The sequence below is a fragment of the Periplaneta americana genome, chromosome 14 (genome assembly GCF_040183065.1).
Source record: "Periplaneta americana isolate PAMFEO1 chromosome 14, P.americana_PAMFEO1_priV1, whole genome shotgun sequence".
Lineage (NCBI taxonomy): Eukaryota > Metazoa > Arthropoda > Insecta > Blattodea > Blattidae > Periplaneta > Periplaneta americana.
In genome coordinates this window covers 138,535,069-138,607,157 of record NC_091130.1, presented here as the reverse complement: position 1 = coordinate 138,607,157, position 72,089 = coordinate 138,535,069, and positions in this window count along the sequence as shown.

Below are 72,089 nucleotides of genomic sequence, written 5' to 3'. Positions count from 1 at the left end.
AATTCTGCTGTGTGTCATTTCAATGATAAGGAGTACCTCCACATTGAAGCTAAATTCAGCACAAATTCTTTTCCGAGACGTGCATTTAATTAACACCGCATACAAAGAAACATGAATTTATTTAATGGCTTTCAAGTAAGACCTTTACGTTTCTATCAACATTTGCTCTTTAGATGAAAAATAGGAAGATTGAAAATATTTATAATTCAGGTCAGACTCATCCCTGTGTGGGTGTTGCGTTACGGTGTAGAGCATAATGAAATGGAAGTTAATTAAAATTTAACGACGTATCTCTATCAACATCGTAGAGTTAAGGCAATGGCAGCGTATTATGAAAATCTATACTTGCTTCGAAGACAGTGCTTATTTACTATTATGTATTTGGAAAATGTCTTCAGTTACATTATATCGGCTATTACTCACACCTACTTAAAATATATAAATAGCTTCTCTAAATTTCTTAATTACGTATCAGGAAACTTTAATGTTTAATCAATATTTCGTTACAGGCTACTATGTAAGCTCATTAGTCTGCTAATAAGGGTCTTATATTACTACTAATATTAATATTTGAGTACGTGCCTTACCCCTCCCAGAATAAATAAGTAAATAAATAATGAACAGTAAACATTGTAAACAATAAACAAACAATAATAAATAATAAATAAATAATAAGTAAATAAATAATACATGAATAATTAAATAAATAGTCAGTAAATAAATAAAGAAATTTGTAAGTAAATAAGCGAAAAAATAAATAAGTAAGAAAGCAAGTAAGCAAGTAAATGAGTAAGTAAGAAAGTAAGCAAGTAAGCTAGTAAATAAATAAGAAGGAGATGAGTAAGTTAGCAAGTTAATAGGTAAGGAAATAAGTAAGTAAATAAGTAAGTTTGGAAATGGATACCGTAAGGAAATAAGTAGGAAGTAAGTGAGAAAATTAGACATTTTGGAAATAAGTAGGCCTAAATTAGGAAAAAAGTAAGTGAATAAGTAAGTTTGGAAAGAAGTAAGTGAATTAGTAAGTTTGGAAAGAAATAAATAAGTAAGTTTGGAAATAAGTAACTAATAGCAAACTTTGGAAATAAGTAAGTTTGGAAAGAAGGAAGTAAATAAGTAAGTTTGAAATTAAGTGAATAAGTAAATTTTGAAAGACGTAAGTGAATAAGTAATTTTGAAATTAATTGAATAAGTAAGTTTGGAAAGAAGTAAGTAAATAAGTAAGTTTGGATATAATTAAGTTTGGAAGTAAGTAAGTTTGGGAAGAAGTAAATAATTAAGTTTGAAATTAATTAGGCGAATAAGTAAATTTTGAAAGATGTAAGTGAATAATTTTCTGTATGGTTGTGAAACTTGGACTTTCACTTTGAGAGAGGATCAGAGATTAAGGGTGTTTGAGAATAAGGTTCTTAGAAAGATATTTGGGGCTAAGAGGGATGAAGATACAGTGGAATGGAGAAAGTTACACAACGCAGAACTGCACGTATTGTATTCTTCACCTGACATAATTAGGACCATTAAATCCAGATGTTTGAGATGAGCAGGTCATGTAACACGTATGGGCGAATCCAGAAATGCATATAGAGTGTTAGTTGAGAGACCGGGGGGAAAAGATCTTTGGGGAGGCCGAGACGTAGATGGGAGGATAATATTAAAGTGGATTTGAGGGAGGTGGGATACGATGATAGAGACTGGATTAATCTTGCACATGATAGGGACCGATGGCGGGCTTATGTGTGGGCGGCAAAGAACCTCCGAGTTGCTTAAAAGCCATCTGTAAGTAAGTAAGTGAATAAGTAATTTTGTAATTAAGTGAATAAGTAAGTTTGGAAAGAAGTAAATAAATAAGTTTTGAAGGACGTAAGTAAATAATTGAATATATAAGTTTGGAAAGAACTGAGTAAATAAGTAAGTTTGGAAATAAAGAAATATATTAAAATAAATAAAGAAATAAACAAAGAAGTGATTAATTTAGTACAGATTCCAGCCGTTTCCTTGGTTGTAGATAATTTCTCCGTTTCCTGTGCAGACCTCAGGGCAGTCTGGAAATTTATTTATTGCCCCTTGTTTATGAAAGAGTAGGGAAAGACAGTAGATTTGTACGATCTTCTAGTTACTACTCGAAATGATGTCCTGCGTTAGTCTAGAATCTATACTGACGCAGGACAACATTTCGAGTAATAATTTTAACTTCATTTCAACGTGTTCAAATAAATGTTTTGTGATTTTAACTTGGAATGAAAATACACTTAATTAGAATTCTGTTACTTAACCCAAATCTTTGTGGGCCTAACTTTAGAAGTAACCCAATTATAGTGTCTGCAGTCGTTCTTATAGCGTTTTTATTAGTGACGCTCCCGAAAATGTGTGAAACTATACTAATATGCTGTATACTTAACAAACGCAGTGTATTCAATTCCTGTTTCAATTATCACTTCTTAGACAGACAAAGCACAATACATTGTTACAGCATAACAGGTGGCTGCAATACCGGCGCTCAATCTTCATCACAATTCTCCTCGTCGCTTCCGTCCTCCGCAAGTACTCAACTAGATTATACATTCAAATGAATCCCTTCCTGTCGGTGATGGTAGGGGAGGATGGATAGTGATGTAATGGCACCTACTGAAAGTTGTGTGCAACTCTGTTACCATGTGCTGCGGGTTACATACAAGCAGGATACGTAATACTGAATTAATGTGACTGTCTAAACAATTCAAACGCGTTAGTTGAAGCGCGGGACCTGCTGCATCGCTAAGATGTGGCTCATTGTAGTCTTAAGACCAGGTTGTTTTGCATGCTCTCACTGTTAGATGCCGGCACAAGATTTTACTGTCAATGAAGTCAGAATAAACATGTATTTTCATTGTTTTCATTTTATTGTCAGTGAAATAAAATCCTAGAAACAACGGTGATTTATTTGGGGAATGTGCATATGTTAGGTTTGAACAATGTACATTGCTGAAATGTTATTAAGGAATTGCGGATTTATATGAAAAAATATGTGTGTTGTGCATAACTTTCTGGGACACTTTTAAAGTGGCATTCCTAACGAATTATGACTACGTGGACAATTTTATATGTTGTTGATTATTAATATTATAAATTTATTTCAACTCAACAACAATGTAATTTTATTATCTCAACAATAGGATTTGCTTTCCACACAGTAACACAGTATTCGTTAGTGCACTCCTGACGACAATGACAATTTACTTGGACTATTACGAACAACAATGAACTGTTAATCTTAACTAATATTCACAAAGCACTATTTACAACACAGAACTGTCAGTTCTCAGTTCACAGCTCGTTTGCCTTGGCTAATTCTTCTAGCTCAGTCACTCGCGTTCACAGAATCTCGAACCCCAGACCTTCAGAGACGATCCGCTGAACTTCGAACTCAGGTCCCCCAACTACGGTCCACTGCACTCGAACTCCGGGCTTCAGGCTCCACAGTTACGGACACAACTCAAGTCACGCTCTGGTCTCGAAGCTGGCTTCACTGCTACACAAGACTGTCTGGCTTGCTCTCCACTGACTTTAACAACACTGCCTTACTGACTGACTGACGTTCACTTGCGTCTTCTCTTTTATAACCAAACTATCGTCGCTGGAGAGTTCGCGAAAGATTCCACTCTCGAATAATCTGGATTTCCACTTCGACGGACTTCTGGACGATTCGGGAGGGTCCGTCCCCCCTTCACTCCGCACGTAGCAGTTTGCTTCCATCCTCACTCGGCAGGTAGCGGATGCGCGCGCAACCTCCCCTCGCCGCGTTGCCGTAATACACCCCCTCTGCCCTCTCAGCATGCAGATGCTCCCCGTACCAGCGTTTCGTCTGCCGCGCGCCCTGTCGGACACGTGTTCGAACCCCGGTGCAGCTGTCACAATATAGATCAGGAATTGTTATAATTTTTGGCCAGAACCCAGTCTCAACTAGACATTAAGGGCCGTATTCATAGACATTCTTAGCGCGGGCTTCCGGTGGATGATCAGCGAACTAACGTTTTTCGTATTCATAAACAACTGTTAGCGATATGATATGATATGAATCCTGTGCAAGTAATCAGTCGATAGCCGGGGCTAGTTTAGCACGCTCGTAGCGCGGGATAGCGAAATGTCTATGCATAGCACCCTAACATACGCCTACCATGGGTTTACTTTGAAGGTAAAGAATACTATTGTAAGACTTATGTATAAATAAGTGTGGTAATTTATTATTACTACTATTATTATTTTATTACTATCATTATTGTTTGCTAAGGAAAATAGTCATATGTTACGTGGTTCGTGATTCTCCGTGTACGCTACTTCTGTGAACCCCTGACTTTATTGTTCCCGACGCATTCGCAGCTCACTCACACATAGATTAGATTAGATTAGATTAGATTAGATTAGATTATATTAGATTTTATTAAAGTCATGACTATTATTACAAATACTACAGACACAGTGAATACAGGGTGAATCAAAAGTCTGGAACCATATAAATATCTTCCATTTGTTTGATTTTCGATTACTATAGGTGTTACCAGTATTTGTAAGACCAAATGCTCTACCAGCGACAAATTCGATTCTAGCCCTCAGTTAACTCAAAAGCCGCCATTTTGGACGCAACTTTGAAATTTTAAATGGAAAGAGAGTCATGTAGGTATTCAGAATCATTTGAACGTTTTTGAAAAAGTCAGTGGTGCAATCCGTTTTGAGATATCTCTAATCGTTTTCAAGTTATTTAAAGATAGCTGCCATAATGACACAAACATTAGTTACTGCATCTACAGATATTTTGTAACATGGTACAGTACTAAGGAGGCTTTGGAAAAGGTATTTTTATGCAATTCTGGTAATTAACTTTCCCTTCTTTACCGTTTGGTTAACCTGTGACAGTTTCAATTCATTGTTGTGATTATTTGAGGCTTTCCTACAACAAATTTCTTGATTTTCGTAATGGCATTATCGAAAGAGGGAAGAATTGATTTTATTCTTCATTCTGGTCGGTTAAGCCACAGAAATGTTGCAGCAGACTATATAAACAGTTCCCTGGATATTGGATTTGTCGGCGTGGACCAGTTGAATGGCCGGCCAGGTCTCCAGATTTAACACCCCTTGATTTTTTTCTTTTGGGGTTACATAAAGAAGAGAAAATTGAGAATGTGGAATTTTAAAGAACCGTATCATTGAAACCTGTGCTAAAGTCACCCCGGAAATATTACAAAATGTTCTCTTCATATTTCTCGCATTCAGTATTACTTCCAGTGCATTCTTTGGAAGACAATTTCTTCTCAGCCAGTGACCCAACCACTTTCTTTTTCCCTTTCTGATCAGTTTCAGCATTATTCTTTCTTCACCCGCTCTTTCTAACACAGTTTCATTTCTTATTCTGTATGTCCATTGTTTTCATACGGTCCATTCTTCTCCATAACAACACTTAAAATTCAAGTCGCTTCTCTTCGTCGTAACGTCCACGTTTCAGTCCCATACAATGCCACACCCCATACAAAATACTTCATTAGTCTCTTTCGTATTTTTTTTTCTCCAGAGGTCCGTAGAAGATGCTTGATAAGGGGAAATTTTTCGGGAGAAATATGTAATTGTATTAATACAATTTATAAAACTCAGCAAAATCAATAAGCTAAGAAAATTGCTTCACATGGGGAAGATTTCAGGAAAATTTATAATTATATCAGTAAAATTATAAAACTTAGCAACGTCAGTAAGCTGAAAAAAATTTCTTAAGAATGGAAAAATGTTCACCACTAAATCCAATCTATACCTCTTCTTAGCAATGCAACATTGCCTGCTCCCTCTTTTAGATCAACGATATCTTCGTTTATATTGCAAATATTAAAGCAGTTGTGTGGTTCACCTGGAATCATAATCAGGCATTTCCTCTTCATAAGTGTTAGAATTGTGTAGAGAACGTAAAATTCAATTCACTAGCTCCCAAGTATAATAAATGTGTTAAAACAATGAACTTTAGCAATAATCTGATTTTAAAAATTTATCTGAACTACGAAATGCCATTAATGAAAACAGATAACTACATTATTACACGATATTTTAGTGACTATTACATTTTTACTACGTCATACTACTTTTGACCAATAAAACGGTACGGAACGACATATTTAAATCAGTCATGGCTGTTTATCCTACAATTTTTATTACCTCCCTAGCATTTGTTTTTATCACCTCCCTAGTTTTTGTTTTTATCACCGCTCTAGCATTTGTTTCTTTGTTTGCCAACATTGTATTTTCAATAATTGTATCTTTTAAAATTAATGTTTATTTCATCATCCTTAATTAAAAATTTTCTATCATTTATCTTGTTTATATTATTTAGGTTATGTTATAGCTTCTGCTGTATGAGATTATGGATAGTCACGTAGCGAGATTGTTTAATATATATTGATAATTGAATTAAAATGCAACTGTTTTAATAAAGATGAAACTGAATCAGTAAAGTCATCGTGACTAGCTATCGTTCATAGAGCTCAGTGAAGATTGTATAGTTGGCGCAACTGGTAACAAGAGAACAGCTGATCATAACACACTACTGCCATCTAGCGGAATATTTGTAACGATGAGATGGTACAATAATACATTTTCAAGACATTTAGTATTTTCGTAAGTCAATTAATACTTTATTGTATCAGAGTATTTTACTTATTCTAATCGTTATATACTTTCTTATAATCGTGTAAGAGCCAATTAAATCTCACTCGAGTTTTGATTTTCTCTAGTAAATCAAAACCTCTAGTGTGATTTCTGTAGATAAAATCAGTCCTAAAACAAAGTAGGCTATGGCACACATTCAGATATTACTTTAAGCCAAACTTTCCTCAAGAGTTCGAAGCCTGGTTCTGTTAATGAGAAAGCGTACGTTTAGTGAACTAAAAAATAAACTTTTTAACATTTCGGAATGTTAGAGAAAAATTAGAGAACACAAAAATATACTGGTCATAAATTTTCACATTTTATTCGGTAGCTCTGGCAATTGAATCAGTGGCTCCAACATAAGAGGACGTTGTTTTTATTTTTCGAAACGGAGTGCATCGTTAAATAAATTGCAAATGCAATAACAATTCTTGTTGGAGGAATGAACTTCTAGAGAACTGATATGCTTTGTGAGTTACCGCTTCCTTACAACTATAGTATGGAGATTAGATGAAGGATCCTAGTACAACATTTTCGTGAACATAGAAGAAACGCATTACATTTTAGTATCCACAAACTACTGTAACGTTTGTGAAGCAAACGTATGAATCCAGTTCAACTGTACTGCTTCCGTGCTCATTATTTATTCAGTTCTGTATCTCCTACTCACAACTTGAACTCTTGTAAGAAATTTATTTGATTATTTTTATAACCTATTCGTAGTACTTCTTTTCTGCATTGTTTTATGTTCATACCCATCAATGTCGTAGGACATCAATTTCGTCCCTCATAATTCACATCTCAGAGTTCCTTTGCATTCAGTGTAACAATGTCCCAAGTGTCAATTGCAATGTAGGTTGTTCCTGAAAAGTTAAGCAGAATTTTTTAGTATTCGGTCTACTGTCTTTGGAGATGAAATAATATTAATTATTTAGACATTTATTTATTCAATCTAGCAGAGCTAATGTTAGTAGGCCTTCTCTTCCGCAAAGTCAGCCTCTCGTTTAATACAATAGGCTTACAGTAATTGTTACATTAATATATAGACTATACACAAACATGTGAGTAGAAATAGTTAATAATAAAAGTGAAAGTAAACAATAAAAGTTAGATAAGTAGTGTTTGTGAAACAATAATAAACATTGGTGACAGAGTACTGTAGAATAATGCTTAGAATCGTTTTATATTCGACCGGCGAGGTTGGACATTCGTTCGAATATCCGGCCTTAAAGCGGTTGCGCCTGGCTAGACAGAACCACAGATATAGAGGACAGAATACCAAGCGCATTTCACCATACAGGAACTCTGATGACATTTTGTAACTACACAAATGGAGTAATTGAAGGAAATTTACTTCTCCTAATTAAAAAAGGTGTTAGCTTGAAATTCTTAGGAAAATATTTGGGGCTAAGAGGGATGAAGTTACAGGAGAATGGAGAAAGTTACACAACACAGAACTGCACGCATTATATTCTTCATCTGACATAATTAGAAACATTAAATCCAGACATTTGAAATGGGCCGGGCATGTAGCACGTATGGGCGAATGCAGAAATGCATATAGAATGTTAGTTGGGAGGCCGGAGGGAAAAGACGTTTGAGGAGGCCGAGACGTAAGCTATATGGGAGGATAATATTAAAATGGATTTGAGGGAAGTGAGATATGATGATAGAGACTGGATTAATCTTGCACAGGATAGGGACCAATGGCGGGCTTATGTGAGGGCAGCAATGAACCCGCGGGTTCCTTAAAAGCCAGTAAGTAAGTAAGTTAGCTTGAAATAGGGTTATGATTTGATTGGACACTTTGGTACATTTATCGTCATAACTACCGTATTGGCCCGAATATAAGCCGCACTTTTTATTCAAATTTAAAACTCGAAAAGTTGGGGTGCGGCTTATTTGCGCGGCCGATAAATTTAAACTTGAAATGTGGCGCATGTTGCTATGCGCTCGTGTTTGAAATTGTCAGCAGTCGTATGGTATATGACGCAACAATGTACCAGTCTTCATAGTACAGTGATGGTACTCTTTTGTATGATAGGACAGATTAAAACAGTTTGTACGTAGCTACGGGTTCAGCCATGAGCGGAAACGTAGAAAGAAAAGCTTCAACAAGCTTGGGAATTCGGCGCAGTTATGGCGCTAGTTTCAAACTTGCAGTTATTCGTCATGCTAGGAGTACGTCTAATAGAGAAGCCGGCAAAAAGTTTAGTGTGGATGAGTATAATGTGCGGCGCTGGATCGCCTCGGAGGATAAACTGAAAAATGCCAATACAACCAGAAAATCTTTCAGAGGACCCAAGGCTGGGAAATACCCTGAACTAGAACGTAGGATCCTTTCCTTTGTACAAGACAAAAGGAAAGAAGGGATGCCTATCTTTCGACAAGTAATCCAGGTAAAATCGTTGGAAATAGCGAAGACCCTAAACATTCTACAGACAGAATTCCATGGGAGTATAGGTTGGTGCCGCAGGTTTATGTGTAGAAGTGGCCTTGTTCTCCGACGAAGCACTTCATTAGCACGGAGACTGCCAGAGGATTTTACTGAGAAACTCATCAACTTCCAGAGGCACGTCATTGAATTGCGTCAGCGCCACTCTTACCCATTACACCAGATCGGCAATGCCGACGAGACGCCCGTATTTTGGGACATGCCGAGCAATATGACAGTTGACAATAAAGGGGCGAAAAGCATATCATTGAGAACAACTGGAAATGAAAAACAAAGAATCACTGTGATGCTGGCGGTTACGGCAGATGGAGGAAAACTGCCTCCGTACGTTATTCTGAAGCGTAAAACTATGCCCAAGGAGAATTTACCTAAGGGATTAGTGATTCGTTGCCAAGAGAAAGGATGGATGACAACCGAACTAATGATGGACTGGCTAGCTACGGTTTGGAATCGCAGACCAGGTGCGCTGCTCTGTAAGAGGACTATGTTAGTATTGGATGCCTTTAAAGGTCACCTCACACCTGAAGTAAAAAAGAAAATTACTGCATTGAAGACAGACCTAGTCGTCATACCTGGAGGTATGACATCAAAATTGCAGGTGCTTGATGTCGTCGTGAACAAGCCTTTTAAAGAACATCTCCGAAAACAGTATTCGGATTGGATTCTAGAAGGGGGTCATGCATTCACTCCATCTGGGAAGATCAAGAAGCCATCTGTCAGCCTTATGTGTGAGTGGATTCTCTCTTCATGGCACACGATATCACCAGATTCAATCATCAAAAGCTTCAAGAAATGCTGCGTGTCTAATGCTCTGGTTGGCAGTGAGGACGACGTACTTTGGACGGAGAGTGATGAACAAAGTGACAGTGATGAAACAAATACCGGTACCGGTAGTAGTGAAGTCAGCAGTGACATTGGAGAAGACGGTGATTAGTTGTACCGGTATTTTTGGTGATTTACCCACGTAATACCGTAATTGAAGAAAAAGTGTTTAAATAGTGTAAACAGTTTTGTAACTGGATAATGTGACAGGTAAATTTCACTGCACTCAATTTTCCTTTTTTTCTCATTCTGCACTCAATTTTTTTTTCTCCTTTCCCCCTAAAATTAAGGGTGCGGCTTATACTCGGGTGCGGCTTACACTCGGGCCAATACGGTAATATATAAATCAACTAATGGACACCGATAACAAGAAAAGAAATAAACGCAATGCATAGATGAAATCTGACGTGTAAACAAATACAAGAATAAAATAAATAACTATTACCTACAAAGGAGAAGAGCAAATATGTACACACTTTCTATCGTAACGTTCATACTTTAAACTCAAAATACATAGGCCAGCTCTGAAAGAGTAGTTGTTAATATAGCCTATGTCTTTTAATTATTCTAAGTGGCTGGATTATTATTTCTCAAATAAATCGTTTTTTAGGGGGATAACAAGTTATTAACAAAAATAAAAGCACTCTCAAGTTTAATGATTTTAGTTTCATGATGCGTGCTTCAATCAATGAGGAGAGAAGAGGAAATATCATTTGAAAAGCACACGATGGTAATCGCGTCCTTGCAACGATTCTTGGAACTCCTGGATGGCTCAATATTATCTGTCGTTCATGATCCAGAGCCGTTCAACCGAGTGAGACTCGGACATTCTTTAAACCGAACATTGGACTACTCCGCGAGACGGAAGAGCTTCGCATACTGTCTATAGCGCCAGGCGTTCAGTAGCAATCTGTCTTTTCTATCTTTCGTGACCGGTTAAGCATGACTCTAATTGGTAAGAAATAATAGATGTTTACAGTTCATTTTGAAAGTGTTTCAGATAAGTCTCTGGATAATATCAATGAATGTTTATAGTTTCAGTCAATGACATATCTTACAATATTCAAGGAATAATTCCTTTACATTACATATTTTATGATTTGTATAAACGTTTTCGTCGCACTTGCAACATTATCAGATACATGCAATTTCTAATATATTAACCTCAGTTATAAGGAGTACAAATGTCAATCAATATTAGAGGTGGATTCTAAAATTAAGTTAAAAGTAAAAAAAAAATATAAAAATAAAACATTAAAAACATTTTGAAATATTACGAGAAAGAAAGACGGGCAGACAACATGCCCAGGTTCACTTTTTGGCAGGATAATTATTGAAGACACATTTCTGCAAAAATATCAAAATATAGTTTTGCAGCATCCCTTTATATAACAAAGATAAAAAATTGCAGGAACACTTAGCGAATCCCATCGAGAGAGAATTATCTACAGTAAGCTCACTGGAGGTTTTGATTTTATCGATAAATATCAGAGTGGAATACGAGCATTTATCTAGAGAAAATCATAACTCGAGTAGGATTTAATTGACTATTACACGATCAGAAGAATGTATATAAGGATTAGAAGAAATAAAGTACTCTAATACAATATAATATTAATTGACTTACTGAAACACTAAAGTGTATGAAAATGTACTATTGTATCATCTCATCATTATAAATATTCCACTAGGTAGCAGTAATGTGTTATGATCAGCTGCTCTCTTGTTACCAGTTATGCCAAAGACACAATCTTCATTGAACTCTATGGATGAATACTAGTCAAGAAGGCTTTATTGATTCATTTTCATTTTTATTAAAACAGTTGCATTTCACTACACTTATCAATATATATTAAACAATCTCTGATACGTGTCTATCCACAATCTCATACAGCAGAAGCTATAACATAACCTAAATAATATAAACAGGATAAATGATAGGAAAGTTTTAATTAAGGATGATGAAATAAACATGAATCATTTTGAAGGGCACAATTATTGAAAGTACAATGTTGGCAAACAAAGAAACAAATGCTAGGGAGGTGATAAAACAAAATACTAGGGAGGTAATAAAATAAATGCTGGAGAGGTGATAAAGCTTTTAGGATAAGCAGGCATGGCTGATTGAAACACGTCGTTTCGTACCGTTTTATTGGTCAAAAGCAGTATGACCTCTTTAATTTTGGCAATGTTGGCAATGAAGATAATAATATTAATAAATAATAACGAATGTAAGATTTATAAAATTAAAAACATACATACATATACATGTCCTTATCTCTACCAAGTTAAATAAATAAATAGAAATAAATCTATAATAATAATGATTAATTCTAGCTGGCAGAGTTAAGACTGTAAGGCCTTCTCTTCCACTCAACCAGCAAAAATTATACATACATATGTATGAACTTACAAAGAATTCAACAATTTGATTTAGATAAGAGTTACATGTACACAATATATTATTTACGAATTAAACAGCAAAATACTATGAACTATTAATTAAACACTGAAATACAAACTATGTAGCAGAATTAAGCTAAAATACAAAGAATGTTAATATATTTCAAATAATGTTACATAATAGAAAGAGATTATTATGAGACAATTTTGAAAATACAGCACAATCAGGATGCATGTCTAAAGGAAGAAGTAACAATGTAGTCAGTGATAGTTTAAGTCAGTATGATTGGAGTGAAATGCTAAGAAGGTTTTATTTTAAGCTGTATTTAAAAGTGATTATTGTCTTGCAGCCCCTAATACTTTGTGACAGGGAATTCCATTGTCGCGAGGTGGATACTGTAAAGCATGATGAATAACAAGATGTTCTATGAAGAGGTATACTTAGCGTGCCACAGATAAATGATCTGGTATTTACGTCATAGTTTGAGTATAGATAAGAGAAACGAGACAAAGCAGGAATTGTAAAAATGTATACAGTGCAAAAGACTGAACTTTTAACGATGTGGGATAATATGAAAATGGTATCTGAGAAATTTTAATGCATAAAATACTGTAAGATAATATGAGAATATACAGTTATACTTTTCGTTCGAATTCTGTACATTTTCCACACGCAGCACAAAACTCCGTTTAACGTTTCGTCTTCTTTATTTGTAACACAATAACGTGTTCGTAAATTGATGCAAGTTACACGCTTTTCAAGCAGAACGTGCCATGAAGAGTGCGAACGGAGATAAGCCCTGAGGCGAAAGATTTATAAAGCTAAAGACGCTGTGCCTTAAATATCTTCTCTATTTCACACATGGGGATACCACGAAACCCAACGGAATTGTTTCTGTTGAAACATTTATAGTCATATTCGTTGTAATAATATGACAATAGTCTATTGTTACAGAAGCTGGTATTATTATTAAGTTGAAATGTAATTATTAAGTTAAAGTGTAATTAATTTATATAAGTGTTAAATTAATGTGCAGTTAAATTAAGTTAATGTGTAATTTATGTAATTGTTACGTCAATGTGTAATTAATTTACGAAATTGTTAATTTAATGTGTAATTTGTGTAATTGTTAAGTTAATGTGTAATTAATTTATGTAATTGTTATGCTAATGTGTAATTAATTTGCGTAATTATTAAGTTAATGTGTAATTAATTTATATGATTGTTAGGTTAATGTGTAATTTAATTTATGTAATTGTTAAGTTAGTGACCGAGCGGGCTAGCGGCGTGGTAGAGGACTGGCCTCGCATTCGGGAGGTCCGGGGTTCGATCCCAGGGGCCAGCAATCCTAACTGAGGTTTTCCATGGTTTCCTCAGTTATTTCCAGGCAAATGCCGGGATTGTACCTCTTGAAAGTCCGGCCCTGGACGGCGATCCTTCCCTTAATCCTTTCATATGTGTGAGTGAATGCTGTGTAATGTCTTAAATGGTGAAGGGTACATGGGAAAAACGATCAAGATCCATCAAAAATCGAAATTGAGTTAATAATGCTATCTTATAGTGGAAAGGAAGTACTATAATATGGTCTAGCTAGTAATAAGAAATCATCGTTCTTGAAATTCCACTACGTCAATTTCTATTAAATACACATATAACAAAGTATTAAGTGGTTAAAATTTAAAATTCGTTTTTCTCGAAACTTCCTAAAATGGACCTTGATCGTTATTCCCGTGTACCCTTCGCTTGTGTTGTGTCAGAGGTGGCCCTGGCATTGAGCTGATCCCTCATCCGGGGAGGCCCTCCATGTCCTTGTGTGGTCAAAAGTATGTATGTGATCCATAGCTTAATACCTCTCCTGACAGGTCGCGGCCCTGTAAGGCCTAGGTGACGTGGGTCGTGTAAATGTACCTGGAAGGGAGAGGTTAAACTGAGAGAAAGAAAGAAAGTTAAGTTAGTGTGTAATTAATTTATGTAATTGTTAAGTTAATGTGTAATTATTTTATGTAATTGCTAAGTTAATGTATAATTAATTCACGTAATTATTAAGTTAATGTTTACTTAATTTATTTAATTATTCATTTAATGTGCAATTAGTTTGTATAATTATTAATTTAATGTGCAATTAGTTTATATAGTTTATGCTCGACCATGCCGAAATGTAGTAGTTATACACCTGGTAGCAGACCTTCAATGCATGTCATTAAAGTACACCTACTCATTAAAGGTCAGGTCTTTCAGCCAATGACGACTCAGGTTACAATTGTTCAGCCAATGACAGGTCAGCTTTCTACCGTTATAAAACCTCAAGTATCGATTATTCTCGGATATGCAATCGAAAGAGAATTAGCGAAAAGTCACGGAGGCTGGAAATCCAATACTGTCGCAGAAGGTTATGTTCTGTTACTATAATAGTTAGCGTTAATTGTAAATAATATTCAAATAAATTCAATTTGTCATCTCGTTTTTCAATGTCTAATTTTATTTCAATGTTATCTCTGTAGGTTCTTATGGCCTAGCAAGGTCAATGTGAACATCTGTTCCTCGGAAAAAATCAATACTTTCGCGTCTGCGCACATCTCACAACATACGGGACATTGGTCAAGGTCAGATACAAAGAAAATTAATAATATCAAGTTAGAAATATGGTCGAGCATAAAAAGTCGTATGAAACTCGCCTATAATGGTAATTAAGAAGCTCGTATGAAAATTATGAAACTCGCTTGCGCTCGTTTCATAAATATCCATACTCGCTTCTTAATTACCTTCATTATAGGCTCGTTGCATAATGCACTATATTAAGTTAATGTGTAATCAATTTATGTAATTATTAAGTTAATGTGTAACTAATTTATGTAATTATTAAGTTAATATGTAATTAATTTATATAATTATTAATTTGATGTGTTAGTATTTAGATTATGTGTATTTAATTAAAGTAACTGGGTAGTGATTTGGTGTGAAAACCCCGAGTTTTTATTTTCAGTTTAAAAAACTCAACTTGGTCTTCAAAACAATATTATGTATTGTGGGAGGTATGTCTGCAGATAAGCCCTTTAAATGGTATCTTGAAATATGGAGGCGCATGTAATTCGTATATCCTTTTTTTATGCAATTTTCCGTATGTTAAGATTTTTCAAACTTCAATACATTTTTCTCTGAAAGTACTGAATCCGTTTACATGAAATTTTTACAGTGTTCTACAGAGTAAACCTACATCCCTTAATAGCATAATTACTTATTTACTTGTTTATCTTATTACATCTTTATTTATTTATTAGTTTCTTTGTTTTGTCATTATTTATTCATTTAAACATTTATTTATTTCTATGTTTCTTTGTCTATTATTTATTTATTTACCCATTTATTTATTTATTTGGGTATGTTTTATTTATTTGTTCACTTACTTTATTTATTTAATAGCCTAGTAACTTTCTTACTTCCTTACATCTTTATTTATTTGTTTGTTTTTATTCGTTTAATCATTTATTTATTTATTGTTATTTTTTATTATTTATTTTTATTCATTTATTTATTTACTTTCCTACTTATTTGCTTATAGCCTATATTTATTTATCTATTTACTTATTTATTCAGTTACTTTATTTATTTACTTAATAGCCTAATTACTTATTTACTTCTTTACTTTTTTCATCTTAATTTATTTATTAGTTTGTTTTACTCGTATTTGTTTATTCATTCTTTTAAGCATTTATTTTATTTATTAATTTATTATTAATTAATTAAATTATTTATTAATAGATTGATTGATGGATTTATCTATTTAGTTATGTATTTATCTATGTATATATTTATTTATTTATTTATTTATCTGAAAAAGTGATAGGTCCTACTTACTTGCATTTTTCGACGTGTTTCCGCGCAGTATCCTCAAGTCTAATGAAGAAAGTGGGTGAATAAATTTTAATAATGAAGAAATGATGGAGTGATGTGTAATTCCATGAATGAAACAATGTCTAATTAACGAATACCTACTGCGATATATATACAAATTCTAAGTTGCACATTTTTACGTTTCGTGAGAGACTCTGTTGTACTTTCAAAGCCACCCTTGTCCGTGGGCGCTCCCCATTATCTGAGTGATACCTTGTGTTTGCTTGTCGTACAAGATCTTGCGTGACGAGAGACCCATAGTTTTTCCGTCTAGTGTGGGGTTAGGAAAGACAAAAGTGGACCAACGGTGAATTCCGAGAAGATTATGAAACCCTCCAAAAGAGACAGCAATGAGTAGAAACCGGATTTTTATGTAATTACATACGAGTATTATATTCCTTTGAACCTAACCGTATATAAATAACAAATCTTTGAGAATCTTGTAATTACCATTAATATATTAAAATTTGATACTACATATTTTTAAATATTTACCCCACATTACATGTTATGGCTTGGTATTACATAAATCTTCATATTTAGGGGGTTTATTCATTTTTACTTCTCTAAAAGGAAGAAAAAATTCTGTTAGGGAAGTTTACAATTTGAAATACACAGATTAAAAAGCCTTTTTACCTATTAAAAAAAAAAGAAGATATATTTCGGGACGAAACATAACGTCCTTAGTTCCAGGAAGTAATAGATGCACTCACCCCATACTGCCCACTGTAAATATGAGTGAACAAAAGACAACCTTCTCATACAACTACCTTGTATTATAAAAATCACTCAGAAAGTAGCGTTGTCTTCATGCGGTGGAGTGGGATGAGGACGGCATGATTTGTCTCGAACAGGAATTGTTCTGCACACGTCTTACAAGCCGTTCCCATGCAATTTGCAACCTTACTCACCCTGTTTCTAATGTTTCCATGGAAAACCCGTGTCAAGTCTGACATGAGCCACAATAAAGTAGCCGACTTTTGAAAAGAAGCTGGAGTAAAGGAACAATCTGGAAAGATGTTGAAAGATTAAAATAAATAGCTTTTCAGGTTATTGCTTGACCTCTTTACTTTAAATTTAGTAGATCTATACGGAAATGGGATTTTCCGAGCAAATAGAAAGTATGGTTCTCGGCTGGAATAATTCTACTCTTCTGAATGACACAGGAATGTCACTTTTCAAACAACAGTTTGTAAATACGTATGGTTTGAGGTTTTAGTAGGTACTTTGTTTCTTACAGGGAGCAGCTAAAATGCATGTGTCCCCACATCTCCTCTTATTTTCTCCTAATCCAGTAAAGCGGTACTGTTGTGTCATTCATTTCACTCAGTTCTCTAGTTTTAGTACTTACAGTATAAAGTGCAAGTGACTTTATCTACTGCTTTTCACTAACTAAAATGGCCCCTGTATCTTCAACCCTAACGACAAAAATAAAATCATGGATTGCGATGAACGAACTTGCACTACAGATGGAAAAATAGTAATGTGTCAAGTGTGCGGTAAAATCACAACTGGAGAGTCTTACCTATCATATTCCTGTCACATGTTGATGTTAAATATTTTCATGATTTCACATATTTTGGTACATATTTAGCTTATTTTTCTTACATAAATATGTACATATTTCACACCTTGATATTACATAAAAATCCGGTCCGTAGCAATGAGAAATATACATTGAAAACTCTCTGAAATACATTACTATTCAGAGACCATCATTCTTAGAGACAGAAACGATGTAAAAGTCTATAAAACAAATGTCTGTTTTACCTTCATTTAAGGATCATCCTTCCCCAACCGCCGACTAGCCATTCTATTGCTGTTTTTCTAATTTTAGTCCTTTTAAGATACCACATTTCAAAATTAAAATGTAGTGTTATAGTTCTACAGTCCAGTAGTTCAATGCATTAAATAAATTTTGAGAATTTAATGAGTACTGTACTGTATCATCCGAGGTTAGAATGAAATCTGACATGATCCTTAACTATTCGTGCTAAATGTCCGATCCTTTGACTGTCTAACGTATTTTGGAATGCATTTCCTAGCAAGAGATTGTTGTTAAGGATTGTGACTCTTGTGGCATTGTGTACAGTTGTTATGAGTAAAAACATGTTCAGTAAAATAAGAAGTAGTGTACCATATATTACCTGCGTAGGATCGAGTTCAAGTAATTTGTGAAAGTCAAAGTGATTTAGCGGAAAAATTTAAATGTGGCGAAAGTCAGATTAATTCAGTTTTAAAATCGAAGGAAAACATTATAACCCAGTGGAATTACATTAAAAGACTGTGCGACTGGAGAACATATAAATGGACTAATTAATATATTGAAGGATAATTTAGAGAATAATAATAATAATAATAATAATAATAATAATAATAATAATAATAATAATTATTATTATTATTATTATTATTATTATAACAATAATAATAATAATCGTGACATCTTCGTCTGCATTATGTTTTCTATTCACACATACAAATTTATCTTTTGAAGAGGTGGAGAAGTTCAAATATCTTGGAGCAACAGTAACAAATATAAATGATACTCGGGAGGAAATTAAACACACAATAAATATGGGAAATGCCTGTTATTATTCGGTTGAGAAGCTTTTATCATCCAGTCTGCTGTCAAAAAATTCTGAAAGTTAGAATTTATAAAACAGTTAAATTACCGGTTGTTCTTTATGGTTGTGAAACTTGGACTCTCACTTTGAGAGAGGAACATATTAAGTTAAGGGTGTTTGAGAATAAGGTGCTTAGGAAAATATTTGGGGCTAAGAGGGATGAAGTTACAGGAGAATGGAGAAAGTTACACAACACAGAACTGCACGTATTGTATTCTTCACCTAACATAATTAGGAACATTAAATCCAGACGTTTGAGATGGGCAGGGCATGTAGCACGTATGGGCGAATCCAGAAATGCATATAAAGTGTTAGTTGGGAGGCCCGAGGGAAAAAAGACCTTTAGGGAGGCCGAGACATAGATGGGAAGATAATATTAAAATAGATTTGAGGGAGGTGGGATGTGATGATAGAGAATGGATTAATCTTGCTCAGGATAGGGACCAATGGCGGGCTTATGTGAGGGCGGCAATGAACCTCCGGGTTCCTTAAAAGCCAGTAAGTAAGTAAGTATTTATTCACACATACATAGATACATACATACATACATACATACATACATACATACATACATACATACATACATACATACATACTGTACATAGATACATAGGGGAGAGTCGGGTAGTATCGGACATCGGGTGATATCGGACAGTGAGTTTCTTTCATCTACCACACGATGATAGTACCTGATTGACATGGTTACGTTTTCTGTGATGTGGCATAGAGAAACGTAACCATGTCATGGTGGTAGATGAAAGAAACGCACTGTCCGATACATACATACATACATACATACATACATACATACATACATACATACATACAGTACATACATACATACATACATACATACATACATACATACATACATACATACATACATACATACATACATACATACATACATATATACATACATACTTTGAACAATTGTAGGAATGCAGTTACTGTTAGGTTACACATATTTATCATTCAACTTTTTATAAAATGTAAATATTTTATACCTCGTCTTAACTATTTGTTTTAAAAACTCATAATTGTAATATATTCATATCATGTATATACACTTTCTTTTCTTTTTATTTAGGATAAGACATATATATATATATATATGTATTTGTAATAATTCTGTATCTTCCTTAGGTATGATCAATGTAAATAGGCAAAAAAAACTAAATCGGGAGTATTCGCCAATACAAATCCAAATGTATATTTATCGTAGGAAAGGGAAAACCTAATGACATGTAGTATTACTCTGTAATGGAGCATGTTGTTCAATAAAAAAAATACATACATACATACATACATACATACATACATACATACATACATACATACATACATACATACATACATACATACATACATACATACATACATACATACATACATACATACATACATACATTTTCTGCCAAGGACAGGTCTTTCACTGTAAACCCAGCTTTCTCCAATCTTTCCTATTTTCTGCCTTCCTCTTAGCCTCCGCATATGATCCATATATCTCAATGTCGTCTATCTTTTGATATCTTCTTCTGCCCCGAACTCTTCTCTCGTTCACCATTCCTTCCAGTTTCTATTCATATTAGGGGGCTAAGTCTGCTATAAGATATTGTTGCTTTGATGTCTCTGTATTAATTTTTCTTTATCTTCCCATCGCTGTTTGGGTAATCGTCGCTCATCAAATTGCACACACTGCTGTTTCAATGTTTCTTTATTGATTCCTACAATAATTTTACTTTTCAAGCTTCATCCGGATATTTATTTGTTTTTGCAATACGTTCATAATCTGCTATGAAATATTGGTAGGGTTATTTCCTATCTCTCTTTGTATGTTTTCACCATCTTATAGGTTCATATCATACAGTGTTAAGGAGTCTTTCGCAATTCAAACTATTTACTCGTATATGCAAAATCCATATCTCGTAGTTTTTATTTTTGTACTTCTCGCTACTGAACTATATTAACTTAATGTTTCTAATATATTGTCTTTTAATGTAGTCTGTAGTTTCGTAGTCTGCAACTGAACTGAGAATTTTCATCCCACAACATTGTGCCAACATCTCGTGCACAAATTTCAACGTTCATTCCAGCTATATCTTTTCACCCTACAGGGGCAAAGCCTTTATCAACATACAACTTCGGTCCCTGCTGTTTGCCATAGATTTTACTTTAAACCAGCCTATCTCACTGGGCTTCGCTTTCCATCTTGATTCTGTTGCGTCACGTAATTGCGGGCGTTGTCTTCTTCCCCCCCCCCCCTCCCTCCAATCTACTGTCTTTTTTTTTTCTGTACTTCGTCTATATTCTCTTGTTATATCCCATATACATTTCGTATATCGTATCTCTTTCCAAGTTTCAATTTGTTTCTTTGTTGTTTTTAGATCTTCATCTTATATTACTTCTGGCCACTGGATACCCACAACAAATCATCCTGTCAGATATGATTTATCATATGGGTTACTTGCAACTCTCTTCATAACCCTTTTGTGTGTTTCCACACTGTTTTAAAGCAGGTATAGTAAGACTGGTTTTACATAGTCTCACTTTTCATATTATCATCATCTCCTATTTTTTTTAATGTTTTTACCCGAAGAGTCATCATCGTAAATAAGAGGATAACGAGATGGGCCCATAATCTGAGGCTGCAGTCAGTAGTGAGTTCCTCACTTAGATTGGTTACCAGTTTGGGTTTTTTGATGTCAGATAATGTCAGGTAATCTCATGGTAAGCCGTTGATGTCATCTCACCAAATACCTTCAAGCTATGACCAAGTCCACTGGCGCTAAAATCCCCGAAGTTGATTATTTAGTCGTTAAGGGGAGTGGGTAGTGATGCCTGAGCGATTAAAGAATTTCATTACAAAAGTTTAGTTCAATATTTCCAGACTTTTAGTGTTCAAAGTGGAATAAAAATTTCCAAGGTTGTACAATAAATCATTCTGAATTCACCAGTATGAAATACAACTAATTAATTTCTTATCCAAGTGCAAAACAAAGGTTCTAACTGATGACCTGTTTCCCCACTTTGCTAAATGTACCTCGAATTTCAGGTGCACATTACTTGCTACAATCTTCACTCACATACCTTGTATTTTCTTAAGTTATCAAGCAATATATATATTATAAGTTCTAAACCAATATTTATTTGAATATTTCACCCTTAGTAAAACAGAAAAAAATTAAACTTTGATTAGCAATTTTTGGCATTTTTATCACTGAATGTATATATACTTTTTTTCCTTTTTTAGGTGTATGATATTCATAAACCTCTAGGTCTACAGTGTAGAAGACAGGCTGCATAGAACACTGGAAAAATTTCATGTAAATAGATTCAGTAGTTTCAGAGAAAAATGCACTTAAATTTGTAAAATATCAACTAACGTAAAACTGCATTTAAAAAGGAGTTATGAATTTCAAGCGCCGTCAAACTTAAAGAGGCCATTTAAAGGGCTTAGCTGCAGAGATTTCCGACAATATGTTTTGTTTTAAAGAGCAAGTTTTCTACTTTTTTAAACAAAATAAAAAAATGAATTTTTGAATCCTAATCACTATCCAGTACCCTTAAATAACTTAATAAAATATCCACCCGATATAAAGTGTTGGATATTGTGATTCTTAATTTATATCGCTGTGACTCATATACCTCATTTTTACGAGCGGTCAGAAAACCCATGGAGCAACATTTTATCCCATACATCTTATATTGACATTGAAGCGTTAAGATGTGGACCTAGCCGACAGGTGGGCGTGGTCCTTATGGGATGAACGTATAATGACTATGAACAGTTACTTTCGAACATTAATATTGATGATATTATTATTATTATTATTATTATTATTATTATTATTATTATTATTATTATTATTATTTAGTCAACTGGCTGAAGACTAGTCTGAACCTCACAAGTAATACTAACAAGACACCAATTGTTAGGAAACTTAGCCAGGAGATAATGGAGTAGGTATCTAGTTTCTTTCCCCTCCGCCGCATACAATGCCGACTAGCTACATATTACAGTAGTCAGACGTCAGATATACAGGGTGATTCACGAGGATTTACCGTCCCTTACGGATCTTATTTCCGAAGTCATTCTGAGCAAAAAATGCCATATAAATATTTGTGTTAATCTCAATATTTCCATAATAACATTAATTTGAAGTTGTTTGTAAAATACCATTATTCTTGAGTTTTAAGGATAAAAGAATTCTACAGATAAAGAATCAACTATTCAGGAATATATATATATACAGTAGCGTGCAAATTAATCCGAACACGACATATTTTTACATTTTCTGTCATTGTTGGCCTCACAGCTGCTCATATCGCTTTAATTGACATCTGTAGTACGTGTAATTCCATTGTTGAAGGTCTGTCATTATTTTTTTAATAATATGTAACATTTTGCCTGTCGTTTTGTACTTTTAAGCATTTCAGTTGTGTTGAAGACTTAATACTGCAATCCTGTGTACATTCTGTCGTCTTCACAAATGGATACAACTCCACGAAAACGGTCTAAAATTATAACATTAGCAGAGCATTCTTCTATGACACAGAGGCAAATTGCTGCAGAATGTCACATTGGTTTGGCTACTGTTAATTCCATCATAAAACGATACAGGGATATTGGATCCATCACACCCCAGAAAAAAGGAAACTGTGGCCGGAAAAGGAACACTTCACCTGCAGATGATCGTTTAATTATCAGGAAAAGTAAATTAAATCCTAGACTAACTGCTGTCGACTTAACCCGCGAGTCAATGGCTACCACTGGGGCGAATATTCACGTCACAACAGTGCGGCGTAGGCTTTTGGAAGTTGGACGAAGGGCTCGTAAGCCTATTAAGAAGCAACTGCTAACCTCTGTTATGTGCAATTCACATTCACATTACGGTTGGGGAAAACCTCGGAAAAACCCAACCAGGTAATCAGCCCAAGCGGGGATCGAAACCGCGCCCGAACGCAACTTCAGACTGGCAGGCAAGCGCCTCAACCGACTGAGCCACGCCGGTGCCTATGATCCATTATGAGGCATTCATAAGAAAGGTAATGTATGGAACACTTGGTATTAAATTTCTATATAGAATGTTGAATAACTATAGCCTTACATTACATTTTAGCTTTACAGATGTTTTCTATGATTATGTATCTATGTAGTTATTCTCCACGACTCTAATAACGCGGTTCATAGATGTCGATAGAGCCGTGAAGCGTGGACTACTTAGTTTCGTCACAAACTATCGAGATCCAGAACAGGTTGTATAACAGGTTATATAATTTTAAGAGTATATGTACGTGAATATATATGTTTTTGCATTAAAAAATTACGCAGCGTTTTCTGAATCCAGTGATATATAATTTATTTATTTGTTTTTCCTATTTAAATGGAAATTTTGTAACAAAATATAGGTCAGCTAAGACATTTGACTTTTTACTTTAAATTAAATTTCCCGAAAGTTGCAATTTTTCCACACATATTATTTCATAAGTCCACAACAATTACGGATAGAATACTGAAATTTTGAACACTGATTTCACATCCTTTTTTTAAAAAAGTAGATTATAATAATGCCCATATCTTTGAAAATAAAAAAGAAAAATTTATGTCACGAAACATGATGTAAATTTCAATATATTTTATATAGGACACATAAAAAATTAATTGTATTGAGTTAACAATTCTACATGTCTGAGAGTAGTTTACTTTTTAGGAATAAGTGTTCACTGCAAGCAACAAAAAATTAAAGATGTCAAAGAAACTCTAACAATGTTATGGTTACCAAATGATATAACTGCATATTTTTTTCATACTTTGATAAAACTGGCTTTTAAATCATTAGTGGTAGTATCTCTTTTATACTTTTATGCTCGACCATGCCGAAATGTAGTAATTATACACCTGGTAGCAGCCCTTTAATGGACTTCATTAAAGTACACCTATCCATTAAAGTTCAGGTGTTCCACCAATCAGAAAGCACCATTGTAGCAATATGAAAGCGCAAGTATCGGTTATTCTCGGATATGCAATCGAAAGACAACTAGCGAAACGTCACGGATGCTGGAAATCCAATACTGTCGCAAAAGGTTATATTCTGTTACTATAATAATTAGCGTTAATTGTAAATAATATTCAAATAAATTGAATTTGTCATCTCGTTTTTCAATGTCTAAATCAATTTGCAGGTTATATCAAGATTAATGTTCATTTTAGTCTCTAGATTATGTCAAGGTCAATGACGTTTGTTCCTCGGAAAAAAATCAATACTTTCGCGTCTGCGCACATCTCACAATTTACGAGATATTGCACAAGGTCAGTTCCGCTCCCCAGTCAGATAAGAATAATATGAATACTTATGAATAATTTGAAGTTAGAAATATGGTCGAGCATAAAAAGTCGTATGAAACTTGACTATTACGGTAATTAAGAGGCTCGTATGAAAATTATGAAACTCGCTTGCGCTCGTTTCATAAACATACTCGCGTCTTAATTACTACCATTATAGGCTCGTTGCATAATGTACTATTGTCAGTTATATAAGTTCTTTAAGTCTTGTTATGGTACATTGTAATTTTTTGTCCACTTGTGAATTCATATTCTTGTAAAATTGTAGAAATTTAGAGCCTGCATTTTCTGATATTATTTTTGGTCGTTCACGTACATATACCCTTAAATTAAGGTGGTGTAGAAGCCCATGTCGCTAGCAGAATAACGAGGCGATGTGTTTGCTGATGTAGGGACAAATTCTTTTTGCCTAAATCACTAAAGCATATGACAACGATAAAGATTTACTGAGAGAAACGTATGGAACACGCGGTATATGCGTTCTATAAACTCTGCTGAATAACTCACTGCACATTTGATTTGAATTCACATATATTTTCTTCTTCGGAGACTTTAATATTTTTCTTGAATTGTGACTGACGATTTGAATGACGTCATGGGAGATTGTCAGTAACTCTATTGACGATAAACGGAGTGAATCGTTGGTGACGCTGCGGCGGCCCTTTTTTATTACGTCACAGTGATAGACGCATCGCGGCGCCAACTTGACGTGAACTACGTCTTCTCTACTTATGTTTGTTGTTATCACATAACGATTTGGATTTCAAAGACGGGAGAGAGTTCTGCAAATGCAGGAAAATGTGTCTCTCTATCTTTAAAAGATGATTTGTATACCGCGACCCGTGGCGAGACGACAGTGTTCTCGTAGCCGTGTTATGGATCGCTTTGTTTAGACGTCGCCTGCCTCTTTCCTTCGTACATGCAAAGAAGACCGTAATGGCCCATAGATCCTCTGGAGCATTAGTCCTGACTCGGTCTGACATCCTCTGGAAATTGGCGTCCCTAAAGACTCCGAAAGGTCAAGTCTTGGCGTTCTTCTTCTGTCTTCCTTCTTTCACTATCTCTGAGGAATTACAGAGTATGTGCAAGTCTCAAGTCTAAACTTTTTTTTCAACCTTACGTCATTAAATTCTTGAGTGAAAAACTTGTATGATACAACGAATGACATAGGCTAATACATATCGGGAGACAAGGTGCAAATAATTCAGCGTTTATTTGTGCAGTGATATAAATATGTCGAATGAGCAACTTCAAAACATTACACAGGGACATCATTTTATTTTTACTTCAATTTTTATTGTACCTGAGTTTTTTAATGTACTTCACTCCCACCCCTTCTACTAATGAAGTTCAACCGTCCTCCACACAGATCCAAGACCGCATATACAGTCATAGTAGCCTTACGGTCATAGTAAACAGTACGTTCCAAAAATATGTTCGCGTTTTCCAGTGACGAAACAGCTTTCAATATTGAATCATTTTCGCACAGGTACTGTCGTCCATTTGCCTACGTCGTATCCCGGTTTCCCCCACAAGCTTTTATTCGCCAGCTAGTGGCTGGGCTGTCTTAGCTCTTTTCTGAGAACATTAATTTCTGTTAGGAATTGGACATCTACGTAATATTATACAACTGTTTAAATTAACTTAAATAAAAGGCCTCGTTAAGTAATTAACTGTCACTTGATTTCCTCCCTTTCTACGACCCTACGACATAACCACTTGGACGGACAGTAGATAGTATGTCTGAGTAATTTTATCTTTTCGGATCGGGCAGAAGTGAAGATTGAATTTACAGTACGTAAGGTAATCTTTTAATAGAGTAGATACAGAATTATTTGAACATGAGTTACTAGTACGAAGAACGAAACTGGTAATTGGGATTAGGTACAATAGTCTATAGTGCGATAATATGCACATTAGAACTGAAGCCTGTATAGAAATGAACGGCCACTATTTAAAAAAATGTGTTTAAATATCCATATTACGATTATTTTTCAATTTTTATCCTCTATATTGTACGCTAATGTGCTGTAGACTGTACGTATAATATACGTCCACATGGACAGCTCAGTTCGTGAGTAAAAACACTCATTGTTAATACTGTACTGTATTTTGATTGAACAAAAAACCTAATGAAAATGATGAAACTCAAAAGCGCAATATTTCCTAGTTTACGTAAATGGATGAACTACTTTTCTTCCCTCCTATACCTAGTAAAGTGATTTGTTTGTATATGACGCCAGTATCATCGAAGTCCAGTCGTGGAAGGGGGTAGCAAACGGCGTTGATCCAGAGGTATAGTCAAGTTAATATTAAAAATGTTAGTAAAAATAAAATGATGTCCCTGTACAATTTATTAATTAATTCATTTCACTTATTCTATTTATTTAGTTCTTTTTTATTTATAATTATATATTAATTAATTTAATATTTAATTTTCTTTTGGTTTTTATTTCATTTATAGTTTTCTGCCTAAGGGCAGGTCTTTCACTTCAAACCCAACAATCTCCAATATTTCCTATTTTTTGCCTTCCTCTTAGCCTCCGCATATGATCACTGTATCTTAATATCGTCTATCATCTCATATCTTCTTCTGCCCCGAACTTTTGTCCCGCTCGCATTCGTTCTAGAGCATCCTTCAGTAGTCAGTTTCTTCTCAGCAAGTGACACACTCAATTCCTTTTTGTCATTCTGATCAGTTCCAGCATCTTTCTTTCTTCACCCTTTTTCCAGCAGATCTTCATTTCTTATTCTATCTGTCCATTTCACACGCTCAATTCTTCTCTATATTCACATTTGAAATACTTCTATTCACTTCTCTTTATTTCATTGAAATGTCCATGTTTCTACCCCATACATTGCCACACTCCACACATAGCAGTTCATTGGTCCCTTCTTTAGTTCTTTTTCCAGATTTAATATTGCTCATTATGTCAGGTGAAGAATACAATGTGTGGAGTTCTGCGTTGTGTAACTTTCTCCGTTATCCCATAACTTCATCCTTCTTAGCCCAAAATATTTCCTTAAGTACCTTATTCTCAAATACACAATCTCTGTTCCTCTCTGAAACTGAGAGTCCAAGTTTCACAACCATACAGAACAACCGGTAATATAACTGTTTTATAAATTCTAACTTTCATCTTTTTTGACAGCAGACTGGATGACGAAAGATTCTCAACCGAATAAAAACAGGCATTTTTCCAAATTTATCGTGCATTTTAGTTTCCTCCCGAATGTCATTTATATTTTTACTGTTACTACAAGATATTTGAACTTTTCAACCTTTTGAAAGGATAAATTTCCAATTTTTATGTTTCCATTTCGTACTATGCTCTGGTCACGAGACATAATCATATACTTTGTCAGTCCACACCTGTGGAGTAACGGTTAGCGCGTTTGGCCGCGAAACCAGGTGGCCCAGGTTCGATTCGCGGTCGGGGCAACTTATCTGGTTGAGGTTTTTTCCGGGGTTTTCCCAGCAAATGCTGGGTAACTTTCGGTGCTGGACACCGGACTCATTTCACCGGCATTATCACCTTCACCTCGTTCAGACGCTAAATAACCTAAGATATTGATAAAGCATCGTAAAATAACCTACTGCAATTTTTCTTTTCAGGATTTACCTCCAAACCTGCTCTTTACTTGCTTCAAGTAAAATTCGCATGTTTCCGCAAATAGTTTGTGGATTTTCTCCTAACATATTCATTTAATCCGCATAGATTTTATTATTATTATTATTATTATTATTATTATTATTATCATTATTATTATTATTATTATTATTACCTTATCTACTGGATTTTAAGGAACCCGAAGGTTCATTGCCGCCCTCACATAACCCCGCCATTGGTCCCTATCCTGAGCAAGATTAATCCAATCTCTAACATCATATCCCACCTCCCCCAAATCCATTTTAATATTATCCTTCCATCTACGTCTCGGCCTCCACAAAGATCTTTTTCCCTCTAGCTTCCCAGCTAACACTCTATATGCATTTCTGGATTCGCCCATACGTGCTACATGCCCTGCCCATCTCAAACGTCTGGATTTATTGTTCCTAATTATGTCAGGTGAAGAATACAATGCGTGCAGCTCTGCGTTGTGTAACTTTCTCCATTCTCCTGTAACTTCATCCCTCTTAGCCCCAAATATATTCCTTACTTACTTACTTTTGAGGGCCTCTCCACTTTTCAGTGGTTACTCTTTATTCCCATTTTCCATGCGTCTGTCATTCCAATCCTGCTCATTTAGTCCCTTATCATTCATCATCCTCTATATTCCAGCCTTCCATGAATTTCTAGGCCTTCCTCGTTTCTTTCTACCAGCTGGAGACCACTGAAGTAGCACGTTTGGCCACCTCCCCTCATCCATCCTCCTTACATGACCATACCACTGAAGTTGTCTACTCTCTATTCTTGCAATCACCGATTCTTCCATGTTCATTATCCTTCTAACATCCTCGTCTCTTCTCTTTTCCAGCCTGGATATTCTAGCACCTCTCCTTATGCCGTCTTTTTCAACTGCCTGTATCTTACTTTTTTGGCCTTCCGATAGACTCCAACCTTCAGCCCCATAAGTCAATATATTTTCCACTATAACCTCAAGAATTCTCTTTTTTGTTTGCATTGTTATTGTCCTGCTCCATAGCACTCCATTCAACATCTTCATTGCTCCTCTACCCTGCATTATCCTATAATCTATATCCGCTTTACAGTTTCCAGTCTCATGCAAAACCGACCCCAAATATTTAAACTCCTTCACTATTTTGATTATTCCTTGGGGCAACTTTATATTTCGTCCATCTCCACCTATCACCAGGTATTCGGTTTTACTCATATAACAAATTTTCCTAAGAACCTTATTCTCAAACACCCTTAATCTCTGTTCCTTTCTCAAAGTGAGAGTTCAAGTTTTACAAAAATACAGAACAACCGGTAATATAACTGTTTTATAAATTCTAACTTTCAGCTTTTTTTGAGAGCAGACTGGATGACAAAAGCTTCTCAACGGAATAATAACAGGCATTTCTCATAATTATTCTGCGTTTAATTTTCTGCCGAGTGTCATTTATATTTTTTACTGTTGTTCCTAGGTATTTTAATTTTTCCATCTCTTCAAAGGATTAATTTCCAGTTTTTATATTGTCATTTCATATTATGTTCTGGTCACATGAGACATTCATACAGGCCTACTTCGTCTTATGGGGATTTACTTCCGAACCTAGTTTTTTACTTGCTTCAAGTAAAATTCCCGTGTTTCCCCGAATAGTTCGTGAATTATCTCTTAACATATTCGTGTCATAGGCATAGATTTTATTATTATTATTATTATTATTATTATTATTATTATTACTATTATAATTATTATTAACAATTCTTGTCTAGATAGTGTATTACAACTCAAGTACAAAATTTATGGGCAAGTTAGAATCGAATAAGAGACTTGTCAAATGTATTTTTGTGAGAGATCGTGCGTATTTGCTTGTTTTCCGCACAGAACCAATACGCGGTAAGTGTGAAATACCACATTCAGTATTCCCAACGTAACAAACATAACAATTTCCCTCTTCTTACCGCTTAAGCGCGACATTCATTTTACTGCTTTAGGCTTTTAACATATTATTTTTAGAGACGTTTAACATAGTAATAATTACAAATTGGAAACTTACCACTGCAATTTCACCTAAATTGCAATGTTAATTATTGTTTTTAAATATTTGCAAAAATTAAGTAAAGTGTATTACTCCACGAAACTTATTGCATTCCTGATACAAGCAGCATTAAGGAAGCCGTGAAAAAATCAACAAGATTCCAGATGCCGATGTTATTACTGCAATATGTTATATAAATAATATTGTTAAAATATTAAAATGAAAAATAAATCATTACATAACCTTACCGTTTGTTTTAAGTTCGCATTTATAGACTGGGGGGGGGGGAAGACTGACGTATATTACGGCCTGCTGGAGTATAGTAAACACAGAAAACATTTTACAGCAATAATGTTGAAGAAAGATATTTTGGTGTTCCGAAGTTGGCGTCATTAAACAGAAACCAACATGGAGATATCATTGCAACTAATTAGAAATTCGTCCTTCAGGTATGTAATAAACGATCTTCGCACAAAATAATGTACGATACACGAGCGGTATGTTTGTTTTCATGTTCTCGGAAATTAAAAAAGCTCAACTACGTTTCGCTTTTTCAATCTTTTCCTCGACCATGAAAACGTCAACATACCGCTCTTGTAACGTATATTACTATTTTGTGTTGAGCACGTCGATCTAGGTGCTACGATGTTATACGAAACGGTTGCAGACAGCGTAACACGGTTTGTCCCATATGCATTCGCCATGATAGTTTCAATCTACAGGTTGATCACTGGAAGGAATAAAATCCATTTCGCAGAGGTAGCGGACTACGACGCCATGAAAAATGAGTTCCTTCTAATATTGCATTCAGGCCGCATCGCGGCTGGATATCCCAGTTCACTGTAGACCCATATTTTCCCATCACGCACCCCTAAAATTTTAAGGCTCCTGGGGTCAGGAGAGGGAGCATTTTAACAAGCTTAATGGTTCCTTCCCAACGATGCCTCTTTTTCTTTCGTCACATTGTGTAGGAAGGAGGTCAGGAAATCTCTAATCAGGGAGCCACTATAAATCAGAAATATAATATCATACGATCTTACTGTCTACATAAATATCTATATAAGACTTTTATTAGCAGATTTATATGACGCAGTGGGTACAATAAAATATCTCCCTCGCCGCGAAAATAATGTTCTTACTGTGTTGATAGAAATATCAGTATTCCCAAGCTCTCCATATCCCAGATATTTTACGATAAGATATAATACTTATAGACGAGATTTCATCGCCACGTGTTTGCACAACTCCTGCTCGTTCCTTACAAAACTGTGTGTTAAAGCATTAAATTCGTAGGCCTATTACTGATTAAGTTTAAAATTAATCTATTTATGTCAGTAATTAGAACATCAAACTTTTAGTTACTTATTATCGAATCGGTTATTTGGAAAAGGCCACTTTTTTATTTCTGTAAAATTCATGTTCTGGGAATAATAAGTTATTTTAGTAGTAAAATATCGCTGCAATCGAAATGTATTGGGATTAAATTTGAATAAGGAACAAGAAAAGTTTCCTTCCCAGTTAGGATTCGAACTACTAAAGTCTTAGTTACCAGTCTATAGTGCTCTGGAGTGAACAAGGCTCTGAAATCAGCTGCAAGGGTCGGTGCGGTTTTTTGCCACTACTGTACATCAATACTGTTAATCAAATACGTATATCATTGGTATTATCATATTAAGAATAATTTAAGAGGAATGCAAAAATTGTGTTTGAATGTGTTACGTATAGAAGTATTAAATATTAAATAAATAAATAAATAATAATTACTGCCTCCCATTGGAGGTAGCCCAGAAGGACTCAGTATACTCTCCTACATGAATTTTGCAATATTAAATGTTTACATAAATTTTGTAGAAAGAAAATTAAAATAAACATATATGAATAGAAAGTGAATAAATAAAAAAAAATTAAACAGAGTGAATATGATGACTCAGAATTTGGCAAGAGCGTTTCAAAACTGAAGTTATGATGTCAGCAGTAAGTGTCTGTGGTACTTCAAAAGTCTTCCTGAAGCGTTCAAAGAACTTGGGAATCACACCACGAGCTCCAATAAGAAGACCAATCACCTCAATGTCTTCAAGCTGGTATTTTGCTTTGAAGTAATCAACTGTTGGCAGATAAATGTTGATCTTTTCTTGATTGACATCCTCCGGCTGGCTACTCCCCCGTTTCAATCCTTATGGTAGGATCAATTATATATCCTTTCTTGGTAGTCTGGGAATACGCTATGATGTCAATACGTCTAGAGGAGCCATTAGTAGCAAGGCAAAAAACTTCCTCTTCTACTGTCCAAGACTTTTTTCTTATAGCAGTTGCAATTAAGGATCGAACATGATGGTGTCTGGCATTTCGGAAGAGTAAACCTCTGTTACACTGACCTTGGACGTGGGCAAGGGTTTCAGTCTCCAGGCAGCCATATCTGCACCGGGATCCGTCCAAAGAGCGACCAGGTACTCCTCTAACTGCTGCTAAATTGGCATTCATTTTGAGGCAGGTTACCCATTCAGATGTAGATAGTCCAGACTTATTAAAAATTCAGGCGTTGGCTTTAGATACTTGGCTGTACAATTCTACACCTCTGCCTCTTCCAGGCATTACTTTCCATGATTCGAATTCTGCATTTCTTAATTCCTCTCTTAATTTCTTAGTCACAGATTTACGAAGTTCAACTGGACAAGGGAGACTTAGATGTTGACAGGAAGAATTAAGTTCAGACATCAAAGGTCGCATACTATTTACATAAGGATTTTCATTTAATATTAAAGTGATGCAGATTTGCAGTGTTGCAAGAACGCTTCCCATGATGCTCTGACTAGTCCCAAACCTCTGTAATTTTTGCTTGCATATAACATACTAGTAGGTGTATCAGATGGCAACATAAGCATTTGTTTAACAGAACTATTAAGTTACTTTAGTTCATTCAGATTAAATATGTGTATTTGGAATTTTGATTTTAATTGGAACACTTAAGTGTTTCACTCTTTTTTAATGTTTTTTTAATATTCACATCAACAATCTTTACTTTAATATTATGTAAAAATCTTCACTACAATTTTAATGCAATGTATTTTTTTCACAAAATAATGTATGATATAACTATTAAAATTATAATAATAATTATTAAGGCATGTCTAGCTTTCATTAATCAGGTAATATTATCGTACTTTAATGTTTATTGTAATTGTAATTGTAAATTTAATATTAATTGTAATTTTATTCTTCATATTATAGTTGTAATCTCCTGGTAGAGGGGCAGAGAAGATGTGACGGCCTTATCTCTGCCAGGTTAAATAAATAAATACTAATACTAAATACTGATAATGGAAATGAATTAATTGTTCTATCTCTAATGATCAATGTCTGAAGATGCCATATTGAATGGTGAAAACGTTAACAATTTAAAAGAATATAATGTAAATTTATAATTGCATAATTTACTTTAAAATAAGTCATATGATTGAATACTATTCTTTTTTAATACAATTTACGCTACACTAGAAACAGACTTTTGTATTGATGATCTAAGAATCCCGTCATTTTATACGTAGCTTTGTCAATAAGCATTATTTATAGCCTTGTTATTAATTGAACATATTTAAACTCTTCGGTATGTTTAGAATGTCTCCGACTATTACTAGTTTTAAGTAACTCACTTAGACAATATGCATTAAACTTAGATAAATGTAAAGTTCAGATATTATACGGTGGAAGATGCACTGTTCATTTGACTGTGGAAGAACAGTTCCCACTATAACAAACCATTAATATTTTTCTTGATACTTTAGGTAGGATTTTAATTTTACAGTGATAAAATACACTGGGGAATTGAAGTATTAACTTTTTATCTGGTAGAATTTATAAATAGGAGTCCCTATATTTTCTTGCCCGAGCAAGTGAAAGCAAATGTGTATAATTCTCGGGTCTCTGCGGAAATAAAAACTTTGTTCTCGGAGCATCGTTTGGGACCACTTTCAACGTTTTACGCTAAATCCCTTATGGGGAAAATTGTTTCTGATCGTACTCTGTTCTTACACAATCTCGAGGGAACTGAGAAACAAGCAACAGGAGCCGAAGGCTTTGTAATAAAGGGGCCTGGTTGTTACTTCTTATCAGCGCGACATCAAATTCTTTAGAAAATTTCATTTTTTTTATTTATTTAGCTAGTAAGCAAAGTGAGTATAATTAAAAAACACACAACAAAAAATATTTCTAGTCACTACCATAAGAGCCAGGCGTTATGCTGTCATTGAAACGGGTTGGGGACAACTCGACACAGAAAATTGGACACAGAGGCAACTCGCCACATAATTGAAATTCGTATCAAACATAATTCGCCACATAATTTAAATTCGTATCAAAGACAATTAGCCACAAATTAAAATTCAAGACAAATTTGCAACAATTTTATAATATATTTCTACGGTAATACAAGACATATCCAGAAGCTGTAAACTAATTCGGAACTATGGCGGAAGAAATTCGCTTCACAAAATCAAAAAGAGGCTGTCTAGGAATTTTTCTAGACTTACAAAAAGCTTTCGATACAGTCAATCACAATATACTTTTGAATAAAATGGATAGATTGGGAATTAATGGAATGGCTTTAAAATTATTTAAATCTTACTTAAGTAACAGAACTCAAGCAACTAAAATAAATGATCACCTTAGTGAATCACGTAACATTGATATAGGTGTACCTCAGGGAACGATGTTAGGTCCTGTTTTGTTTTTAATATATATCAATGATTTACTTAAAATTGACATTGAGAAATATTCTGGTACTCTGTATTCTTATGCTGATGATACTGTGATTATATTTAGCGGTTCGAGTTTGAATGAAACTTATCAAAATTCTAACAGTGGTATTAACATTATTAAAGAATGGCTGGATGCTCACTTACTTTCTTTGAACGTTTCTAAAACAAAATTAATACCATTTTCATTAACATCACATGGCTTTGAGCAACTAAAAATGAATAATAACAGAAGTATAACAATACATGATTGTAACCTACCTACTTGCTCATGTAACGCTTTGAGTATATCCTCACAAGTTAAATATTTAGGCATCATTATTGACCAACATTTAAAATGTGACAAGCATATCTCCTTCCTGTGTAACAGATTGCGTAAAACAATCCACAAATTTTCCATTCTACGCTCTTATTTATCTGTTTATGTTTTGCGTACTGTGTACTTAGCCGTGTTTCAATCAATAATTCAGTATGGTATTTTAGGTTGGGGAGGAATGGCAAAATCGACTCTCCATCCTTTAAATTTGCTCCAAAAAAGAATTATCAAAATTTGTTTATATAAACCTTTTGATTACCCAACAAAATTAATTTTTCAGGAATTTGGTGTATCAAATCTAGAACAAATTTATAAACAAACATTGCTGATTTACTTCCATAAAAACCACAATAAATTTAAATTTGATCCTTACGAATACCATACCAGACAAAATTACAGTTTCTTTCTAAATATTCGAAATGTCACACAGCTGCCAGATTAAAACACAGCAGAAGTTTTGGACCCAGAATATATAATGAATTAATTAGAGCTTACCCTGAGCTAAGTACACTTAACACACATAAATTTAAGAAACAAATCAGATTAATTATTTAATTGTTTAAGTTAATTGAGTTAAAAATTGATACTCTAATATTTATATACTTTTGTATTTTCTATTTGTATATAGACCCTATTATTACATGCTGTATTATTTTACCACTTATTAATGTAATTGTGCTCAATGAACTCTCTTAGTTTTGTGATATATTTTGTATAACTGATCTGAACTGCGCCCGAGCACGAGCTTCTGCTCTTTCGGGCTGCAATGCCTAATGTAGCTCAAGTGTAAAGTATTTTATTATTATTATTATTATTATTATTATTATTATTATTATTATCATTATTATTATTATTAATATATCTAGGCTACATGTAAACGAGACTTCGAGAAAATAAGAATGGCGTTGTTTGGCGCTGTGACATGCGTGGCGGTGTAATTCAACAGTCACGTTATCAGAAGATGGCAGCAGTGTCGTCAAAGAACCGTCTGAACACAAGAATCATTCTGCAGACTGGGGAAGGATTAAGGCAAAGGAATGTGTAGAGGACATGAGGCAAGGGCGGGGACTTCCCGAGAACCAACGTCTGTCATTATTCAAAATGAGTTACAGCGTATTGCAAGCGAAGCCAATGTGAATCTACCGAAGAAACCATCTATTAAAAAAACTGTGCGCCGTGCCAGGAAGCTGCACCTACTACCTGAACCAAGGAATATTGACGAACTGAACGTTATAGCCGACAGATACACTAAGACCGTACAAGGAGAAAGGTGGTTGTTGTATTTTGAACCGGAGGACAACGTGAAAGTTATCATATTTGCCACTAATTCACATTTAAATAAATTGTTACGGTCCCATTTTTGGATAATGGACGGGACCTTTGTGTCCGCTCCTTCAATCATGCTGCAACTTTACACTATACATGCCAATGTACAGGGACATCATTTTATTTTTACTTGCATTTTTATTGTACCTGCATTTCTGAATGTACTTCACTCCGACCCCTTCACTAATGTCCTTGCTCCCGTCAGACACACAAACTTACGGCCGCTGTTGCATTCAAAGTCTTCAAGCAGTGAAGTAAACACTGCAGTGTATAGTGTGTTCAGAAATATGGTTGCGTTTCCTATAGAAGAAAGAACCTATATTAATAATATCGTACTAAAAATTATATTCAAGAAACGATAAATTCAATTTCAGAGAATATGCTTCAAAATGTTTTTAATAATATGCGTAAAGAATTGAAGTCTGCATTGTAATGAACGGCAACCATTTTCAGCAACTTGTTTAAAAATTCAGATTAGCTTATTTTGAATTGAGGTGGCTAGAAGCAAAGGAATGCTAGTGCCATTTGTAATAACATGAGTTAAATGCATCCAGTGTAAGCTAAAGTATCTAAAATTTTAGTGGCAAAGGGATATTTTAATCTCATCAAACATTAAAATTTAAATAAAAATTTCACCGATTTTACGAAAGCTTAAAATTTAAACCTCATTTTCTCAAAAGTAACTTAAGTGTACTTACAGCTCTTTGCTTATGACCCCCACAATTTAAATACACTATCTATATTGTATGTTAACACCAATAATTAATATGCTAAATAAAGTAGACATTACATAACGAACATAGCCGCCTGAAAAGTTGAGTTTTTGAAAAAAAAAATGTTACTACTCTACTGTATTTTGATAAATTCCATAAAAGTGATGATCAAACTGAAAATCGTAATATCGTATTTTCCTACAACATAAATGGATACACTACTTTTCTCTCCTCCTATAGCTAGTAAAATGATTTGTTTACATATTGCACTAGTAACATCAAACTCCTGTAATGGAAGGGGGTAACAGTGTTTCCGAGTATAGCCAGGTTAACGTTAAAAATGTTGGTAAAAATAAAGTGATGTCCCTGTACAAGGGGAATGGATGCCTGTAGTAATGGCGCTGATGGAACGGAAAACCAGGGAGGCGTATGAAACACTCTTTCGAGTATTGAAACGAGTAGTAGGGCGACGTTTTGAAAATCAATTAAACCCAAGATTCATATCTATTGATTACGAAGTAACTTATAAACGTAATTTTCTGTGGCCAATTGTCCCAGTTACCAATTTTCTGTGGCTAATTGTCCGTAACCGCATTGAAACATCCTCCGCAAAATCATTAGTTTTCGAGAAAAAGACAATTAATATACCTGCGTAAATAATTTAAGTTTCTGTCTCATACGTTAGCTCAGGGCCGGGCATGAGAGCGGCTCCAAATAGCAGGCCAGAGCTGCTCTCGCTCCGCAAGGCAAAGCAAGCAGTGGCGGACTCACATTACAGCTACCTTCCCTGCATTAATACAGGGTGCGTCAGAAAGAACGGATGGATTTCACATGGCAAGAAAATTGTAAAGATTCATGAAATCAAAAATTTATTGTTATCAACATATTCACCAATACATGCAGTTTATTTATGTAAAACAACATTATCCATATGATGTCCTTGGCTTTCAATACAGGCATCGAGGCGTTTTCTGATGTTCGCCATCACTTTCACAGTCATAGCTGGTGCAATTGCCACGATTTCTTCACGAATCGCTGTCTTCAGTTCGTCCAGTGTATGTGATCGATGTTTACAAACTTACGCCTTCAAATGGTCCCAAAGAAAGAAGTCGCAGGGCGCGAGATCTTACCGTAGCCTCGGACAATCTCAGTGCAATAGAATTTCGTCCAGGTGATTTCTTCTTTAATGTTGAACCTGTGATACGAAATGAAGCCTCCCACCGCAAAATTGTGTTCCGAGTTGGAATCCTAGCGTGACATCCGATGTCGAAATGAGTCCTGAGTGGCGATCACAGACTCTTCATTTTTCAAAAATGTCTCTACGATGAAAGCACGTTGTACACCAGACCAACACCATGTTCTCAACTGAAACTGCATTCTCTGGCTGACCCAACAGTCGTGGTACCCCTCACTATATCTCTCTCCTCGTTGCGTATCGATAGTTTGAAATCCATCCGTTCTTTCTGACGCACCCTTTATAACAAGAACCACGGTTGTTCAGTCTGTCAGTACGTAATAGTTTATAAGGATATTATATCAATCCATTGTACAGTACAGACTTTATAACACTCTTATTAATTTAATGGAATAAACTTCGCTCTATGCACACACACAAATCATTAGGCTTATTTACATAACCCATACGCACATACTGCAACCTCCTCACCACGGTTCTACGAGACAGGCGTATGGCTTCCACAAATTGAACACTTTGCTAATCCACTGCTCTCTACGAAAAAGAACTCCTCTTCCCATGATACATTGAAAGCATTGGGAATAGCGGGCCGCTTTAATGTATGAGCGGAAGCTCCGTCTTCAAAGTACGCCATCATACTGCAGAGTCACCACTGCACCGACACTGAATGACGTACAGTATGCGTACGCACAGAGCTCGCAAGACCCGCTCTTTAAAGCACACAGCGCTCATTTCTAGAATCACGTAATGTGCTCAGCCCTGCGTTAGCTACTGTTCCGTGAAGGAAACGGAATTCCCTTGAGGACTTTGATATTGATACGACAGAGACCTTCAGTTGCACCAACGAATTATACGCAGTTTCAGTCACTAACCAGCAAGTAGATTATTCCGAAGCGTGACGTAGGCTCTTCGTACAACTCTCAAAACAGGACTACTGAACAGAAACACAAACTAATTAAATCAATTTGTAACGGACCCCAGCTCTTAAGTGCAGTGCGATGTAACCATCCCAGTCATAAGGGGGGGAGAGAGATAGAGAGAGAGTGTGAGAGAAAGAGAGACAGATTCTGGAACTTCAATCCCTCTGTGGATAGAAGTTAGAGTACACAAATTCCTCACACACCGGAAAATGTTTATTTGCCCATTCGTTCCGAATTGAACTTTTTAGAAAGTTTCTGAAGAAATAAGCTTAGATTAAAGAGGGATCAACAGTTTTTACATTCCTCTGAGCCTTGAAAGTAACCCCCTCTCTTTCAGTTTGCCATGTCGGCGAAAACTCCACGTACAACAAGACTGGACAATGGAAAGTGAAGTTAGAAATTTGTTTTTAAATGAGAGTACGAGGACAGTTGTCTATGTTGTACCCAACGGTTGATAAGGAAACCTTTTACATCAGCTAGCAAGTTTGCAAACAAATACATTATGAAATGGAACAGAGACAGTTCGTCCTTATGTGCTACAGTCCTACAGCAGAATGATCATTTTTGCTCAAATAATGTATTTGATCTGTCATTTGACAATTTCCCGTGGTTATGCCCACGACGCGTTATAGAGTGTTTAGTCTTCCCTCTTTGGTGCCTCAGGGGGTTAGTTGTGCTACTCAGAACTCCACATGAGAACGCAGACAATTATGCGCATGTGCGAAGCTGAAATCACTGCTCTGATTGACTATTTTTACGCGGGAAAGTGCTGTAGTCAGCTTCAGCATGACACAGCTTGGAGATCACAAAAGGGTCATTCCATGCAAAAAGGTATGTTTTTGAACCATGATATCTCAAAAGTTAAAAATATTGTAGTAGGTTATTTTGTATGTTCTAAATATGAATTTCAAGCAATACTATATTTATATATTTCATAGTTTGGTAGCAATCAGAATTTTAAATGTTGGTTTAACAAAACACGGTTTGATTCATTGAAGTTTTCTTACTATGTAAAGGAAGATGGAAAAGTGATCCTTGTTTATAAATGCCCTTAAAATAAATAAATAAATATATATATAATTTTTAAATAGTTACCCACCGTATAATAATTAAAAAAATATAGAACACAAAATGCAATTTATTTTTACAGACGAAAAAACATGTGTTTAATTCTTTATGGTATATCGATTCCACTGTGAAAATTTCAGAATTCTGACTTAAATATCATGTCAGGTTTATTAAAAATAACTGACCGGAACAAAGGAGCTCAGCAGGTAGGCTCTCCCGTCGTACAGAAAGTTGCGTGATCAAGGTCAGGGAGACGGACGTTTGAGATTACTCATCGTTATGGAGTCTCGCGGACGCTGCGACCGCCACACATAGCAAGCGATTTTCAACCGTCGGAACAAAAATTAATAATTTTATAAATTTAATTATTCACAGGTTCTTTTAGATAAAGTCATGAAATTTGGGAGATGAATTAGGAATAAGATATTCTTTAATACGAATGAAATTCGCATGAATTTAATTTGTTGCATTGGAATATAAAACTATTTCTTTTTTTTTCAATGAGGTGTTTTTATGAGCATGCCTTAATATTATTCGGATTAGTCTTTAAGGTATTAAAACATGGTTATTCAGGTTTACAATGGCGGTTGTTTAGTTTAAATGACACTTCATATAGAGTGTCTAGAATATTTTAAATTGTGGGTAATATGTAACTGCCACTCATATTTCAGTCATCGGTGTGACTAAAATATTAACGATATGGCGGTCATAGTTGGCAGTTTAATTTATTTTCATAATAACATTATTATATTAAAAGCACAAAAAAGTCATGACATCGCTGGCATATTCTTAAAATTTTGTATGGAATGACCCAAAAGTAAAGCGTAACGAAAGAAATGCTTGTTTGTAGATGAACTTGGAACTATTTACAATGTATTTGGTAATTCAGATGTCCGACTGCTGCTGCCATCTACCTGTTTTTTGAGGTTCCTCCTTCATCAGCCAGCAAGCGACGGAAAATGGATTCCCAGAAAATTGAAGCCAAGGAAGTATGTGACCGTATAATTCAGGAAGCTACTCACCGTTTCCAGTCTTTAAGCTACCTAGACGCAACAAAATTGTTAAACAACAAAATTTTTGACAATTTTTCACATAATTTTTCTGAACGCGAACTTGAAATTGCTGTCAACAGCTATACTATACTGAACAAGAGTGTGTTAAAGACACAACTTGGAGTTCTATGCGGAAGACCCGCCTTCCGAAATGTAGATGGCTGTTCAATTGTTACAATAATTAGTCTCCAACAATTTACAGGATCCATTCTGTGAAGTAACGAAGTTGTTAAATATTTTGGTTACAACACCAATGACCACTGCTGAGTCAGAAAGATGTTTTTCTTCCTTGAAACGCTTTAAAACGTCTTTAAGGAACACACAATCGTCTCACTGCCCTTGCAATACTGTCACTAGAAAATAGTGTAATGTCCAAGATGGAGAGTTTAAGGGGTTAGGTACAGCTTACAGAGTAAAATTTTGGAAATATTCAACATAATTTTCCTGCATTACCGTATCTTGTGCAATAATTAAAATTAGTATGTGTAAAACACTGTCCTTCTGCTATATGAAGAAAATATTTTTACGATTAAAAAAAATATTTACTTTTTTTTTTTCAAAATTCAGTTCACTGTGTAGTGATGAAGCGTTTCCCACATAGCTCAAAAACTATCCAACATTCTGTAATCAATTTTTTTGTATGTATTTATGCCTGTCATATCTACAATATGATGCAAGATTACGTCTCTACCTTTGATAGATTGTCTGATAAAATAAATTAATTTAAAAATGATCAAATATCAGTATTTTCTTCTAACACAAAATAACAAAAATATTATATATTAAGGAATATACTTGAAAGAGCATGATATTATAAACATGAGTTTCAGCAATAAAACAAAAAATAGAGAACATGAAAAAGTTATAAAGTTTATGAGTTATGAGGGAAAGTCTTTATCACTGCACAGCATACTGCCACAATTTTTAATTTTGAAAGGAAATTTATGAATAATTATTTTAAATCCGTAAAAATATTTTCTCGCATAGCAGAAGGATTATGTTTTACACATACCAATTTTCATTACAATAATGGTGGAAAAAATTGTTGAATATTTCCAAAAATTTTACTGCTGTAAGCTGTACCTAACCCCTTAACACCAGGGTAATTGACAAGTTCTGCAGTAGGAAGAAACGTCGTATGGACTTCATATTTCGTGACTAGGCGAGTCTCAAATTAAGATAAATACATAAAAGTGTATACAGTAGGCCGGTATAGAGATTATAGCACACATTATTTTGACCACCAGCCGCTACTGAAACGGAAAGTGAACTGCAGAAGTATACTACTTTTCAGTACAAACTGTAGGGCAGAGATATTCCTTTGAAATATAGCTAAAATTGTTTTCTTATTCTATATTCTATTCCAAATAAAAACCACACTTGATGTAATAATAATAATAATAATAATAATAATAATAATAATAATAATAATAATAATGGTTTATTTAACCTGGGAGAGTTAAGGCCATACGGCCTTCTCTTAACACTCAATCAGGAGTAAAACTGAGTTACAAAAACACTACAGATTTACAAAGTACACTACAATTTTACACACAAAACTGGATAAAATAATAATATTAAAATGTAAACAACAAGTAAGTAGAAATCAGACATAATATAAAACATACAGAAAGAAAGGAAAAAGCATAAGAAAATGTGAACAGCAGGTCAAAATAAATTAGACATACAGAGTATAAAAAATAAGACAATTATTGATAATAATATAATAATAATAATAATAATAATAATAATAATAATAATAATAATAATAATAATAATGGTTTATTTAACCTGGCAGAGTTAAGGCCATACGGCCTTCTCTAACACTCAACCAGGAGTAAAACTGCGTTACAAAAAACACTACAAATTTACAAAGTACACTACAATTTTACACGCAAAACTGAATAAGATAACAATAATAAAATGTAAACAACAAGTAAATAGAAATCAGACATAATATAAAACATACACGAAGGAAGGAAAAAGCATAAGAAAATGTGAACAGCAGGTCAAAATAAATTAGACATACAAAGTATAAAAAATAAGACAATTATTGATAATAATAATAATAATAATAATAATAATAATAATAATAATAATAATAATGATAATAATAGTTTATTTAACCTGGCAGAGTTAAGGCCGTACGGCCTTCTCCAACACTCAACCAGGAGTAAAACTGCGTTACAAAAAACACTACAAATTTACAAAGTACACTACAATTTTACACACAAAACTGAATAAGATAATAATAATAAAATGTATACAACAAGTAAGTAGAAATGAGACATAATATAAAACATACAGAAAGAAAGGAAAAAGCATAATAAAATGTGAACAGCAGGTCAAAATAAATGAGACACACAAAGTATAAAAAAATAAGACAATTATTGCAAATAATAATAGTAATAATAATAATAATGCTAAAAATAAGAATAGTAGTAGTAGTAGTAGTAGTAGTAGTAGTAGTAGCAGTAGCAGTAGTAGCAGCAGCAGTAGCAGCAGTAGTAGTAGTAGCAGTAGCAGCAGCAGCAGCAGCAGTAGTAAGCATTCAATGAATACAATATTTTGGGTACACACATAAGGAAAATTATGATTATATATAGCTCAACTTATCACATTATAGATATACCATTATCGGAAAATGTGAAAACAAAAATATAAAATAACTTAAATATCACTAGAACATAAAAATGTGAATACTTGGAAACATGCAATACAACACTTGTCATAATAGTAAGTTAGTTTGGCAACTCGTCATAAGAAAATTTTCTAACTTGGATTTGAAAGATTTCAATGTTCGGCAGCCCTTGACTTCAGGCGGCAGAGAGTTCCAGTGACGAGAGGTAGCAACAGTGAAAGATGAGGAATACAGAGATGATGTGTGAAATGGAATTTCTAGCGTGTTACCGCGTTGTGATCGAGTAATTAATATTATGAGAGCGAGAGAGAGTATGAAAACTAGCGAATAAATAATAGGGGGATGTAAACACTGACCGAAGTATAACTCTCACCCATGATAATGGAAGAAAACGACAAGTTATTTACGTTTCATATTTTCTTGAGTACCACGAATTGTTATATCTCAATTTATAGAAAAGACGTTGCGTATACCCTGATTCTTTCTAGAAATAATACGCGAAAATGCCTCACATAATGCGAAATTGTGCATAAAAGTGATCAGTAGTATTAACAATAAAATTGAAGAGTTCAGGGGAAAACCTGATAAGTTACGTTCTACTGTGTTTAGAGGAGAGAAAGTTAAAAGTTTCAAGACTCATTATATTCTCTTGTATTTGGGCTCTCATTAATATTAATTCTTCAAACTTGTACTTAAGCTATTTTTGGAAACTTAATTTAATGTTTTACCTTTCGTATTGGAAGGGGTGATTGAAAACGACAAAACCTTGGAGCGACCCTATTTCCACACCAGGAGTTTAAGGGCCTGACGATGATACGTTGAGCTCTACTTTAAAGTACTTCCTCGTCCACGACTCTTCAAGATCGTTTCAGCTTGATGATTTTAGAAGATTATGAATCCCATGGCATACCACTTCAGAGAATTTATGAGCGTGAATCAAAGTTTTATTTATAATGTAAGTTGAAACACAACTTATGATTATAACAAGCTTTTGAGATATGAATTATACAAGAACAAAATAAAAATTAAAGAACAACAAGTCATGTTACGTTACATAGCTTTCTAAATCTCATTAAAGTGTAGGTGGAAAGACAACTTTCGATTCGTAACAAGCTTTCAGGATATGAATTATAGAAGAGTAGCAAAATGAAACTAAAGAGGAACGAGTGACAAAAACGTTGTGTTACATACTGTTTCAAAATACAGACAGAAATGGCGTTAGTTGCTTAGAATATCCTGATTAAAATTCAGATGTTGATAGATAGATAGATAGATAGATAGATAGATAGATAGATAGATAGATAGATAGATAGATAGATAGATAGATAGATAGATAGATAGATAGATAGATAGATAGATAGATAGATAGGTAGGTAGGTAGGTAGGTAGGTAGGTAGGTAGGTAGGTAGGTAGGTAGGTAGGTAGGTAGGTAGGTAGGTAGGTAGGTAGGTAGGTAGATAGCCGCCCTAAATAAGGGTTCGATAGATCGGCCTACTAATCAATTCATAAAGTATAATAAGTAAACAAAACAATTTTGTGACACTTGGAAAGAAAAAGAAAAAACATTAAGATAAGAAAACGTAGGAAATCATTTACAATAAAAATTTTGTTGGGTAAAAATGATTACTAATTATAGCTAAGGATGATTTTAACACGTGAGATCCTATGGCATCAATCGTTGCATCAGAAATTTTGTATTGTTTAAGTTGATTTAAAGTTTCACGTGGGATCGTGCCACGGGCACCGAACATGAACCCAAAAACTGTCCAATGAGCAATGTGGTATTGTGCTCCAAGATGCTGACAACAAGTCACATATATGACTTGTTTTTCACGACACACCTCTTGTGGCTGTTGCTCGTGCATCTCAAAACGGATTGTGGGATCAAGAATGACACCCTTATCCTTCTGCCGATCAATTATGATGATATCAGCCCGTCTAGTAGAGCCATCAGAAGAGACGCAACCAACCTCCTCATAAACCTCATAGGAAGCATTCTGACGGATTGAAGCTGCGATGAGAGAACGAACCGTATTATGTCTGTTGATTCGGAGCAATTCTCCATGATGGCAGAAACCCAAGACGTGAGGAAGCGTTTCTTGCTCGTCGCATCTTCTGCAACGGGTTGAGTCAAGAGTTCTACCAGGGAGAGTACGTACAGGTATTGTATTACAGTTCATCTTAATGGCTTGCGTCCACTGACTGCTCGAAAGTTCCTTTACAAGAGGTAAATCATTTTAACTGTAACACATTGGATAACCCTCCTGTCAAGTGTCATAATATAATTTCAGACAAATTAGATGGATAGATGGATGGATGGATGGATGGATGGATGGATGGATGGATGGATGGATGGATGGATGGATGGATGGATGGATGGATGGATGGATGGATGGATGGATGGATGGATGGATGGATGGATGGATAGATAGATAGATAGATAGATAGATAGATAGATAGATAGATAGATAGATAGATAGATAGATAGATAGATAGATAGATAGATAGATAGATAGATAGATAGATAGATAGATAGATAGATAGATAGATAGATAGATAGATAGATAGATAGATAGATAGATAGATAGATAGATAGATAGATAGATAGATAGATAGATAGATAGATAGATAGATAGATAGATAGATAGATAGATAGATAGATAGATAGATAGATAGATAGATAGATAGATAGATAGATAGATAGATAGATAGATAGATAGATAGATAGATAGATAGATAGATAGATAGATAGATAGATAGATAGATAGATAGATAGATAGATAGATAGATAGATAGATAGATAGATAGATAGATAGATAGATAGATAGATAGATAGATAGATAGATAGATAGATAGATAGATAGATAGATAGATAGATAGATAGATAGATAGATAGATAGATAGATAGATAGATAGATAGATAGATAGATAGATAGATAGATAGATAGATAGATAGATAGATAGATAGATAGATAGATAGATAGATAGATAGATAGATAGATAGATAGATAGATAGATAGATAGATAGATAGATAGATAGATAGATAGATAGATAGATAGATAGATAGATAGATAGATAGATAGATAGATAGATAGATAGATAGATAGATAGATAGATAGATAGATAGATAGATAGATAGATAGATAGATAGATAGATAGATAGATAGATAGATAGATAGATAGATAGATAGATAGATAGATAGATAGATAGATAGATAGATAGATAGATAGATAGATAGATAGATAGATAGATAGATAGATAGATAGATAGATAGATAGATAGATAGATAGATAGATAGATAGATAGATAGATAGATAGATAGATAGATAGATAGATAGATAGATAGATAGATAGATAGATAGATAGATAGATAGATAGATAGATAGATAGATAGATAGATAGATAGATAGATAGATAGATAGATAGATAGATAGATAGATAGATAGATAGATAGATAGATAGATAGATAGATAGATAGATAGATAGATAGATAGATAGATAGATAGATAGATAGATAGATAGATAGATAGATAGATAGATAGATAGATAGATAGATAGATAGATAGATAGATAGATAGATAGATAGATAGATAGATAGATAGATAGATAGATAGATAGATAGATAGATAGATAGATAGATAGATAGATAGATAGATAGATAGATAGATAGATAGATAGGTGCATTTATTGATGCATAATAAATTATACAAACTCATGTACACAAGATCCTTTGCACGAGCTCATACGGCCATTCGTGCTGTAACTATGCACAGTTTGAATCTTCAAAACGAAAATAATGCCTACTAATAATAAAATAGTGAAACAACAGTTATTATTATTATTACTACCGTTATCATTGATTACCACTATTATAACTAATCTAACTTTATACCAAATTTCACAAAAATAATGCAAATAAAATAGAAGGGAGATATGAAAAACAGACACGCACAGTGTCACACACACACACACACACACACACACACACACACACACACACACACACACACACACACACACACACACATATATATATATATATACAGTATAAACAATCCAGTTTCTTGTTGAAGCTGCACCAAATAATCCAAATAATGGATATAAAGGTAATACAGTATATAAATAAAAACACACACACGCAATAAAATACAAAAGACACAGTAAAAAAAAAAAAAAAAAACATTGTCCCCTAATTCTATCATTTGCTCAATGTTAATATTACTTATTGCAACACTAATAAATCTTTCCCTTATCCCTCGGCTCCCTCCCCCTCGGCCAATTCCACCCTCAACTGTCGAACTTTTGCCAAAAATTTTCCCACACTGTCATAGGATTTAACGTTATTTAATACAGCGTATGTCGCCAAGTGCCCCCTGCTAGATGTAATGAAGGACTCTGGCATTCAGACAAATTAAGTGCATCGACTGCTTCGATCCGTCTAACAAAGAGATGAGCGTTTCTGTGTACTTATACCGCTTGTTAAAGAGTTACTTTCCAGTCGTGTGAATTGTTCTGTAAATTGCCTCACCTGTAGGCGCGCTTCACTTTTTTGTCTCACTGAAGTCAGACATCGACAAACATTTATTGCAGCATCTGAAAAGCAAATTAAAGTACGTAATCAATGTTGTATGAAAGCATAGCTTTCTTCAGTCAGTTGCAGTATGGCTAGAAAAGAAAAAGTGGTTTTATATTTTCGGAGGTAGAAATTGGGATAATGTGTTCAGTTAGTGGAAAAGTTATAACAGCTGTTGGAATATTCTGTTTAGAATGCCATTATAAATATACAATATTAGTCAAAATTGAGATATCGTAGAAGTGGATCGTGAAGCTCTTCTGAATGATGTTGGTAATAATAAACGTGTAATAGAAATACCGGCAAGTTTATTTAATCGTGTGGTAGATCGTGAACGTGGTATCGGTATGCATTATAACATTATAACTAAAACTGTAGAAAAAAAGTGTTAAAATGAAGTTATTACCATAATTCAATGGAATCATATAGCAAGTAATATAAAGTATACACATTAAAACTAAATGATATGTCAATCTTCATTAAACTGTGACATTCAGTTAACTTTAATCCTTACTTTCTCCGTTTTTAATTGAGGACCGTTTTAAAAAAACGCAACAAACGCCATTTTTTTTCGAAATGCGGGTTTTGACGGATTCTGGTCAATTGTAATGAGAGGAAAATGATGCAGTACTCATGCAATCCTGTATCTTCCCAACCTTACTTTACGGCTGTCAGACCTGGAAACTGACCGTGAACCAGAAGACGCAGATTCAGATCTGCCAGCGCAAAATGGAGAGGAAAATCCTAGGACTCTCCCTCAGAGACAAGATTTCCAACACCAGACTAAAGCAGATGACAAACACCAGAGACATGGCACACCAAGGGGAACGCCTGAAATGGAAATGGGGAGGCCACGTGTCGAGACTCCAAGGCTGCAGATGGGCGCATATTTCCACCACGTGGGATCCACGCATCGGGAGGCGAAACCGAGGAAGACCTGGGACCAGATGGGCGGACTTCTTCAAGAGCCTAGCTGGACCCCTGTGGTCCAGAATAGCCAAGAACCGAGAAGAATGGAGATCGCTACAGTTTGCCAGTATCGAGTGAGAGTGCAAGTGTACACACACAAACGACGAACAAAACTTATATAGAACAGAATCTACCGTCATGCGGATTAGCTCACCGCATGATCTCTAAAGAGCTCCCCTTTTAGGAGGCCATAGCCCTTCACGGGAAATCCAAAGGCTATTTCATTCATTCATTTCATTCATAATATCACAAAACTCAACATTTTCCGTTGAAAAGAGAGTCTCAATGTAGAGAGTTTTCACAAAACTCAACATCTCCAGTTCTTTAATTTTCACAAAATTCAACATATCCTCTAACTGAACATTTCACACTTTTATCCTGTTTTACAAGCTGCAATATTTTACAACAATATAATATATTTGCATTTTTACAACAGTGACACATTTCGGATCTCAAATATTATATAATATATTGTTGTTTCCTGCGTTAATTCAGTATAAATCTGGTCGCTGTTGTAAGTGCACGTATTGTGAGAAGTGTTGAAAATTGGATAAGAACCCTGAGTATTCAAAATCCGTTCAAGCTACTGAAAGGGGCAGGAAGACTAGAAACAGGCTACGTTAATCTAAGACTAAGAAATATAAAGTTGCGCCTAAAAATAATGACATTCATCCAAACTAGACTGTAATCGTTGAGAACAGGGGGAAAAAGGAAAACGTGCTGCAGGTTCGTTCTGCTTAAATGATCTAGTTAATTTTAGAGACAATTTATACAAAAATAGCACAAAAGTTGAACAGGATAAATTTTTGCTAAGACATATGAAAATTCATCTACCTAAACGGCGTAGAAGGATTTCAAGGAGCTAGAAAAATGTGTGTCTATTTCATATTTCGTAAGAGGTGAAAATGGAGAAGATTTCCCAGTAGACTTATGTGTTGCTACGTTTAGAAAAGTGGCATGTATGTTATTACGACATTTAAGGATTACATAGTTAATTTAGAAAAAATCCTGAAATTTAACTCTTACATTGTTTTCAGATTCCTGTGAGTCTCAAAATAAAAATTGCATAATGATTGGTATGCTTGTTTGTTATTAGGAAAGCTCTGAAGTTTTTAAAGAAATTAAACATTTCTTTCCATTCCTTGGAAAGGTATGTGCCTCCGGACCATGTGTTTCGCTTGATAGAGAAAGAGCTGAGAATATATGAATACATCACATTGCCATCAGAGTATTATGAAATTATGGCAATGTTTGGGGGACGTAAAAGTTTTGGTTTATGATTTAAAATCGATGACAAAAATATTGTAAAAACTAAATTGCCATTTAAAATGTCAGAGGTGAAGGTACTTACGTATCAAAAAACTTGTAAGAATCATGTAAAGTGTTATGTACAAAATATATTTTTCTATACCAATAGAAGTTTAAGTGTTTAAACCAAAACAGACAAGTGCTTCTTTAATGTATAAAGCACCTGACTTTCCACTGGTGAACAATGCCAGCAAAAACAAAGCTAATGTTGTGAGGAAGTTACTGAGTTACTTCCATAATGATAATTCGGAAGAGAGCAAGGTATTTTATGACAAAGTTTTAAAGGGATATGCCAAATATTCTGACAATAGAATGGATTATAATGAACGATTGCACTGAGATTATTCTGCACGATCTTGATTTTCAGTGATTTGTGTAATGTATTGCACAAATACAAATAGTTAATTCGTGCAAATAAAAAGTTCCTGTAAATCAATAAGAAAGAAGAAAAAAAAAGGCTTGAAATTAGAGTTCAGTGTTCAATTAACTGTTTTGTAATTCAGCAGTACTAAAGCATTATTTTAAAATACGTATTAATGATTTTGATGAGGATTTTACCACCTGGGAATGAAAAATAATTAAACATTTTAAGGTATGTGCATTTAAAAAAGTGGATATGTTGAGTTTTGTAAAATTCTTAACTTTTTGTCACATTTTTTCCTAATAAATAAGATAACAATAATAGTTGCACTTTATATCAATCAATGCATCTCTGAAAGAGGAACAATGTCTATTTTTTTCAGAATTAAAATATCAAAAGTCTGAGAATAAACTAAAAAAAAACGTTTCCTTTAAAATTTTTGAAGTGGCGTTTGTTCAGTTTTGTGAAAACGGTCCTCAATTAATGGCGCTTGGCCCACTATGGCTCTGAACCCTTCAATTTCTTTTTAAAACAAGCATTCCTGTATTCTGTCTTAAGTTGCATTTTAAGTTACAGATGCTATATAAAATTAAAGAAAAATGCCTACACTACAAGTAATTTCATTGTTTAAATCATTAAAACTACTTATTTTATAAAGAGTGTTTCAGAAGTGATGGAAAAAATTAGATATAATTAGTAAAAACGAAAAGAAGGAAAAAACTTCAAGTAAACGTGGTCGGCAAATTAACTGTTTACGAGACATCTCATGTCTTTTTTTTTTTTTTTTTTTTTTTTTTTTTTTTTTTTTTTTTTTTTTTTTTTTTTTTTTGCTGGTTGTGGCCTCCAGTGAACCGAGCGCCTGAATACGGTAAAGCGTCAACATTCATGCTTCGTATGTATGCCGCACTCCATCCCATTTCCTTCTAAGTGTGAGACGATATCTAAACAGACGATATGGTGAACGGTGGATAGTAGAGATGAACAACGATCGACAAAGCAAGACTAGCAGCGCTCGCAAAGCCATAAACCCGCTCGACAATGTTATATACTTTGCGTCGTTGGCGTAAAGACTGCTTGTGAGTGTTTCGAGACGTCGAGATTGATCACTCCCGAAGTCCCGAACGTCAAGCAGCCTTGAATCTCTACAGCTGTTTATACCTGACTGAAATTTTATCTATTTTGGCGTCCATACTTGTGGAGTAACGGTCAGCACGTCTGGCTGCGAAACCAGGTGGCCCGGGTTCGAATCCTGGTTGGGGCAAGTTACCTGGTTGAGGTCTTTTCCGGGGTTTTGCCTCAACCCAATACGAGCAAATGCTGGGTAACTTTCGGTGTTGGACCCCGGACTCATTTCACCGCCATTATCACCTTCATATCATTCAGACGCTAAATAACCTAGATGTTGATACAACGTCGTAAAATAACCCAATAAAATAAAATCTATTTTGGCAACTGTTATATATATATAAAAACAATCAAGTAGTCTATTTGAAACATCATCTCTACCTTTCAGTGTATAATAATCCGTTCCCCAGTCTTTATTTAATTACTAGGCCCTTATTAAAAGGCTAGGAATTTTCTTTTCATATGTTTGAGATCAAGTGTGCAAGTGTGCAAGTAAAAAAGATATTAACGTTGTTTTATGTTTCTTAGAAATGCAAATTTATTTGAGAATTGTTTTTTTTTCTCTATTTATATAACCATAGATAATATCATATAATAGAACCAGAACATTTTGATAACTAAGATACTGTTCTATTTTGTCTTTTTGGCTTATTTAAACATTTATAATGTTATTTATTTCAATGACGTATGTTATTCAAAGTTACGAAATCTTTGCACGCCGACCAAATGCTATTTCGAGACGAGACTCGAAAGACAAATTCAACGAACACAGCGAGCGTGAGCGGCAGTTAGTTTTGTTCATCTCTAGTAGATAGGTAGAGGAGGACCTGTACCTAGATTACCGAACATAAATCCTTTGGATTTTTTACATGGGGTTATGCAAATAGCATAGTTTACACGACAGACATCATCACACCTGAAGAATTCCAGCATCGAATTTTAGTTGCATTCTAGCAAATGAATAATCCAGGATTGCGTGAACGTATTCGCGAGTCTTTATGGAGTAGAGTAGACAGATGTATTCAAGTGCATGGTCACTATTTCGAACACCTGCTGTAAAATTCTGCAGTTAACATGTTCATTAGAGATGGCCGTTATTTCACAAACCGATATTTTGTCACAGGTATTTTTTGTCACAGATAAACCTGTGACTGATGACGCGAAATATCTGTGACAAAATATCGCTATCGAAATCTGCTCCGTATTCAGTACTCTGTGACTGATATTTTCTCCTCTACGTCGTAGGTTTGCGCGTGCGCATGATACAATAACAGCAATCGGGCGGTAGTTTCTCCATCTTATTATAAATGATGTAGTTATTACACGATTTAAATAATAACACCATTGGCTACCAGTACTTAATCTTGAGTAAAATCCTGTCTGAACAACTGTTTTGTTTTGTAATTATTTTCCAAAGTCTTTCCGAATACTTTCATTAATTTTTATTCTATGACTGAATATTATAATGTTAATGCACGACTTAAAATAATTTATCCATTATATTATATACAATAAAAAGGATCAATTTTTAAAACGATTAGGATAATCATATAAGCTCAATTTCTCCATACCCAACTAAATTTAAAAATGATCAACTGGTTCACTATCTACAATATAACCTCTTGGTACATGAGGTTAACTTTTGACATGTTACTGTTTAGTTAGGTAAGTATTTTTTTGTTAATGGTACATGTACATAATTTCTTTGTTGGATTTTCCCATATAAATCACTGATAAGTGGTGTGTATAGAGAAATTGTATTCATATTTCACTGCTCTTCAATATTTCCTGCTAATTTTTATCGGTGTGACAAAATAACGGTGTAATTCATGCTACGTATCTATATAAAATATCGGCGTGACAAAATCACCGATAAAAGTCACAGATATTTAATTGTCACAGTCACAGGTGTCACAGATACTTGAAAATATCGTTTAAGCTCATCTCTAATGTTCATACTGTACTGTACTGTGTTTTTCTACAAACTTTAATACAAATTACGAGGGCTGATCAAGAAAATTTGTTGTTGTTCAAACAGAACATTATTTTTAAAGCATTCATATTTACTTCCTCTTGCATAGATTTAATAGCAAAACATACTGAATTTAGTTTGGAGGTAATTTCTTTAAGTGGTTAAGTATAGCTTACAGCAGTAAAATTTTTGGAAATATTCAAAAATGTTTTCCTCCATTACTGTATCTTGTACAATAATGAAAATTGGTGTGTGTAAAACACTGTCAAAGCGATACATGAGAAAGTACTGTCGCATTTCACGAGAAGATCCCAGCAAGGAATGCGAGTTTTTCCCCCACTTTAATAACCTATCCCCCACACGGAACCGCCCGGCCATTGACTGAGCCTTGCTTGTCCCAGCCGGCCAATGACATCACTCCCATCCACCTGCTCCTTCAAGAACGCTGAGGCACTGGCTTACTCTCTCCCCTTACCCCGCAAGTACCATACTCCCCTCGCAGGGATCTTCTCGTGAAATTTGGACAGTAGGTAGGTTACGATCATGTATTGTTATATTTCTATTATTATTTACATTTAGTTGTTCAAGGCCATGTGATGTTAATGAAAATGGTATTAATTTTATTTTAGAAACGTTCAAAGAAAGTAAGTGAGCATCCAGCCATTAATAATAAGAGATGACCTACATCTTTTATTGGGAGGGGGGGAGCAAGATCATTTATGAACACTCGAAAAAGTAGGAAACGTAGTATTGATGTTAATGTATCTGCGTAAAGTGATGCACATTTTGTAGCGCGCGCTAGCGTACACTTTTTCCGGTCTAGTCTTACTTGCAGGCCTGTTCTAGGCAGAGAAGATAAATCCGTCGAGATTGCAACGATCACATCCCTCCCCCTAGGTTACTAAGTCTACCAAAATCCTCAAGGGGACGCGTGCATCATATTCCAGGTTGTTTTTTGGAGACGTAAAGCTTCTTAGACTCCGTACAAACTTACTTTTCCCTCGTCCTCCTTTCAAACAGCAAAAAAGGAGCGAGTTCCTTTATGAAAGCACTTTATTCATCTGGCCACGTAGAAAGGACAAGACGGTTTTAAAGATAAGATGTGTTCATATATGGAGGCAATGGTTGCAAGCTGAAGCACGTCACTAAACAAACTCATATTGTCTGCAAGAATTTAATGTAATGTACCGTATATCATCTCACTGTGCATACCTCAAGATTCAGATGTCATGCCAACTTCAAGAATTCCTAAGGCTGTTTGTTTCATGTAACTTTCTCAGTGTGATCAATGATTACACCGGATAATGTTGTGAAAATAATGGTGGATTCTGGATAAGAAAGGTATGCTGAAATTTACATTGTGGTTAATACAAAACTCAAACTTCAGATTATGTGTTTATTTGAACGAAGATGGTGCTCGCAACGATTTATTTACTTATTTAATTACTCACTTAATTAGTTATTTACTTACTTAGTTATTTATTTACTTAGTTAGATACTTACTTACTTCGTTACTTACTTAGTAAATTTGTTAATTACTTATTTACTTATTTATTTACTTGTTTTCTTATTTACTTACTTGTTTACTTATTTTTTACTTGTTTTCTTATTTATTTATTTACTTACTTGTTTGTTTGTTTGTTTGCTTGTTTTTTTCTTTGTTGGTTGGTTGGTTCGTTCGGTCGTTCGTTCGTTTGTTCGTTCGTTTGTTCGTTCATTCGTTCGTTCGTTCTTTCGTTTATGCATTAATTAATTAATTCATTCATTCATTCATTCATTCATTTGATTTGATTTATTCATTTATTTGATTTATTCTTTCATTATGAATGAATGAATGAATGAATGTTTATTTAGCCAGTAGACAAAGTGAGTACAAATTAAAATTATTCAACGGAAATATTACTAGCCACTAACAGAAGAGCCAGTTTCGTGTACGGTGTGGCCTTAGCCAATAATACAACGAATATTTTCAAAGACAGTTTACTAAATATACTAATTAACTTAATTCAGACCGATAACTAACATAAAAGAGAAAAAAAGAAGAAAAAGATAAAAAAATATTTAATATAAATTGAGAATCAGGCAGAAGCCAGTGATATTCAATGAAAACATGAATATAGTCGACAGAAATAAAAAGGTAAAAAGTACATACATTTGTTAATATTATATATCATGAATAATTTTATAAATTTATTTTTTAAAAGGTTCAATTTTAAAAAAATTTCAAATTTGGAAAATGGTTTGTAATTTTATTATACAGTATTGGGCCGAAACTAGCACCATTTCCTTGTTTGTCCATAAAAGAGTTAAAAACCATAGGACTTGTCAAAGAAAGAAAGGAAAAACAATAATTAAAATTGAAAAAATTCCAATAAATTAGCACCAATGTAAACTCACTGTCAGACATTTCATGTAAATTGTAGGAACAAAGGTTTGTTAAAATTCTTTTGTCGTTGCTTTTAAAACACCCAATATGCTCAGTCAATTCAAGAGAACAAGGCATTATGATAATAAACCATTCAAATAATTTTAGTTTTGTCCTTAAAATGTGCTGAAATTTGATTAGAACAAATGTAGCATTTTAAAATTTCTTTTCAAAACGAAAAGTTACATTTGTTTAGAGGAAATGTCTGTATGTAATGGACAAAACTAAAAGCTATAATATCAATAGCTTTCCCAGAATACGCTATGAAATGTTTGTTTGTTTATTTATTTATTTATTTATTTATTTATTTATTTATATATTTACTTACTTGTTTATTTATTTATTTTGCTAATGATTGTAACATAAAATATAATATATACAGAAAAAACATTATCTCGCCCCTGAAAGAGTAGAACTCGTGCTCAGGGGCAAATTCCTGAATTTAAATTAAGAAGTATATAATACAATTTATCTTATGTCTCCTACGCAATAAGGATATATAAATTTAAATTTACGATTTTTCAATTTTTATAAAATCCCTACATAACTTTTTAAAATTAATACTAGAACTATTAGAATTGACAAGATTAGGATATTTATATATAAATTTGTTATATATTCTTGGGCCTAAATTACTACTATGATTAAATACTGTAACAGTATTATAATAATCTTAAATAATTAATATCTTTTGTTTCATAACTATGAGAATACAATTCAAAATTATTTCGATTTTTATGGATGAATTTTATTAATACAATATAGGCTAGTAAATTTGTCTTATTTTAAGAACATTAAATTCTAAAAAATTTTATCTCGAAAAGAAAGAAAAAATTAGTAAAGTTATATTAAACTTTTTGTTTCAAATATCTCAAAGAACAACCCCCTGAAATTAATTGCATTACTTACTGTTCACTGTACAGGTTAAACCGTAAGTAATATCAATTTCAAACAAAAAAGTTTAATACAGTTTGCTCGTTTTTACTTCCTTTTTGATATAAAAATTGTTTTATATGAAACATTTCATAGCGTGTTTTGGGAAAACCATCCATTTAACCCCCAATATCCTTAGGCATTTTAAGAGAGCAGTGTCTTATGATAATAAATCATTGAAATAATTTTATTTTTGTGCAGAAATCTGGTCCGAACAAATATAACATTGTAAAATTCTTTTGCAGAACGAAAAGTTACATTTGTTCGGATCAAATTTCTGCAAATTTTAAAGACAAAACTAATTTTTTTCAATAATATGTTATCACAATACAGTGCTCTCTTAAAATGTGTGAGCATATTATGAATTAAATCAAAGGGTTTCCGGAAATACGCTGTGAAATGTTTCATATAAAATAATTTTTATCTCAAAAAGGAAGCAAAAACGAGCGAAATTGTATTAAATATTTTTGTTTGAAATATCTCAAAGAATAACCCCTGAAATTAATAACACTACTTACTGTTCACTCTGTATATAGCTGCAGAATCTGTCTCCTTTTTGCAAAGAAACGATTGGAAGCTCACCTCCAATTCCTCTGTAACTTACTACCAAATGTTCGGAATCACGCTGTTCTTGCAAGATATGGTCTGGTATATTTTTTTAAGTATGAAACAAGGAAAACATTAATTTGTCCAAAAAAATTGAGTCACCTTTTTTTTTTAAATTAGCCCTTCAATTCATAACGATTTGTGATTGACAGGTTCTTAAAAAAGTATATATTTATTTCTATTTCATTTTACAAATTGTAATTTCTTTACTTTGTGTTCTTTTAAATTTGTTGATATTTTTAGGTCCAGTTTAGATGTTCTAAATTTAAAAAAATACCTACAGTACAAATAATTTAATTCTTAGGAAAGTTCAGGATAACAGGCAGGGTTTGGAATTGAACGGGTTTCATCAGCTTCTTGTCTATGTAGATGACGTGAATATGTTAGGAGAAAATACACAAACGATTAGGGAAAACACGGAAATTTTACTTGAAGCAAGTAAAGCTATCGGTTTGGAAGTAAATCCCGAAAAGACGAAGTATATGATTATGTCTCGTGACCAGAATATTGTACGAAATGGAAATATAAAAATTGGATATTTATCCTTCGAAGAGGTGGAAAAATTCAAATATCTTGGAGCAACAGTAACAAATATAAATGACACTCGGGAGGAAATTAAACGCAGAATAAATATGGGAAAATGCGTGTTATTATTCGGTTGAGAAGCTTTTATCAACTAGTCTGCTGTCCAAAAATCTGAAAATTAGAATTTATAAAACAGTTATATTACCTGTTGTTCTGTATGGTTGTGAAACTTGGACTCTCACTTTGAGAGAGGAACATAGGTTAAGGGTGTTTGAGAATAAGGTGCTTAGGAAAATATTTGGGGCTAAGCGGGATGAAGTTACAGGAGAATGGAGAAAGTTACACAACACAGAACTGCACACATTGTATTCTTCACCTAACATAATTAGGAACTTAAAATCCAGACGTTTGAGATGGGCAGGGCATGTAGCACGTATGGGCGAATTCAGAAATACATATAGAGTGTTAGTTGGGAGACCGGAGGGAAAAAGACCTTTAGGGAGGCCGAGACGTAGATGGGAGGATAATATTAAAATGGATTTGAGGGAGGTGGGGTGTGATGATAGAGACTGGATTAATCTTGCTCAGGATAGGGACCGATGGCGGGCTTATGTGAGGGCGGCAATGAACCTTCGGGTTCCTTAAAAGCCATTTGTAAGTAAGTAAGTAAGGTGGACAGTTTAAAGTGAATACAATATGTAACTACATACAAATCCTAACCCTAGTATTACGAGTACTATTAGAGATTATTCTTAAAAAAGTATATATTTATTTTTATTTCATTTTACAAATTGTAATTTCTTTGCTTTGTGTTCTTTTAAATTTGTTGATATATTTAGGTCCAGTTTAGATGTTCTAGATTTAAAAAAAATATCTACAGTACAAATAATTTAATTCTTTTAGTTATTAAAGTTACTTATTAATTTATGTACGTGATTTGTTTGACTTTGTTTGCGCTATCGAGAAACTCGCTCATCCTTAACCCATCTGCACGTGTTACGATACCACTTTGACTGAGAACACGTTCCTCGTACCGTTTCTGGCTTGCAAAGTGTTTGCATGTAGTGCAAGTGTCTGCCCGTCACTGCTTCAGAGTAAACATAGCATCTTGGACTATAATTGCAAGTAACGGTACTACTAATAGTTCATTATGCAACGAGCCTATAATGGTAGTAATTAAGACGCGAGTATGTTTATGAAACGAGCGCAAGCGAGTTTCATAATTTTCATACGAGCGTCTTAATTACCATTATAGTCAAGTTTCATACGACTTTTTATGCTCGACCATATATCTAACTTGAAATTATTCTTATCTGACTGAGAAGCGGAACTGACCTTGTGCAATAGCTCGTAAATTGTGAGATATGCGCAGACGCGAAAGTATTGATTTTTTCCGAGAAACAAATGTCGACATTGACCTTGATATAATCTAGAGAGTGAAATAAACATTAATCTTGATATAACATTGAAACTAAATCAGACATTGAAGGACGAGATGACAAATTGAATTTATTTGAATATTATTTACAATTAACGCTAATTATTATAGTAACAGAACTGACTTTATTTCAAATGTAGGTGATTTATTGTGCAATTGGTGAAATGAATTTACGGGAATGTGCTTTGTGAAAGGCTGGAAGATGACGGTGAATTGATGTTAATTTGTGTGTTTTTTTCGACTGAGTTTAATATTGTATTTGAGATTTGAATTTGATTTTCCATCGATTATTCAACATAATCTTCTGCGACACAGCCTCCATGACGTTTCGCTAGTTGTCTTTCGATTGCATATCCGAGAATAATCGATATTTGCGCTTTCATATTGCTACAATGGTATTTTCTGATTGGTGGAACACCTGAACTTTAATGAATAGGTGTACTTTAATGAGGTCCATTAAAGGGCTGCTACCAGGTGTATAATTACTACATTTCGGCATGGTCGAGCATAATAGTACATTATGCAACGAGCCTATAATGAAGGCAATTAAGAAGCGAGTATGGATATTTATGAAACGAGCGCAAGCGACTTTTTATGCTCGACCATATTTCTAACTTGATATTATTAATTTTCTTTGTATCTGACCTTGGCCAATGTCCCGTATGTTGTGAGATGTGCGCAGACGCGAAAGTATTGATTTTTTCCGAGGAACAGATGTTCACATTGACCTTCCTAGGCCATAAGAACCTACAGAGATAACATTGGAATAAAATTATACATTGAAAAACAAGATGACAAATTGAATTTATTTGAATATTATTTACAATTAACGCTAATTATTATAGTAACAGAACATAACCTTCTGCGACAGTATTGGATTTCCAGCCTCCGTGACTTTTCGCTGATTGTCTTTCGATTGCATATCCGAGAATAATCGATACTTGCGGTTTTATAACGGTAGAAAGCTGACCTGACATTGGCTGAACAGTTGTAACCTGAGTCGTCATTGGCTGAAAGACCTTACCTTTAATGAGTAGGTGTACTTTAATGACATGCATTAAAGGTCTGCTACCAGGTGTATAATTACTACATTTCGGCATGGTCGAGCATAAAAATACATTCCTGTGATATGTATTCTCTAATTGTAAACACGTTTAATGCTATTAAATTCATCTTAATCTTGCAAGGGTAAAATTTAAACATTTTAATGGGCGGTCCAACAGTAGCATTCTTGCACTACCCTCCCCTCTCCTTCATACTTTTTGAATATTACACATTCTACAATGTGGTTTCTTTATGAGCTTTAGGATTGGTGTAAAAAGACTACTTCTGGTAGCTGTCAGATTTTGCTACGGTGAATAGCGTCAATCCGAAGTAGTCCCAGCAGCATCGACCGTGAGTTACGATCGAAGTTGTATTCATCTCTGATGGAAAGGTTGTGATTTGTTAAGTTTGCGATAAAAAGTCAAGTGTTAGATAAAATCTCAACTTTAACAACAACGTAGTGCTGTGAACAGCAAAAATAAACAGTCGCAATCATCTGAGAATCTAAGACAGGGGCGGACAAATTGAACTACGGCCCGCGCGCTAAATGCGACCCTTCGATGTGTTCAATCCTGCACATGGGATAAATAAGTTTGAGAGTTTTATATATATTAGACAGGAATTTTCATTCATTCATTTAGTGTTCTGCCTAAGGGCAGGTCTTTCACTGCAAGCCTAGCTTTCTCCAGTTTTCCTATTTTCTGCCTTCCTGTTTGTCTCCTCATATGATCCATATATCTTAATGTCGTCTATCATCTGATATCTTTTTCTACCCCGAACTCTTCTCCCGTTCATCATTCCTTCCAGTGCATCCTTTCATTAGGCAGTTTCTTGTCAGCCAGTGACCCAACCAATTCCCTTTCCTCTTCCTGATCAGTGTCAGCTTCATTTTTTCTTCACTCACAATTTCCAACACAGCTTAATTTCTTATTCTGTCTGTCCACCTCACACGTTCCACTCTTCTCCATATACACATTTCAAATGCTTCTATCCACTTATCTTCATTTCGTCGGAATGTCCATGTTTCTGCCCCATACAATGCCACACTCCACACAAAGCACTTCACTAGTCTCTTCCGTAGTTTATTTTTCCAGAGATCCGCAGAAGATGCTCCTTTTTCTATTAAAAGCTTCCTTTGCTATTGTCATCCTCCTTTTGACTTCCTGGCAGCAGCTCAAGTTACTGCTTATAGCACACTCCAAGTAGCCTATTTGAAGCTGTCCACTTGCTCTACTGTCTCATTTAGAATTCGCAAGTTTACCTTCTGTGTTTTTCTTCCTATGACCATGCTCTTCGTCTTATTTGCATTTATCTTCATTCCATACTGCTCACAGCTGTCATTTAGCTCCAGTAGCATATCCTTTAGTATCATTCCTTCTTCTGCTAACGGCGCCATATCATCAGCAAATCTTATGCACTTTATTCTTCTTTCTCCTACTATCACTCCTCCCATGTTCTGAAAACAATTCTTTACTAAATCCTCCAAGCAGATGTTGGTGATAAAGGACATTCTTGATGTACTCCTCTCCCAATTTCACTGCCTTCTGACATTTGACAAGAGGAAAAGGTGACGGAAAATTAAAGACAAATTTAAAACTTTGTTTTTTGTTAAAAATAACAGGTTGTAGGGGCTGTTGACCCCCGCTCAGATAAAGAAGTTATCTTTGCAGTATTGCTCACATCCCAATGCTATTCACGGCTTGGTAGCTGAGTTCCACATCGACAACCATCATCTTGAACTATTCCATCACAGCGCCAAGCTGGCTTCTCTGTCAATATACACTTATTACTTGTGTGACGAATGATTAACGGTGGCAGCGAAGACAACTTACTGCACGGAATGAAACATGTGTCGCAATATTTTATCTCAGGAGAAGCGGTGTAGTGCAGTCCAGAGGTCTGCATCGGACGTTTTCGCTCGAGCGCCAAGTAGTTCATAGCATAATCCGATAGGTAGCGCACATGCAAGATGCGTAAAATTGTCACGAGCGATAAATCCTCGAACGGTATAAGCCGAGCGTTAGACATTCGTTCTTGTTACAGTGATGAACTATGTAGTAACATGATAGATGTTTATCATTTCAAAACTTTGCAGTGTTTAACTAACCTCTCCATAGTACAACTACAAAATTTGCTTTAAAATGTAATAATAATGTTGTAGGTAAATGTTCCCCCCCCCCCAGGAGTGATATTGTTTTTGCCACATCTGATAGATGTTATTGGATGTAAATGTAATTATTATAAACGGAGAACAAAATCACGATAATGCAAGAACTATATCAAGTTTTCTAGTAGTAATAATAATAATAAGAATAATAATAATAATAATAGTAATAATAATATCTAATAATTAGTGTATCAATCTTTGCGTCTGTAACAGTTGTGCAGCATGATTATTCGTTTTATTATATTTTCTGTGACGTTATCTCTGTACTAATATTGTTTTTAATCTACTGCTATATCAATATTTTGTAAAACGTTTCTACATTGTCGCAGTATATAGGCGGAACACTATGTATGGACCTATCACATTATATATGTGGTAAATCAAATATTGAATAATTATTAATTACAATAATAACTGTATATCGAAGTTTTTCATACTATTTTATTTATAACTTCATGTTCCTGTTTTGGTGCGTTCCATTGACTGTTCCATTAAATGTTTGTCATAAGCGCAGAAAATAAAGCCTTATTTTTACCTTGTAAGCAAAACATATGTGTATCTTATCTGTCGCCTTCCATACAAGCTAAGACATGTCGGTGAGATGACCTTGTACTGTGCTTCTATTTATTACGAGCGCATCACAACCGATCGTATCTCACTCGAGGGTGCGACACTCGACCGAGTTCAAGCGAGCGATTTAACTCCAATGCAGCACTTTAGACTGCAGTCCAATTTTCACATCAGTGCACCACTAATGAAGCAACTACGTCAGGAGATACTGTGGTAGAGTGGCCAGTTCTTTTTCCCTCGCCATTGCATACATCGCGAACTAGCTACATATTACACTAGTGAGACTTGAGATGCATACAAACAATTGTTATTCCTTTGACAATATCATTAATTTATTTTTGTTCCTACTAAATTAATAACATTTGTCATACAAACAGAAACAAAAGCAACGGAAATATCCCACCCGTGACAATGGAATTACCTATAAATCCTCTGTCACATTCTTGTATAAAGAAATAATCCCGGAATACCTGCCTCAGATCCGCATTACACATCACAGATCCCAAGTGACATATCAGTAATCGAATTTCGGTCATACTGATGACGAGGCATTGGTCATTACACAACTGATTTGATTACATTTGATCATTTATTCCAGTGCCCTTTAATTTGGTAGCTAAGCTCAAAGACGTTGCTGGTTGTTTTGGAGGTTAAAGCAGAAGGTAAATTGAATTTTCGCATGTTAAGCGGAGAAACGAATGGACGGACGAATTCAAGACGTGTCACTACGATGCATGGAAGTCACGTGTGTTCTCAAGTCACGATCTCTTGGGTGCAGATCAAAGGTAGCATCTTCTTTTTGTCTACATTCAATTCTTTCCTGCAACAATGGGATAAAGCTAATATCACAACAGCGTTTTGTACTCATTCTTTTTAAAATTTAAACAGTTTGCAATCTTATCTGCATGTCGTAGACCAGCGGTAGAGTGCTTGTTTAATGATTCGGAGGTTGTGGGTTCTGGCCTTCTTCAAGTTTTCATTTCATTTACTTACCTGCAGCGGTCTTTGAGGGCTGTCCTTCCTTAAGGAGATTCAAGAATAACTTAAAAAGTTGTGTATAAAGTGCAAATTAAAATTAAGGTGACATTTAACATTTAATTTTTTAAGGTGACATGTATTTATTTAGCCTGACGAGTTACTTCCTTGGTTTGAATTGTAAATTATTTAAAAATAGCGTGTAAGAGGGCCTTAGATTAGAAATGTTTAGCTTAAATGTAGTTCTATTTATAAGTATGCATAAGGGTGTGATTATTTGACTTACTTGAACTGTTTTATCAGTGAAGCGAGGTGAGTCCTAAAGTGTCAGTGAAATGCGTCACAGTGCCACTACTGTGAGTGAGATGAGAGTAAACTGAAAGACTATTGAAACTTATATAGGGCCTATACATATGTAGGTTGTATTGTAAAATTAGGTACTTTATGTTTTATTATTAATTGTAATTATTGTGTTAAATTGTATTGCTTATTCTTATTGTATTGTGTATTGTATAATTGTATTGTGTATTGTAAATTTCATTGTGTATTGTTTATATTGTGTATACCACTGCCACCGGGTGCTTGCCCACATGCAGTGTAAATAAATACATACATAAAAAAAATACTGCTTTGGAGTAACGAGAGGGCACGGGTTCAAATCCTGATTCAGACAAGTCACCTTGTGGAGGTTTTCTCACTGGATTTTCTCATAACTGATTAAGAGCAAATGCTGTGTAACTTTCAGCGCTGGATCTTGGTCTCATTTCGCTTTCATTATCACCTTCATTTTCCTCATACGCTAGAAAACCATCGCAGTTGGTAAAGCGTCGTAAAAATCATTAAAAAATTTTGTAGAAATACAAGATGCAACCAAAAGCGTCAGGAGGTTTTCAATTCGGTAGGTGTAAACTGCTTTCTCGATATCTATGGTGTTAATATTTAAGAGCAGCGGGCTATGAAAGCATACAACAATTATGGCAAAACACGTATTGACACTTTTGACAATATCTATCACAATATTTATGATAGCAATACATAGGCCTACATTTTACCACTGCATCTCGAAAGAATGCTGATTTGAATGACGTACAGTTTCCTTAATTTAAATTATTCATCTGTCCTAAATAATTTGTTTACTTATTGCAACAAATCAAAAATACACTGAAACATAGGATCACATAGGTGCCAATTCCTTGCAAACTAATGATCTCATTCGTCCTAAATTTTTATCACATCTTACATATACATAGAGCTATATGAAACTCATTTTTTACTTAATTTCAGAAAGACGTGTCGGCATTGTGATATTTTAAAACATTAGAATTTGGAAAAAATAATTTTTACAGCGGGTATAAAACTATGAAACTACAATAGTAGCAAATATATATATATATATATATATATATATATATATATATATATATGACACTCGGGAGGAACTTACAGTAAACGCAGAATAAATTTCATACGGGAAATGCCTATTATTATTCAGTTCAGAAGCTTTTGTCATCCAGTCTGCTCTCAAAAAATTTATAAAACAGTTACACTGTCGGTTCTATATGGTGGTGAAACTTGGACTCTCACTTTGAGAGAGGAATGGAGATTAAGAGTGTTTGAGAATAAGATTCTTAGGAAAATATTTGGTTCCAAGGGGGATGAAGTTACAAGAGAATGGAGAAAGTTACACAACGCAGAACTGCACGCATTGTATTCTTCACCTGACTTAATTAGGAACATTAAATCGAGACGTTTGAGATGGGCAGGGCATAAAATAAATAAATAAATAAATAAATAAATAAATAAATAAATGAAGTAATAAAGGCAGAAATAAACAAATAAGGAAATAAAGAAACAAATAAACAAAGAATGAAAGAAAAAACAAATAAGTAAATAAATAAATAAAGGTATAAATAAATATATAAAAATAAAGAAGTAAATAAAGAATTGGAAAATAAGAAAATAAAGAAAATAAAAAAATAAAGAAATAAATAAGTAAAAAATTAATAAGAAATAAAGAAATAAATAAAGAATTGGGAAATAAGGAAATAAAGAAAATAAAAAATAAAGAAATAAGTAAAAAATTAATAAGAAATAAAGAAAGAAAAAATGTATAAATAAATAAAGAAAGACATGTGTAAAGAAAAAATAGAAGTTAATAAATAAATAAATTAATTAATTAATTAAATACATAAATAAGTAAATAAATGAAGGAAGTAATACAGGGAGGAATAAAGGCAGAAATAAACAAATAAGGAAATAAAGAAACAAATAAAGAAAGAAATAATGAAAGAAAAAATAAATAAATAAAGGTAGAAATAAATACGAAATAAAGAAATAAATAAATAAATGGAAACTAAACAAATAAAGAAAATACAAAAATAAAGACATAAATAAGTAAAAAATTAATAATAAATAAATACAGGTAAAATAAAGAAATAAAAAATAAAGAAATAAATAAGTAAAACATTAATAAGAAATAAAGAGTAAATAAAGAAATAAATAAGTAAAGAATTAATAAGAAATAAAGAAATGGAAAATAAAGAAATAAATGAAGAAATGGAAAATGAAGAAATAAATAAAAAATTAAATAAGTGAAAATAAAGAAATAATTAAAGAAATAATTGGGTATAATAAGAAATAAGGAAAGAAATAAAAATATAGTCCACACCTGTGGAGTAACGGTCAGCGCGTGTGACTGCGACACCAGGTGGCTCGGGTTCGAATCCCGGTTGGGGTAAGTTACCTGGTTGAGGTTTTTCCGGGGTTTTCCCTCAACCCAATACGAGCAAATGCTGGGTAACTTTCGGTGCTGGACCCCGGACTCATATCACCGGCATTATCACCTTCATATCATTCAAACGCTAAATAACCTAGATGTTGATACAGCGTCGTAAAATAACCCAATAAATAAAATAAATAAATAATAAAAAAGAAAGAAAAAATGAATAAATAAATAAAGAAATATATAAAGAAAGAAATAAAAAGTAAATAAATCCACAAATAAATAAATAAATAAAAAATAGAAAAAGAAATGAATAAGTGAATAAAGGAAGAAGTGAATGAATGAATGAATGAATGAATGAATGAATGAATGAATGACTGACTGAATGAATGAATGAATGAATGAATGAATGAATGAATGGATGAATGAATGAGTAATTAAGTAAATAATTAAATGAATGAATGTAATATGCATTTAACATTTTGTCTTGAAAATAGAATTTTTCTCCAAATTTCTGTTTCCATGTGTCAACAGAGAGAGATCATTCCTCAAAGTACTTTATTACAGAGACGAATTCTGTTATTATTATTATTATTATTATTATTATTATTATTATTATTATTATTATTATTATTATTATTATGAGTGTTTAAGTCTGGTATCCCTGAAAAACTGTAAATAATTTACATGTTGTAATTATTACAATAATTGAATTATTCAAGGAAGTTAGGCTACATAGTTATCTAAATTTCCACCCTCCTTTCAGGAATCGATTTAGGATCCATACATCAATATATTGTGTACCATCTAGCTCTACCGTTTGAACTGCAGAATTGAACAATTAAGTTAATTCATATAGGCCTATACATAATTTATTCCATGTCTCCAACACTTGTGTTTTTGAGAATAAACTTGGAATTACTGAAGTGTTATTTGAATTTAACGGCGCGTTTCTCTCGAGTGGAAATTACTGTTTGTGCAGATAATATCTTACGTCATTTTTTGGTCTTACAGCTGTTCGTCCCTTACGTACAATTTTCTCGGTGTGCATATGAGATGAGAGGTGTGAAGAGAGGCTTCGGAAGAACATTGAATAATGGTCGGGAGGTTGAAGAGTGGTGCTGCAGAACCTTAATAAGGCTCTGGTGACACTATCGGACACTTAAATAAATTACACGTCTGTAGAAGAGCTAACACTGCATTCCCTGACCTCCGTGTGTGAACGGAAATGGGTTCCATGAAATCGTTGCGCGAAATTCATGTTAGCACTTTCATTAAAGATTGATTCTAGTCTAAAACAAGAATTTTTTTAAGAAACGTGTTTTATTGAATACAAAAATGGAATTACAGGTATCAAATATTCAATTTGATTAAAATAATAATTTTTTACAATACAATTATACTTACTTACTTACTTACAAATGGCTTTTAAGGAACCCGAAGGATCATTGTCGCCCTCACATAAGCCCGCCAGCAGTCTTTTTCCCTCCGGTCTCCTAACTAACACTCTATATGCATTTCTATATTCGCCCATACGTGGTACATGCCCTGCCCATCTCAAACGTCTGGATTTAATGTTCCTAATTATATCAGGTCAATAATACAATGCGTACAGTTCTGTGTTTTGTAACTTTCTCCATTCTCCTGTAACTTCATCCCGCTTAGCCCCAAATATTTTCCTAAGCACCTTATTCTCAAACATCCTTAACCTATGTTCCTCTCTCAAAGTGAGAGTCCAAGTTTCACAACCATACAGAACAACCGGTAATATAACTGTTCTATAAATTCTAATTTTCAGATTTTTGGACAGCAGACGGGATGATAAGAGCTTCTCAACCGAATAATAACACGCATTTCCCATATTTATTCTGCGTTTAAATTCCTCCCGAGTGTCATTTATATTTGTTACTGTTGCTCCAAGATATTTGAATTTTTCCACCTCTTCGAAGGATAAATCTCCAACTTTTATAGTTCCATTTCGTACAATATTCTGGTCACGAGACATAATCATATACTTCGTCTTTTCGGGATTTACTCCCAAACCGATCGCTTTACTTGCTTCAAGTAAAATTTCCGTGTTTTCCCTAATCGTTTGTGTATTTTCTCCTAACATATTCACGTCATCCGCATAGACAAGAAGCTGATGTAACCCGTTCAATTCCAAACCCTGCCTGTTATCCTGAACTTTCCTAATGGCATACTCTAGAGCAAAGTTAAAAAGTAAAGGTGATAGTGCATCTCCCTGCTTTAGCCTGCAGTGAATTGGAAAAGCATCAGATAGAAACTGACCTATACGGACTCTGCTGTATGTTTCATTGAGATACATTTTAATTAATCGAACTAGTTTCTTGGGAATACCAAATTCAATAAGAATATCATATAATACTTCCCTCTTAACCGAGTCATATGCCTTTTTAAAATCTATGAATAACTGATGCACTGTAGCCTTATACTCCCATTTTTTTCTCCATTATCTGTCGAATACAAAAAATCTGATCAATAGTCGATCTATTACGCCGAAAACCGCACTGATGATCCCCAATAATTTCATCTACGTACGGAGTTAATCTCCTCAAAAGAATATTGGACAAAATTTTGTACGACGTCAACAAAAGTGATATTCCTCGAAAGTTACTACAGTTGGTTTTGTCCCCCTTTTAAAAATAGGTACAATAAAATTATTTGTTCAATTACTATTTTGAAGCCAAATTTGAAATCTGTGGAGATGTATTTGTAATTGGCCACTGGTTGTTGTACAGCACATTAAATATAAATAAATAAATAAATAAAATAATAATTAGAAGAGAGAGAAGGGTTTTATTAAATCATCAGCCCTCCTGTGCGGGTGACCACTATAATCCAGAATCCAGAACAGTTATGTTTTTAAGTCGATTAATTAAAAAAAACACTAAATTATGGATTTGGGATGCACTTGATGCCAAAATGTCATATTGACAAAATTACCTTTCTTGAAAATATAGATGACTAGTGGCTTGTGCAGCAAATGCTGCAAACTACAATAAGTTCATTAGACGTTCAAATAACAATTTTTCAGATTTATTTTCAATGAAGTATACCAGACATTCTGAAAGTTATTTGCTTCCATAATAATGAAACATACTCCCTCTGAATGGTTTTTATGCCAAACACTTTTTCTTGAACCTATGTATCCTGTGTACGCTTCTTATTTTATCAATAAGTAATGCTTTTTGATCTTTCCTTAGGCACTGTAATTTTTGCGCTGTCTCGAGCCAGTACCGAAGAGAATGACGCATATAAGTATCTACACCACACCGCCATTAAATATATGAAAATACCCAACCCCACTTGATTAATAACTATAAAAATATTTATTTGTAAAAACAATATTATTATCTCACGTAAGATTTGTAGTTTTATATATATATATATATATATATATATATATATTCATAATAGCCGCCACTCAGTAAATTATAGAAATGAAGATCTAATTTAACATATTCTCTATATCTACTTACATAACCCCAAAATGTTTCACTTTCATATCATCAGTATAGC